Source organism: Pinus tabuliformis, chromosome 6, assembly GCF_031772625.1.
Source record: "Pinus tabuliformis cultivar Carrire ecotype Pingquan chromosome 6, CPIR1, whole genome shotgun sequence".
In the NCBI taxonomy this organism is placed as follows: domain Eukaryota; kingdom Viridiplantae; phylum Streptophyta; class Pinopsida; order Pinales; family Pinaceae; genus Pinus; species Pinus tabuliformis.
This window is the reverse complement of record NC_142292.1, coordinates 1,331,703,904-1,331,775,992: the sequence shown is the minus strand read 5'-3', so window position 1 is coordinate 1,331,775,992 and position 72,089 is coordinate 1,331,703,904. Positions and strand designations below refer to the sequence as shown.

The window sequence follows — 72,089 nt, the reverse complement described above, 5'->3', positions numbered from 1 at the left end:
TACCCTCATGATTCTTGGAATTCTAATGTTTCTTTTGGACTTCTAAACAACTCTTGAACTTCTAATGACTTTTGGACCTCCTAAAAACATTTTGTCCATATATAACTAAGTGACTTTTCATATTCCACATATGACTCTTGGACTTCCACACATTAGATTTTGTCCTTTTGAGTATACATCATTACATTCCACATGATGATGTGGCATTATACATGGACACATATTGACCATTAGATGACACTTATACAAGTTACAACTTAGCAATGATGACATGGACTTCATGATGAGGTGGCAATGCCAAGTTGTCTTCCTTGTTGCTTTATCTTGCATTCTTGATGATAGATCTGGTCTTTACTTTATCTTTATGAAAGATCCACTTTTTTGCTCATCCTCAACCTCCAAAGGGTCTTTGATCAATATCGGAATCCTCTGAACCATCATGCAATGTATTTTATTTGTCTCGGTCCATGATCTACTTCAGGGTCTCATGATAGCATCTCTAGTGCTTCTTCTCTGCAAGTGTTTATTCATGCTTTCTCCTTGATATTTTATGTTTGCCACACTTGGAAGGTACTCCTACCAATGCAAATCATTCATGACAGGGCAAGATCAGTTTTAAACCATCTATCCTATCACTACCTAGCTCATGGAATAATTTTCTCATGATAGGCCTGTGAGAGGGTTAAAAGAAGTAGGCTTGATTAAGAGGGCATAGTCAAACTCATCAATGGCTTAGGAGGGCTCCAATGTTAATTTTTATTGTGTCATGCACTATGAGGAAGAGCTCTCCTTGGTCTAGAGCAGTGATGGAATCTGAAGGGACAAGGTGGAAGGTTGCATGCTTCATGGTTGTGCCATGCGCTCCAAAGAAAAGAGAGGAAAGCCTAAAAGCGTAGTTTGACCAGTCAAGGGTGAGGGGAGGCATCCTTCAACCTTCCTTACTGTGCCATGCGCTCAAAGGAAAGGTCAATGGAAGGAAAAGGTCAATGGAAGGCTTAGGGCGCATAATCACATTGGGAAGGAGGGAAGGTGAAAGGTTCAACCTTCAGGATTGCGCTATTCGCTCAAGGGGAAAGGAGTCATCAAGGAGGCCGCAATTTGACTAGTCAAAGGCAAGAGGAGGCTTCCTTCGGCCTTCCCTACTGCGCCATGCACTCCAGAGGATGAATTTAGGCCAAGATTGGGCGCAGAGCGCATTAGGGAAGGGGAAGGGTGAAGCTTCAGCCTTTGAGAGTGCACCACGCGCTTAAAGGAAAATGAGGCTTGAGAGAGTGTGTGGTTTTATTCAACAAGGGGTCATTGTTGATTTTTAGTGTGTTTTTCATCCTAGGCTAGCGCAATTTGACCCACCAATGGGTGCTCGACCATTTGGAGTGTGCTTTTCATTGAGGGAAACCATAGGGATAAGGCCACTTTTCGTAAGAGGGTTTTCACTACACTAGGAGGATAGGAGGATCTTTGTATTGCATATTTTGCCTCTGCAAAAGGGTGGAATAGGTCCATGTTGCTACAAAGGAGCGCTCTATGTGTCATGTAAGGCAGAGGTGCCCAAAACTCAGTGAATTGAGTCAGTATGAGCGAGAAGGGTAATGTGACTACCCTTGGGAGGATCGTAATGTACAACAAATTTGGGTAATCTTGAGAGGGACTCGTTGCACCAACCTTTGGTGGTATGATTGCATTATTGAAGCCTATGGATAGGTTGAGATATGCACTCAATAAGATGGTAAAAGACTTCACAACTTGCATTGGGTTGAAGGACCAAAAAGGGCTCTAAAATGTCTAAGTGTGGGATCAAATAAGTAAAAAAGGGAAATGCATCCAGACATGACTCAAACTTGGATCACACACATAAAACCATAAATAACATCAATACAAGCCAGAAGAAATACACAGGACTCATGAATGAAAATCACACCTCGAGATGACAGCAAAGCAAAACTTATGTCTAAGTGTGACCGTTGAAACAACACATTACAACACTTAGAACACAAGTTACGACAATTATGACGATTGTGAACAAAACATGCACTAAGCTAAACGGATGTGTCTAGGCCCTATTCTAATGATATATAAGATCATCTAATGTAGAAGAGTGTGCCAAAACTAAATTTGGTGATGTACAAAGGTGTGACACGTGCAAGAGTGAAATCACAAAAGCGACGCCTACGATATGAGGAGAACATAAGACGACACTTGCAACATGTGAACGACCTTGGAAGTGACACATGCCAGAGCGAAGATAACATGAAAACGCCACTTATGAATGAAAACAAGCAAAAGTGATAGTCATGAATGTTAAAGCAACACTTGTGAAGGTGAAAGTGCACAAAAGCGACAATTGAGAAAACTCACCAAAATAAAAGTACAAACACAACGAAGTGGGGGGATTGTCAATAAAAGTGCGCACTAATTGTCGACATAAGTTGAACATCACACGGGAATTAGATGGTGCTATGCTTGTTCAAGATTGCATAAAAGGAGTGCTCTCATGAACTCATCGAAAATTGAACATGTGTGTGCAAGTGACTTGACAATTAAAACTAGAAAGACAGCTTAAATGTTTTACGGAACATCAAATGACCGTGGAGTGACCATGTGATGATAGAACGTAAGATTCTCAATAAGCTCCACAATTCAAGTGTAGGCAAAATTTTGGAGGGTGTTGATCGCAACAACAACAGCAACGTACACACAAAAAACAAATTGGCAATTGACAAGGAAAACTGAAGAAGAAATACAAAAAAAAGGTATTGTTTTCAAATTACGTAACAAAATATTCTAAAGTGTTGATGATTGGTTTGTGTAGCAAGTGTAGTCAGACCGTAAAAAACTAATTTTGTTCTCGCTTCCAAAGCCCTCCTCCCTCCAGCTAACCCTTCGAATGAGAAAATTAGAGGTTTTATACAAAGGTTTTTATAATTGTTTGAATCGATGTTTCTTTTATAATTGTTTGAATAATAAAAATGAAAATAGGAATTATTTTAAAGCTCCATTATCTTTTGAAAACCATGGAAGACTTTGCATACTCTCAAACCTTAAAATAAAACTTTAATAATTTTCTCTTTAATATTAATTCTTGCTCAAATCTTTTAATTACTCTGTAATTAGCTTCCAGCGTTAAATAATTAGATAAAGGTCAAATGTAAATTATTGTAAATGAATTTCTTACCTCCCTCTTTGACCAATGGTAAAAGAATCAAAATAAATATATTTTTTGCTGCCAAATATCTTCACAAATGATTAAACTCTTTTTCTTCATTCCATCCCCGTAGTAAATCCTAATTAATCCCTTTAAATGTATGAAAACCCTAAATTACACATTCATTCAAATATTCACTCAATTTAACCTTTGAGAGTAAGTTACAATTACGCTATGAAATATTCTCGCATGGTAGATTTTATTTGGAACAAATCCCCAACCAAAGAAATCAAATTTTAGGTTTTGACAAACGCTGAATCTAGATTTGTATAATAAATGTTCATCCATTTCATTACTTCTCAATTCAATTCATCATAGTAATTATGGATAAATTTCTTTCAATTCATCATAGTAATTATGGATAAATTTCCTTTAACCTGTAATGAAAACTTCAAAATAGGTTTCACACATACAAATTTATCAAGGTAAAATCAAAACATAAACAAATTTTGAATGAACTCCTTGCGAAATTAAATAGATTTCTGGTGAGGAAGGCTTTTAAAGCTCCAACAAAGGTTCAAGCTTCAATAGAATCTAGGGATTTGAACCACTTCAATCCGATGGTTGAAAGGTCATATCGGGTGTAAAATTAGAGGTGGGTTAATGACCCTCTTCACCCGATGGAATCCCATTTGTTGATCTAACATGAAGCGAATGGCTCTCCTTCGTATCAGGTAGATTTTTATGGGTGAATTAACCTCCTAACTCAAGTTGATGACATTCACACGAATGTATGGGGCCTCATGCATAGTTTTCGTTGCAGTCATTCATTTAATAAAATATGGTATGATAAATTTTTAAACTTTGTTTCCATATGTTTCACGTATTTTTAATAAATCATTTCAAATGTTTATTGAATGGTCGTTTTAATAAATAGTTTTAAAATTTTCTTTAGTTGGTGATCTTTGATGCATGCAAATAACAGAGTGAACGTTATTCCAAACTTTGAGTTGCACTTAAAAGTGAACGTTAAAATTGAAGTCATTCAAGGTGAAAATAATGGTAATCCTATGAAGTAAAATAGAGATTTAATTCATTACAAATGTACATACATTTTTCAAGGAAAGTCAACAGTAATGATTTTTTATTATTCATTTTTTTTTGGAATTTGTGCCTTTAAAATAACAAAAAATTAAATAAATAATTCCAAACTTTGAGTTGCACTTAAAAGTGAATGTTAAAATTGAAGAAGTAATTTAAGGTGAAAATAATCGTAAGCATATGAAGTAAAATAGAGATTTAATTCATTACGAATATACATACATTTTTCTTAGGAAAGTCAACCCTCCTAAATATAGACATTAAAGAATTTACATAAGAAATAATTCATTTGTATATTTCGGAAAATCAACCCTACTAAATATATGGACATCAAAAAATTTACATAAGAAATCATTCATTTTGTTGGAAACACTGATTGGGGAGGTGAATCAGTGCTCCTTTTCAATTGTTATTTTTACCAATTAAATCATTTATATTTAAAACACAAAATGAACAATAGGAATAAATGCTTTTATTAATATAATCTTTACAATAAATCAGATATAGTATATAAGGCTCCAACATGTTGCCAAGCACCAATTTGAACTTTTTGTGAGACTCCAACCTCCAGGGCACCAACCCTCTCTTGTCAAGGCACCAACCTTGGATTTAAGAGCACTAACTCCAAGGACCCCAATCCTTCCAATTCTAAGTCACCAACCCCAAGGGCTCCAACCCTCTGCTATATATTGTCTGAATATGTTTGGTAGTAATTCTCTGCTCCCAAAATATTCTTCACTGAATTCTGTCAATCTACAGCTTCACTATAATCTCCATGCTACATCATCAATGACAACCTGTCTTCATATGAAGAAGTCTTCACAACTCTTCATATTGTCCACACTGAATCTGCAAAGTTACCTCATGATGATTTCAAATAGCCATCATGATCTCCAATAATGTCTCCAAGATCTATTGATACTTATCAACAAGATATCTACGCTAGACCTCAATGTCTTTTCAAAACAACTCTGTTTCGACCCTCCGTTCTTATTGTCACAGTAACTGCTTCGGGAGTGACGCTTCAGCGGTAAATGCTTCAAGAATGACTTCTTCAGAGGAGTGACTGTCGCGGTTTCATATTATGCATTCAATTAAAAAAAACAACCCTGCCCTATTCATACTCAGAGAATCTTCTTAGATCTGCATAGCGTCCTTTTGAATTGTTATCAGAAAGCACTCTAAAATACAGGTCTGAGCTTTTCAATAAATAACCCAGTCAACAGAATGTTTGACGTTCGGTTTCCTTCTTCTTCTGCTAGGGCCTTCAGCTTCCTTCTTTGCGCACGCTTTGGCTTCCTTTCTTCTTCGGCTGGACCTTTCAGCTTCCTTCTTCGATTGCTTGATCTTCGGCTTCGTCTGCGCTCACTCGACCTTTTTCGCTCACTTGATCTTCGGCATCCTCTACGCTCGCTTGAACTTTCAGCATCCTTCTTCACTCGCTTGATCTTCGGCTTCCTCTGCGCTCGCTTGACCTTCGACTTCCTCTGTCTCTTCGAGTTCACCAATACTCAAAAGACACATTCATTTGGAAGAAAGGTCGAATTACAATAGATGTTGCATAATAAAATTATATCAGAGAGGCCTTTTTTTGATATTCACACAATAGAATCATTATTTACGAAGGATTTCATAGGAGAGACCGTACCCAATGAGGTCCCACATCCACGTCATCAATCGCAATCGCAACTCTTAACATCACTGATGTAACATGGGTGATATTCATACTGCCGATGAAATGGACGCGATATAATATTAAAAAGTCAGTCAATAGATCTGTCAGGTCCATAGCTCCATTGCAATCGGCGGTCTGTCGGGTCCAAAAGTCTTATCGCAATCGTAGTTTACAAGTCTTATCGCAATCGTAGTTTACCATCGTTACATTTCTTTCAAGACTTGGGATACGCGACGGATGCGATATTTCTTTAGGGCATATTATAATGGTGCAGTGGATCCACAATGTTATCGCAATTGGAGGATTTGCGGGACTTCGACTAACACATGGATTAAAAACAACCTTAACCCCTGCAGTTGACCGTGATCTAAGGGTTGACTATGAGATCAATGGCTAGGATTGAGTGCGGGACTTCAACCACGATCAGGGAAGTTCGTACTTTCCTACCCCCGCTCTTCCGATAGTTGTTGCTCCTATTACTCATCTTCACTCTTCCGCTCTTCCGATATTTTTCTTCTTTACTCCTCTGTTATCGTTGTTCAATTGTTGTTCAATTGCTCATGTTCAATTGTTGTTCAATTGTTGATCAATTGACTTCCTGCATCATTTGTTGTTCAATTGTTGTTCAATTGACCTCCTGTGTCATTTGTTGTTCAATTGATCTGGGTCCTCCATCTCATCATATCATCATATATCAAGCTTTCATCACTATGAGCATTATGATCAATGCGCATCAATGGGCTATCATGTATCAAAAAATTTGCCATCACAAACACTGCTATATTGACATCAATGACAACCTAGATTAACAATCATGTATCAAAGAATTTGCCATCACAAACACTACTATATTGACATCAATGACAACCTAGATTGACAATCTCCCTCTTTGTTATTGATCGCAGTATTCTTCTTCTCTCCCCCTTTGTCATTGATGGCAATATTCTTTTTCTCTCCCCCTTTGACATCAATGGCAAAGGAGTGCACAAGGACTCCCCCTGTTGAATTGCTTATGTTCTTTATGAATAGTATAATTTTATGGGTATGTTACTCCCCCTGTCGTGGTGCTCTTCTTTTTACTCAAGATAGAAAGATTGATGCCTCATCATCAACTAGCACATTATCCCCTCTTCATGTCTCAAAACTTCTTCATAATGCTTTCAACAATAATTAAAGATGCTCCATTTCAATGCTTCCAAATAGGCTCCAAATAGCCATACACCAAATGTTCAAGTCCAAGTTTTTATGCTTCTGCAATCCGAATTTTGTTGTCTTCACAGTGAGAATTAAGGAGTCTTTATAGTCTGAATCAGGAGAAGATGCCACTGAAATTTTCATTCTATCTTTCTTCAAATCATCAAACCATTCCTTCAAAGCATCAAACCATATTTTCTTTCACATGTTTATGTAGTTTCAAGCCAGTACAGCAGTTTCGATAACAAATCGAAAGCATCATCATCTAAATCCGAGACTTTGGTTATGAGATCACAAGGCTCCCGTTGAGGAAAAAGGATGCCAATCACTGAGTTGTGAAACTCCCAGCCAAACTTCTTCATTTGAAGTTCCGAGCAAGTTGAAGATCACCTTAAGAATCTCAAAATCATTCCATCCCACAAAGAGAGGCTCCCTTCTATACAATTCAGTGAAAATGCAACCAACATCCCACATGTCAACAAAAAGACTGTAGGTATCCTAACCCAAGAGCAGTGCGGGAGATACGTAACAGTGCACCCCTACCCTCTTTCGTATAAGCCTTGCCATATAAATCGATAGCTCTTCCCAGACAAAACCTTGTGATTTTTAGTGACACAAATTCCCCTTCCTCCGTTTCTATCCATATAGCTTTAGGATTCAGGGTTTTGTGAATGACGCCATGGTCGTGCATAGAAGCAACGCCTTTCACAAGCTCGTACATAATTTTCTTGATAACCAGGGGCGATATTGTGAGCGACCGCGTCTGATATCTGTTGATAAATAAAAAAGATTCGACTTCATATCATCAAATACTATATGAAGGCGAAATTGGCCATGTCGACTCTTTCGGCGTTCCACATCTCGCAACTTGACGATGTTGCAGGCGCTATCGGACAACATCTGTAAAATTGATATCTCTCTGATGGAAGTGGGGGGAATTCCTTCCGTAAAATGTGTGTAAGCGACCTTGAGAGTCACCTCCTCCCTTGTTTCTGGCATTATGCCCTTATAAATCCTTCCTTCCAGATCTTCCTCTAACAACTGACACCTCATATACTTCGAAATTGTATCAAGATTCATGTTACTGCTACAAAATTGAAAACTATAAGCTGATTTTCCCTTCAAACAAAGCCTCTATTACTATCCTTGATTTACCTGTTCTCACATTATATCCCTGAGTCGAGACATTCAACTTCTGTAATACCAACAACATAGTTATTAGCCCTATTTCTCTAGCATTGGATGGCCTTCTCTGCTGCTCCAATTTCTGCTTAGTGATCAAGTGGAAAACATCTTCAACAACAGTCCAAAGAATGGTTACAAGATCATGTTCTTCAATGTAGTGCTCTTGAGAAATGATCTTTATCAAAGGATGATTGTTAATATAGCTCAACAAGGATTTCATAAGGACCCTTTCATGAATAGCTTCTGCAATAATGATCAAGAATCATAAGCTCCCCATAATTGTATGCATGGTCTCTTTTTGGCAAAATCCCATCATCAAACACTCGAAATATCAAGAATATCTTCATCAAGTCAACATGTGTTGTTCGCTGGAGGGCTCAGGAGATTTTCGGATTCTATTTGCTTTTTTCTCCATACTTGTGTAACTCTCTTTTTTGGCATGGTTCTAGCTTGAGAATGTGCCCAAATCAAGTTACAATTACGTGCCAAATGACCAATGTTATGACACTTGAAGCATTCTATGTTGTTCATGAATAAGAATTCATGACTTTTGCGAAATTACTTCTCGGAGATTGACGGGGGGGATCATTATAATCCCTAAAATCTTTTGCTATGTGTCCAAAGTTTGTACAAGAATAACAATAACCAAGAATAACCATTGCTTCTCGCATGCTTGAAATCATCTACATTTCTTCTTGGAGCGGGATTTCTTCCATTATTGCATTGACTCTTCTCTTTGCCTTTGTTGGAACTAGGAGCATCAACATTTCTTTCTAGCTTCCTCACATCCTTTTTGTTTGAAGCATTATCATTCTTGCTTGAGGATTCACCTGCATACCCGAGACTTGATTTATCAAATGGACATCTTTGATGGCTGAGCATGTCATCTAAGGCTTGAGAGCTCTTCAAGGTTTTGTCCATCCTTTCAACCTTTTTCTTAAGGGAGACAATCTCTTCCTTAATAAGTATTGCTTCATTTGCTTCTAATTTAAGGGAGAAGATATCTAACTTCATTTTGAAGATTTCTTCATTTTCCTCTGCTACACTGCTCTCCATTTCTTCCTTGATCCTTGAAGCTTTAAATGTTTCGGCCTTCAAAAGGTTGATGTTAGATTTTAAATTGAAGATTTCTCCATCCTTTGCTTTTAGTTGACATATCATGGTGTTTCTCTTATTTTCTGCTTCATCAACCTATCCTTCTATGATTGTCAATGCTTCCATTGTCTTCTCAACTCCTTGTGCTAACTTTCTTGTTTCTTGTAGTTGAGATTTGAGCGAGGATACCTCTACCTTGTACTGACCAATCTCTTCTTCAAGTTTGCTCAAGCTCTTGTGCCTTTGTTCAAGTTGACTTGACAAAGTATCTTCCCGTTTCTTTGCTTTATCCAATTGATTTGTCATGGATATGACTTCTTCATGATGTTTTCTTTTGCTTTGATGAAATTCCTTCTTAAGCTTGGCAAGCTCTTCATCCCTTTCTTGTACTTGAAGCTTGACAAGGTCAACTTTCTTCCTTGTTTGGTCTTGGTCACCAGCTAGTGCTTTCTTATTAAGTTCCTCGTTTTCCTTTTTCAAATTGATAATCTCTTCCATGGCAACGATAAGTTTAGTGAGGAGATCTTCTACAAAGTCTTTTTCAATCTCTTCATTTTCTAGGTCTTCTTTAGCCTTAATGTCATCAATCATATCTTCAGCTTCCTTGACAGGCTTTGGATTTTCTTCTTGTTTTCCATCATTTTCTTGACAAGAGATCATTGTCAATGCTCCTTTTGAGTGAAGATCATGAAGTTTCTCCCATATACCCTTCGCTGATGAACATTTTCCTAAATTGTTCTTTATAGAATCAGGTAAGCCATTCAAAATTGCCTTCATTGCTTTTGCATTGTACTCCTTGGATTCTCCATCCATCATGCTATCAACTATCACTCATTTCCAGATTTCAATGCCTTGAGTCTTTAAGAAATTCCTCATTCTTGCTTCCCATATATCAAAGTTTCCATTGAACCATGGAGCCTCCACAAATTGATTGTCTTCTATTTCAGTGGTAGAGGGAGACACATCTTTAGGACGCTTGGAGACTTTCATCCTTGGCTTCGCCATTTGTGTTCTAATGATCGACCTTCAAGCTGTTAGGCTTTGAGTGAAGATACTAGCTCTGATACCAATTGTTGGAAATACTGAAAGGGGGGGTGAATCAGTATTCATTTTCAATTGTTATTTTTACCAGTTAAATCATTTATATTTAAAACACAAAATGAACAATAGGAATAAATGTTTTTATTAATATAATCTTTACAATAAATCATATACAATATATATAAGGCTCCAACATGTTGCCAAGCACCAACTTGGACTTTTTGGCAGGCTCCAACCTCCAGGGCACCAAACCTGTCTTGTCAAGGCACCAACCTTGGATTTAAGAGCACCAACTCCAAGGACACCAATCCTTCCAATTCTAGGGCACCAACCCTAAGGGCTCCAACCCTCTGCTATACGTTGTCTGGATATATTTGGTAGTAATTCGCTGCTCCCAAAATCTTTTTCACTTAATTCTGTCAATCTACAGCTTTATTGTAGTCTCCATGCTACATTATCAATGACAACCTGTCTTCATATGAAGGAGTGTTCACAATTCTTCATATTGCCCACACTGAGTCTGCAAAGTTACCTCATGATGATTTCAAATAGCCATCATGATCTCCAATAATGTCTCCAAGATCTGCTAATACTTATCAACAAGATATCTATGCTAGACCTCAACGTCTTTTCAAAACAACTCTGTTTCAACGTTCTTACTGTCACAGTAACTGCTTCAGAAGTGAGGCTTCAAGAGTAACTGCTTCAAGAATGACTTCTTCAGAGGAGTGACTGTCGCAGTTTCATATTGTGTGTTCAATTAAAAAAACAACCCTGCCCTGTTCATACTCGGATAATCTTCTTAGATCCATAGAGCGTCCTTTTGAATTGTTATCAGAAATCACTTTAAAATACAAGGCCGAGCTTTTCAATAAATAACCCAGTCAACAGAATGTTTGACGTTCGATTTCCTCCTTCCGCTAGGCCCTTCGGCTTCCTTCTTCGCACGCACTTTGGCTTCCTTTCTTCTTCCGCTGGACCTTTCGGCTTCCTTCTTCGATCGCTTGATCTTCGGCTTCCTCTGTGCTCACTCGACCTTCCTCGCTCGCTTGATCTTCGGCTTCCTATGTGCTCGCTCGACCTTTCAGCGTCCTTCGCTCGCTTGATCTTTGGCTTCCTCTGCACTCGCTCAACCTTTCAGCGTCCTTCGCTCGCTTGATCTTTGGCTTCCTCTGCGCTCGCTCGACCTTCGGCTTCCCGATATATGGCTTCCTCTGTCTATTCGAGTTCATCAATACTCAAAAGACACGTTCATTTGAAAGAAAGGCCCAATTACAATAAATGTTGCATATTAAAATTATATCAGAGAGGCCCTTTTTTTAATATTCATACAATAGACTCATTATTTACAGAGGATTTCTTAAGAGAGACCATACCCAATGATGTCCCACATCCACATCATCAATCGCAACCGCAACTCTTAACATCACCAATGTAACATGGCCGATATTCATACTACCGATGAAATGGACGCGATATAATATTACACAGTCGTCAATCGATCCGTCGGGTCCATAGCTCCATCGCAAACAACAGTTTGTCAGGGCCATAAGTCTTATCGCAATCGCACTTTACCATCGTTACATTTCATCAAGACTTGCGATATGCGACGGATGCGATATTTCTTTAGGACGTAATGGTGCAACGGGTCCACAATGTTCTCGCAATCGGAGGATTTGCGGGACTTCGACTAGCACATGGATTAAAAACGGCCTTAACCCCCCACAGTTGATCGTGATCTAAGGATTGACTATGAAGTCGACGGCTAGGATTGAGTGCGGGACTTCAGCGACAATCAAGAAAGTTTGTACTTTCCTACCTCAGCTCTTCCGATAGTTGTTGCTCCTGTGACTTCTCTTCACTCTTCCGCTCTTCCGATAGTTTTCTTTTTTCCTCCTATGTTATCGTTGTTCAATTGTTGTTCAATTGCTCCTGTTCAATTGTTGATCAATTGACCTCCTGCATCATTTGTTGTTCAATTGACCTCCTGCTGTTCAATTGACCTGGGTCCTCCATCTCATCATATCATCATATATCGAACTTTCATCACTATGAGCATTATGATCAATGGGCATCAATGGGCTATCATGTATCAAAGAATTTGCCATCACAAACACTGCTATATTAACATCAATGACAACTTAGATTAATAATCATGTATCAGAGAATTTGCCATCATAAACACTGTTATATTGACATCAATGACAACCTAGATTAATAATCTCCCCTTTTGTCATTGATGACAATATTCTTCTTCTCTCTCCCTTTGACATCAATGGCAAATGAGTGCACAAGGACTCCCCCTGTCGAACTACTTATGTTCTTTATGAATAGTATAATTTTATGGGTATGTTACTCCCCTATCGTGGTGCTCTTCTTTTTACTCAAGATAAAAGGATTGTTGCCTCATCATCAACTAACACATTATCCCCTCTTCATGTCTCAGAACTTCTTCATAATACTTTCAACAATGCTTAAAGATGCTCCATTTCAGTGCTTCCAAATAGGCTCCAAATAGCCATACACCAAATGTTCAAGTCGAAGTTTTTATGCTTCCACAATCCGAATTTTGTTGTCTTCATAGTGAGAATTAAGGAGTCTTCATAGTCTGAATCAGGAGAATATGCCACTGAAATCGTCATTCTCGCTATCTCTCTTCAAATCAAGATTCCTTCAAAGCATCAAACCATATTTTCTTTCACATGTTCATGTAGTTTCAAGCGACGATCAAGGAAGTCCGTACTTTCCTACCCCCGTCTTCTGATAGTTGTTGCTCCTGTGACTTCTCTTCACTCTTCTGCTCTTCCAATAGTTTTCTTCTTTACTCCTCTTTTATCGTTGTTCAATTGTTGTTCAATTGCTGATCAATTGACCTCTTGCATCATTCGTTGTTCAATTGTTGTTCAATTGACCTCCTACATCATTTGTTGTTCAATTGACCTCCTGTTGTTCAATTGACATGGGTCCTCCATCTCATCATATCATCATATATCAAACTTTCATCACTATGAGCATTATGATCAATGGGCATCAATGAGTTATCATGTATCAAAGAATTTACCATCACAAATATTGCTATATTGACATCAATGACAACCTAAATTAACAATCATGTATCAAAGAATTTGTCATCACAAACACTGCCCAATTGACATCAATGACAATCTAGATTAACACATTTATATATTTAACTTCCCCTTTGTGTGGACTCTATCATTTTTAGGAGTTCTTAGTTAGGAATATAAATGTTAATAGTTTTTAATAATATGCATTAATTAATATTATTTTATTATGTTTTATATGTGATAAATAAAATCAAAACTATAATAAAATAATAGAATAATATAAATGCATATGTAGGGATTGTGATATTTCTTAAATAATGTCACTTATATTTTTAAGCTCATTTAAATTTGTTCTAATATATTTTATTGACTTTCCTTTTGTCTTCTAGAAGTCAAATAAGGCGAGACAAAACAAAAAAGGCGTGTGTGGGTGAGGGTCCACAAAGGTAGTCTGATTTTGACGAGGGTTAAAATGAATAGGGGGTAGGGTGCCAACTAAAACCCCAAATAGATAAAATAGTCATCATCTGGGGATTTACCATAAGAGATTGAGAGTTCGATTTAAAGTCAAGATGTCGGTGAGATGGACTTGGGTGTCTCTCACACCAACTAACTCATTGATATAAACCCCTTTTGCAAGCTCTTCCGACATTCTTAATACTTCATATGCTAAACCTACTTAAAAATTCATAGGAAGATCGACAGTGAGCAGGTACTTACCTGGTAGTAAGGGATGCGAAGGGTTATGCTTGATTTTCGACTAAGTGTAGAGGCAACAACTGCTTGCAACAGAGAGGTAGCAGAGCAACGTCCAGAGAGAATGAGCACATAAGGCAAATAAGTCATAAAGATGGCAAGGAAGAGGTATTAATTAAGAAAAAACATAGTAATTGCTCGTCAATACATGGGTCCCATCGAGCTCGGCGAATAAATTAAGTCCTATGCAGGTTCAAGCCCGACACACTTGTGGACCGTTGATCATGCAAGAGATGGCCGGTCAAATCTCATCGGATGGAAAGGAGCGTGTTAACGTCCTTGCTCTTTTCGACCGATGAGAATGTGAATCGTGAGATGTGAACAACAACTGCAGCAAGTGGGATTCATCAAGAAGAGAGTAATTGTTTAAATGACAGAACATTCACGCCCAATGGCGGCGCATATAAACCATCAATTGGAATGGGTGCAAATTTTCGCAGATTAAGCTCTTGGGATAAATGATTGAGCAAACGTGAAAATTCTAAGGAGCATATTTTTATCACAAGAATATGAAAGGGAGTCAAATGATGAGGGAGGTGCAAGGCAATACTGACAAAAAAATCCAGTTTAAATTGGGGTTAGATTAAGCACCAACACATGGCCATCGATTTCTTTTGGTCAAATAAATGAACACTTTGAACCTATTATCAATTGGATTTTGGTGTTGTTATATGTACAAAGAACCCATCTTTGTGTAGATTCACCAATGTAACGATGGAAATATGAAGGTATTGTCTCAATCAAACATGGATATTGGCATCCTAATCAAGAGCATTACATTCTCCAACCATTACTTACTCTTCACTTACTCATCACACAAATGTAAATTGAGAAAAGCAATCAAAAATGTCATACTTATAAACACGGATTGATATAGCAGAGATTAATATTATTGCAAAGATAACAACCGAGAACTAAAGGCATAACACAATAAATAGAACACTTCATAAGATATATATTTTAACCTGGAATCTCAAATGGGAAAACCAGCTTCAAATGGTTGCTCAGTGTTCATTTCAAGAATTTGTTGTTTACAATGTGATTCAAGGCTCTATGGTCATTCAACAATTACACAATACCTTTGCATTCTCTTCTAGCCAAAAGACACTTTGATAGTGAAAGCACAAGAAATAGGGTGAGTTGGGGTAATGGAAATGCCAACAGGCCTAACTTTTCAATTCCCATTCATCAATGTTTTCCTTCCTTTTTATTATTTAATTAATTCATGTTTCCTTCTCCTTTGTCTTATTCCACCTTACTTTGCATTGTCTTTTTCATAATTACTAACCTCCCTTAACTGACAAATAATTATGGTTACAGGGAGCGTCTTACAACCATTCACTTGTTTGTATCCATTTTGATCATTCAGCCTCAAATGATAGGAGAGTTGCACATTTCACACCACATACTTGAGGACAGCCCCCGCTCTCCTCCATCTAGCAACAACTACTTGTAGCTTTCAAGCTCCTTTCATTGTACCGTATTCTAGTGCAGTGGATACCTATTTGGCATTAAATAGTTCAGACTGTCAGAGTTTAGATCTTCTCCTTTGTCTTATTCCACCTTACTTTGCATTGTCCTTTTCATAATTACTAACCTCCCTTAACTGTGAAATTATGCTTGCAGGTATTGAGTCTTACAACCATTCACTTGTTTGTATCCATTTTGATCATTCAACCTCAAATGATAGGAGAGTAGCACAATTCACACCAGATACTGAAGGACAGCCCCCCCTCTCCTTCATCTACCAACAACTACTTGTAGCTTTCAAGCTCTTTTCATAGTACCCTTTTCTGGTGCATTGGATACCTCTTTGGCATTAAATAGTTGAAACCGTAGAGTTCAAAGATCTTCTCGATTAGCTTTGCTTTATAGTGAGTAATATATACAGAGATTATTTCCTTCAACCTTAGATGGTAGGAAAGTTACACAACTGCAGTAGATACTTCAAAGGACAGTACACACACACCCCCCCAAATCCCCCTTCATTTGTCTAGGAGCAAATGCTTCTAACGTTGAGGCACTTTTCATTGTACTCTACTCTAGCACTATATCTCTCTTTGGCATTAGATAATTGAGATACTTGACCTTAGATCATATAGACTAGACTTGGTTTATGCTTTTATAGGAGCAACCTTTACACTCCTGCTTATGTATTGCCACTTGCGTACTGAGAAGTCCTGTTGACTTACTTTGGCCATTTGTTTGGCATTAATAAACTTATCGTATTACCAGAATCTGAATCATTCCCAAAAAAACGAGTACCAAACATGAATATATTTCTATTAGTTTACCTACAACTGGGTAGCAACTGGTTCAAACTTCAAATAGCTTGATCAACACTAGCAAAAGACGTATGTTCACATGCTACAGAAAACCTGATAGTTGGCTAATACGAAAACCTATTAATGGTGTAAAAATGAGGTTAATTTAAAATTGACAACATAATTGACTGTATGATTGAATGTTCTGACATATCATTAAAAAACCAAAAACCTATCAAATGGTTGGAAAGTGCAAAAGGGGTATAAAATTGTGCTAGAACAATCAAATCAATTGATCTATCAACCTAGCAACTCCCTGTGATTTTGCCAGTAAAAATTTTTGGGGCAGAAGTTTTTAAACAAAGTGACAAATTGAACAGAAATATCGGGTGGATTTCTGAAGACCGAAATATCAAGTGGATTTCTGAAGACTGAAATAATTATGAAAAAACAAATATATGTAATACGATTATGATTTTTTATCAAGAGCGCGAGAACACTTAAGTAGGGTTATCGACCAGAATATGAAACAGAAAGCAACAAAATGTACATAAATATGAATTATTCCAAGGGAATCTACAAAGAAAAACAACATTAAAATATATATATATATATAGCCAGTTTCTATGCAGTTTAACTGCAACTAGGTGGCTTCATATTTAAAAATGAACAAGATACCAAAAACATCATATGAAGCCCATTAATAGAGTGGCAAATTAGACAAGTCAAATCGATGATTCATTCATCTTGTATGAAGTCATCAAGAATAGACTAATTCAATCACAAACATTAACAATGTAAATGCAGTAGAAATTAATATGCACAGAAATTGGCATGTGCCTTTGGAACATCAAGTGAAGGAAGAGATAGTAACAGAATTCCATAAATAGGAATTTGTCATGAAAAATGTAATTTGTAAATTCTTCAGCCAAAGAACAGATCTTGTCAGCTCTATACACATCTCTGCTTAGTAGAGAAACATTGGAGAGACTGAAAACAAAAATTTAATTGGGTGCTTTATAGGAATGTATGAAAAGCATATCCCCACTTGTGTATATAGGATAAAGCATATATACTCATCTCTATTTCAGAAATGTATGAATAGTATATCCCCACTTAGGTGTACGATAAATGCATATACACTTGATCACTGTTCCCTGTCAATTTGAACATGATATACTTACTCAACTAGAAGATTTTTATGCTTAATCCAACACACTGAAGTCTGAAAAATATATCAAATGCTGAAGAGACTATAATAGTAGTTACTGAATCAGTAACTCAAACATCCAGAACACATTTATATGTAGTTATCTAAAAAAAGAATTGAAAGAAGAAATAGAGATGTGTAATAACAAAACCATGTGCCTTAATTTCCTTTCCTTTGCCGATTTGTGGACAGAACGCCACTAGATAGAAACTGTGGTCAGTGAAACATACAGCCTCCTGCTGCAGGGACTTGCAATTGTTCCAGAGTTCACTTCTATGCTCAAATCTAAAGGCTCACTCCCTGGCAATAAAGACAACTAACATTTCATCATTATAATATCAACAACAAAAAAATTATCAGTTGAACAGAAATTAATCTAAATGTGTGCCATTACTTGCAGTAACTCCCTTATTTAATTTCCATTACATCCAAGAATTTAAACACTAGAACTAAACACATTACTCTTAGTAGCTCACATCTATACCAAACAGAATATTGACATACAGAAAAAACTTGGAATATTGCAGTTACAGCCATCAGTATGATATACAAAATTCAAACCATCTTACTGGTAGCAAAGGCCATTGTTATTTTAACTGGACAGTAGCACCTACCTAATAAGTCTAATGATGGGTGCATGTTGATGTAATATGGCTTTCCTATCTAGATTCTAGCCTAAAGACATAAAGCTCAAAATAGAAATCAACTATGAAATTTTTCCAGAAATATAAGCAACTAACAACAGTCTATGGGCTGGGTACGTATGTCTGTAGAAAACTACTGAAGAAAATGGAAGCCTCTATAAAGCCACAACCATAAGCCATTTTACGTGTCATTGTGACTTCTATTTCAACACAATTTCGCAGCCCATCAGCTCAAGGTCAACTGATTTTTTTGTCCCACACAAAGTACAAACCGAAAACTACAACCCCAAAGTTCTTCTCTGCCACAGACCAAATTAGATCTAGATTATAGGTCAGAATAACTATGCCAACTACCACATTCATAGCCAAAGACATTAATCACTTCCCAAAAAAAGGTATAGTACACCATGAAATAAAAAAATTACTACCCTAGGTTTCTTTGGTCTGGTTGTCAAAAATAGATCAATCAAGACCCTTAAGCCTCAACCTTACCTCCTAGGAGACAGTGAAACAATGGACACAATTTTTACCAGTACTGTTTGTTAGTAACCCCCGGCCCACCTCTCAGAATTAATGCCTGCCTGGACCCATCACTTGAACGGAATCTTCTTTTATCTATTCTCAAGGAAATCATCACATTCTTATGCATGTTCTCTATTCTATTCTACTTCTATGCTCAATGATACGAATTATATAATATAATCATTTTGAGGACATATCTTGATAACAGAAATAAGCAATAAGAGAACATAAAACCACAACACTCTTTCTTGATGTTTGCTGATAAACGGAATTTGCAATATTGCTTTCCACCCAAACATGACTCGTCCCAGGAAATGTGTTCCTGTGCTAAGGAAATTCTACAAGTATGGGATCATGGGCTAATGGATAATTCCCAAGCCCAAATGAAAGAATTCGTCATAACATCAGCAGTCAGTCCCAAAAACAATTATCTACTACACAGAATTAACTCCCCTGCTAGAACATAAAACCACCTTGTTGGCCGCAAAAAACCATGAACAGGAAACAGTGTCAGTTTCCAACACTCATTAAAACTGCACATATAAGCTACAACAAGACACACGACTGATCCCCAGTTACAATCAAATGATAAGAATGCAACCAGCTTCTCAACTAAAACCAAGACGAAGGTTAATATGGCATCACACTAGGGTACCATTTTAAATAATCACAATGTAATCATACAAGTATTACATTTCTTTCTTTGGCCTAAATGCAAAGGTAACTAGATTCAGGGCCTTGAAAACTCCCCTACTATTCACCCCACATGCAAATCTTCATAAACACGTTGTCCTAGCCTATGTTACCAGAAAAAGGAAATGGGAAACACAACAGAATTAGATACCAGGGCCAAAGCATTTCAGGATTTGAGCAAAAAGGTCCCCCTGAAAAAATTATTCAGTAGCTTGACATCTTGTTCAGCAGGTCTGTTAAATTAAACATACCACATTCAACCTAAAAATGAACAAGCTGAACCATGAAGTTTTTTATCAGTGGGCATAATCTGAAGTAAACTGTTATCTATATAATTGCTTTGTTGCTACAATCGAGTCCAAGGACTTTTCCCAGCTACAAACAAATGGAATAAGAACATTCAGGCATCAAACCTAGTGGCTACAACTAAAACCAATGAAGAGGATTATTCTACTAGCCCATGTTGGCTTCAACCAGACTACAACTGAACATGATGAAAATACAACCAACTTGATGGCTACAACTAAGATTAAGGCTTTTTTGTCAACTACAAATGAACCTAAGTACTTGCAATGATAACCAGGACACAAAGGATAAAAGTAGACTGCCTCAATACTCATTATCCAATAAGGCTGTTCAATCCTGAATCAAGTGCTCTTACTAAAATGCAAGCAAAATAAGGTGAGCCACTCAGTAGCCAAGTTCATAACCAATGTACAATTATAGCTTTAAACCAATACTAAGTAGCAAAATAATAAAGGAAAATCTAAAGCATGGTATCAATCTCACCTGATATCATGGATCCTTGCTACAAGCAAGATCAATTAGGGGGGTTAATTCTTGTAATGTTTATTCAAATAGCCCATGTCAGTTACAAAACATGTATGGCCTCTCTCCAACTACAAACAAGAGAAGATGGCAATACAAAGGCAACTCACTTGACTCCAGTCAAGACCAACGGATTCCTTGCCTACTATAACCAATATCAAGTAATAGGTTGGTTTCCACTACTCATATTCCAACGATGTCAGATAGAATAAGATGCATGACAGCTTTTTCAACATGTGATAAGAGTAAAACCACTTGCAACCTACAGACAATACCAAGGCTTCCCATTTGAAACAACCAAATGAGACAAGATATATGTTCCTCTGTATAAATTTGAGAAACAAGCCAAAATAAAATATCAATCCTCTATTTCAAGTGAGTACACCTTGATAAATATGTTTCCCTATGTCAATAACAGAACATATCCATGCTTGTGATTCTTAATATATAGCTCAACCATAATGGCAAAGATAAAAGAATAAATCTAAATAGCTTGACTAAAATGCTAATCAATAGCCTAGCCATCAACCATAACCACATTCAAAAAACCATTTCAACATTCAAAAAGAATTACAACTTAAAAATAGAAGAACAATAGAATATGCCAGCATGATTAGCCAATTATAGAAGATGCTTAGCATGATATATAACATAGTAATATACCAAGAAGATCCCCAATATATAATATGTCGATGCACAATATAAAATATGTCAAAATGGCATATGAATGCCTGCAAGTAATTGGCAATAAAGTTCAGATGGCAATCAAAGTAAAAAAGACATATTTGTTCCATATGAATTCCTTATGCGAAATAGTTTAAAGTAATACATATCTATGGACAATAATAGAAAAATGGCATGTAGCAAACCTCTCCTAATGGTTACATATGTCAAGATTACCCCTCCAATTATCTGTCTGTAATCCCAGATTCATGGAGTCAGACAAGATAATATGTTCATATCAATCTCTCCTGACATCATGGATCCTTGCTACAAGCAAGATCAATTAGGGGGTTAATTCTTGTAATATTTATTCAAATATCCCATGTCAGTTACAAAACATTGTCTCTCTAACTACAATAAGAGAAGATGGCAATACAAAGGCAACTCACTTGACTCCAGTCAAGGCCAACGGATTCCTTGCCAACTATAACCAATATCAAGTAATACGTTGGTTTCCACTACTCATATACCAATGATGTCAAATAGAATAAGATGCAATGCTGCTTCTGGAGCACGTGATAAAAGTACAACCACTTTGCAACCTATAGATAATACCAAGGCTTCTCTTTTGCAACAACCAAATGAGAGAAAAGATATATGTTCCGTTGTATAAATTTGAGAAACAAGCCAAAATGAAAAATTATTCCTCTTTTCAAATTAGTACACCTTGATAAATATGTTTCCATATGTCAATAACGGAACATATCCACGCTCGTGATTCTTAATATATAGCTCAACCGTACTGGCAAATATAAAAGAATAAATTTAAATGGCTTCACTAAAATGTTGATCAATAGCCTAGCCATCAACCATAACTACCATTGAATAAACCATTTCAACATTCAAAAAGAAATATAACTTAAAAATAGAACGATAGAATATGCCAGCATGATTAGCCAATTATGGAAGATGCTCAGCATAATATATAACACAGTAATATACCAAGAAGATGCCCAATATATAATGTCAATGCACAATATACAATATGTCAAAATGGCATGCGAATGTGTCCAAGTACTTGGCAATAAGGCTCAGATGGCAATCAAAGTAAAGAGATCTATTTGTTCCATACATATAACACATGAATTCCTTATGTGAAATAGTTTTCAGTAATACATGTCTAGGAACAAAAATAGAAAAATGGCATGTAGTGACACTCTCTTAATGGATACATATGTCGAGAGTACCCCCCCCCACTCTCTGTCGCTCTCTACAGCCTACACTAGCCCCGTGCATTAGCTCAATTGGTTGAACAATCCATGCCCTTCCAACCCCCCCGCCACCCCCGCCTCACGCTCTCTACAGCCTACACTAGCCCCGTGGGTTAGCTCAATTGGTTAAACCATTTGCCCCCCTCCTCCCTCCCTCTCTCTATCTACAGCCTACACTAGCCCCATGGGTTAGCTCAATCAGTTTTCTGATAGGATGTCATAGGTCACAAGTTCATATCCAGTCAAGACGATCGGAGTTACCAGCCACTGTTAAGATTTCAGTCTAGGGAACTCATACAAATTCAAAATTTCACTTTGCACAGAAGGTTTCTCAAATCTAATCCCCATGAATTTTCAGCCTTGAGGCTGATCTGAAATATTAATTTACAGCTGCAAACAATGGACATATTTCAATTCTCTTCAACCCAACACTATAGACTGCTCAAGAGAAAAGATACCAAAAATATGGCACACCTAGTTTCATCCAGTGTGGCACACTTTTCCAAGCATAGACCACATCTGAAAACCACTTTATTACAGCATATACAGCAGAAAACTTGTCGACTTATCTTCCAATTATTTGTTAAATCACTTAACATTTTCAACCCTATGTTACAGCAAATCAGCATGAACAATAAGTGCTACAAATTACCCAAATAAGAAGGAAACACAAGCAGAAAATCAAATCTGCAAATGCACAATTTTGGATAGCTGAAAACTTCTCACACTCACCAACATATATAGATAAAGATAAGATAAATGTATCAACATCCAACCGATGACCACAAAAGTAGGTCAATGGGACTGCGATAGAATGTCAAAAAACAGCAGAAGCACTAAAGTGGCTCCTATGTAAGACAAAAACCAGGAAATAAAAGAGCATACTAAACTAAAACCCTAAACGACCAACGCCAAAGAATCAAGAGTTGAGAAGGATGTACAAGACGAGTGGCTCATTTCCCTATGATACCCACTATATGAGGTAAAATCCTGGATCATTGGAGCTCTCTGTCCTAACATCCAAAGCTGAATGGAGAAAACTCGGCATAGATTTATGTTCAAAAGAATAATGGGGTGAGGGGCTAGAGCGAATACTATGCTATTGTTTGCAAGGAAGGGCCCATCATGAGACTGAACTAACTGCTAGAATGAGGTCTGGTCCAAGGGCACCTCATAGATCTCACTAGGATGAGAATAGAACCTTGTATCCTCAGTGATCTGGAATTGTTTGTCTCCATCCGCCGCTTGGTGCCCTAAACCGGGAGCATCGTAACTAATATCACAACTTTACCACAAAGTTGATACAAACTCTAGCTATCCAGATTCCAAACCCTAGCTAGAGAAAACCATGAAAATGTGAGCTACCACCAAAGATCCACAACAAGCTAGTATAAAAGCCTACACGTCCTCCTTGGCTCCCACACTTATCTCCCACCACAACTATCCTATACGTCTTCTCTTTTCCTCCTCAATCAAGCATACCAAGTAGCACTATGGTTTCAACCATTGTTTTACAAAACGGCCGAATCGACTCCGACTCGGCCGAGTCGAACCGAGTCAAAAGCCTGGGGAGTGACTCGGCCAGCTACCCGGTTCGGTTGACCGAGTCACATATGACTCGGCCGAGTCATCCAATGACTCGGCCGAGTCATATGTGACTCGGTCAACCCGGCCGGGTAGCTGGCCGAGTCACTCCCCAGGCCTTTGGAGTCTAAACGCAATCTTTGTCTCATCTCAGCATAGCAAGAATGATAAGGAAGCACATCTCTCTGTCTCGGCATCCAGTCATGATCTCGGTATATTTAAAGAGGTAATACACTCTCAAGTTTCAACATACTCTGTCAGACAACAGAGTATTGCAATACACTCTCATCATATCACAGTTGTTACCACATCATAATAATCTGACTTGATTCTCAACAGTACTGCTTATTAAATGAATCCTTCCAATCTCAGCTTGAATTCAATATTTCTGCAGATAATTATAATATTAAAGAGGTAATACACTCTCGAGTCTCAACATACTCTGGCAGAAAATATTATAATTATTAAATGAATCCTTCCAATCTCAGCTTGAATTCAATATTTCTCGACATAACAGTGATTCCACAATACACTCTTGGTATACTCTGTCTCAGTATGAAATTTGAACATTGAATCAGCCTGGATATGAATGTTGGACTCCAATTTGGCAATGTGACCCCTTCAGAATGCAACGCTGAGCCTGCAATTACAAATTTATTGGCCCTGTACTGTATACATTAAGGAAGAGACCCTGTAGATGCTGGTGGCTGAGGGAGAGTCGAGACAAGGCTGAACAAGGCTGCAGAAAAGAGAAATAAGCCTTTTAGACCTGTGATAATGCCCAATAAGCCAGTGGCCAGGGTAAGGAAAGATAATCAGGCCTGTAAATCAACAGGGATAGTCACAAATGACAAATTCTCAATGTAAACTCACACCAATCCCTCAAAAATTCATCTCTAGGCCTGTAAATAAAATATCAGTATATATGATTAACAACAATAAATCTATTAAAAATTTAAACCCCAGCGTCAAGGGTAAATGTCCCCTTTAAAGCTTGTAATAGGGTTTGATACCCTCGGTGCCTGCAGCTAGGTTTCTTTTGGCAAATGTGGGCCAGATGGATACAAAGTTGTCTTCCATCTATATTATAACGCTGTGTGTTTGGAAACATGAATGAAAATCTTTAAAATTATGTTTTTTTATAAAAAAAATAAATATTTAATGTATTTTTTACAACGACCGAGTCATTGAAATCGAGCCGGCCAAGTCATTACCGAGTCGGAGTCCGAGTCCGAGTCGATCCTCGGCCGAGTCCGAGTCCGAGTTGGAGTTGTAAAACATTGGTTTCAACCCCAACCTTCTCTCACAAGAACCACAAGAACATTCATAGGGTTTATCACAAACCCTAGCTTATTTACCCTTTAAGGTGAAACCCTTAACCTAGAAAAACCTTGAACTTCTCCAAGAATCCTAGAGTTCCAAGACAAATAAAGATAATATGGTGAAGATAATAAGAGAGGAAGTTTGCTCCACTCCTCACATCTCTAACACAAGATGATGAATCACTCGATGTGTGAAAGGGTCCTCTTCTCTCTATTTGCATGACATGTAAGGGACACCAATAATATAAAATGGGTTTAACCTATAAAAACAACCTAACTCTACACAAGTAGGCTAACAAGTGGAGCACTCTTTGACCATGTGACACATGTGAATCTCCAAGGTGAAGATGCCCATCAACGAGGCTCCAAGGTTTAAGCACTCTATAAGATGTGTCCAACGCTACTCTACAAGCCTAGAAAAAGGCAATGCTCCTCCAGATCCACCGGAATTACATGATCACTCCCATAACTTGGGTATCCTCAAATTAAGTAAATGCCTACATGCAAGCAACCAAGAGCCCTTGTATCAGTTAAGGCTCAAAGCCTTCCTCCAGAATACCCAATGCACCTCGTCCAAGGTAAGTGCTCTCCTAAGCAATCAACCAACCTCCACATGCATATTGCACTAAGAATGACAAATAAGCATCCATACAAGATCTAGCTATCATTGAGTAAGTCAACTCCATTATGTCTATCCATAACAAAACATCTCTATACAAGAAAAAAATAGGTGCATAAGATCTATCAAAGTCAAAAAGATAGACAATTGCACAAATCCCATCCATCTTGAAATACCAACTTGCAATCATGGGTATCTTCTACATGCACCTCAAACTATGGCAACTGAAGCAACAACCTCAACATGATCAACACCCTCATTCCAAGAGAATCTTTTAGTAAATAAAGCAAGAGACATCAAGGTCAACTCCCTCTATCCCTATAATGTATGACACTCCCATTTGTTATAAGCTTGGAATCAATCATTGATCCCAAATAAGTTTTGAGCCTACATCGATGGCATCTCACCATGCATACTCTACATTTGCCTCTCATCCAACTACTCATCAGAATGTACAAGGCCCACAAGATCAACAAGCAACTGGTAAAGGACACCACCTTGCACACCTCTAGCCAAAACCCTTGTACCAACTAGACTAGAATCATTGATAGTGCATTGTTGTCCCTCCAATACAACTCTACACTACTAATCAATGAAACAAGACATTGAGAGAACCTTTGACCATCCTAGCATTAAGGAGCTTGTCCTTAAGGGCCATTTTTTATTCTCGTTCTTTGCCTCATACAAATTTTTAAGTGCATCCCACATTTCCTTGGTTGTTTGTTCCTCGACGAAATGTGGAATGAGGTGGTCTTTCATACCATCCAAGATAATCCTTTGTGCCCTCGCTTCCTTCACCTCATGAACATCTAGAGAAATAAGATCTGATGTGGGTATAGGGACAATTCTCAAGAAGTTCCACAGCTTGTTCTCCTTGAGAACAGCTGCCATTCTCGCTTTCCACTGCAAGTAGTTAGAGACTCCTTCCAACCTGTCCTCAAATCTGATACCGGAAGCCACCTTCCCCAACTAACAATCACTTTTCCTTCACAATCCCCTTTTGCAATCCTTATAATAAACCTATCCACTATACTTCAGCGACCTTGCTCTAGTACCATGTTGAAATTTCACCTACAATGTGATTATCTCATGTAGGAATTTCGTCAAACACTTAGCCAACACTCCCGACTCCAATAAAAACTTTAGCAATAATGTCTTTTAACCCAAACACATGCAATCTGATTTTTATGAGCAGAAACACTGAAAACTCAATCTGAACTTTAAATGTTGAAGATAACAGTAAAAAAAACCCACAAAAATTGACATATGAGGCTTTTAGGAAAAGCCCATGGGAAAGCCCTGAAGGAAAAACGAATAAAGAAGAGGAAATTTTATTAAAATCTCACAGAGAAATTGCTGAGTTTACAACAATTAATTTCCAGCAAAAATGAGTTGTTCTTATCTTAAAAATTGCGCCCAATATTCTATCGAAAACCATGCCCCTGTCTAGACTTCCCTGCCCTTGTTGTACGAACAGTACAGACTGTGCGAACAGCACTCAATGCACCAAAAAACAGCCTAGAAAACAGTGCCCTTGCTGTCTTATTTTTTTGCCAATTTTTCCCATACTTAATAGCAGTATTTCTCCTTGAAATTCAAACCCTCTTAGCTGAAATTTCGTGCCCAAATTTATTGTTGTATAGCCTACATTAATAACTGAAAATCTCCTAGAAAAGAGTGCCCTTCCCTGGTGCAAGCTGCCTTGAGAAATGTGCCCTTCTCTTGTTGCTAGCTACCTTCGAATTTGTGCCCTTCCTTGCTGCTCTTTTATTCTTCAGCCCTATTTTCCTCTTCTCTTGAAAAGTGTGCCTCTTCACTTCTCCCATTTCCTTTTATAAACTCATTAATTACTAAAACCATTAAATCTTGCCACCTCAAGATCAACAATTGTGACTTAATCTCTCATTAAGTCACTTTTAGAAGATAAAAAACACTCACAAACTTTATAAAATCACTTTAATAAAAAACCACTTTCTAAAGTCACATAAGTCACTTTCAGTAATTAAATATAAAAAAGCCACTTCAGAGATAAAGTGTCTAGGAAGTGACACTTGATCAGTCACTTCTGCAGGATAGGCACTGCCACTACAGAAGTACCACTGAGCTACAATTTCTAACACTCCCTCTTAGCGAGGGAGATACTTTTGGCACCTCTACCACATCCAAGATCTTACTTCAAGTCCATCGCATTGTTTATTGTAGCAACCCACTCTGACTCAGCAACCTGTCCTACTACATGACACTTACCTGAAAACCTGTGCCAGTAACCCATGCTCCTAGGAGACTCCTCTCTCCCACCTTGAGCATCCTCCTCCATCATCTCAAACTATGAAAATCTCATGACTAAGCTAGAAGAATCCTCTACTCCAGCTTCCTTTGGCACTACCACTAAACATGAGATCCATCCAGATTCACCATCCACAAGATGACCTACCAACTTGTACATCCTGCCCATACGGATACCAATAATTCGTGTTGCATCCACCCTCTCTCCCATTAGATAAATCACCACCCGTCCATTACAAAATAGAACAACATAACCCTCATCCTCCACAACTGCCACGAAGAGAATATTTGCTCACAACTCTGCTACCCAGAGCACATGGTTACCCTTCAGATATCCTCCTAACTCCAATTGGAATCTCACATATCCATTGCCCCTCACTGCATGTCTGGTATGCACCCCACTGTCAACACACATGTCTGAGTCGATCCTTGTCATACTCAAGAACATAGATCTAGTCACTGTCATGTGACGCGATGCCCCACTATCCACAAACCAAACTCCACTATTCTCACACTTAACAACACTACTCGAAAGATAAGATACCAAGGAGAACTCCAACTCGAACTTCTCTGCAAACTCAACAACCTTAGATGAACCAACTACTTGTTCCTCTTTCTCCTTTTTACCTTTCTTCTTGTTTGGACATGCAAATCACTTGACTTTGCTCACGTCCTTCCCAGAAGTTGATCCCCCACTTCCCTTTACATTTCCCTTGCCTTTACCCTTTGCTACAAGGGCCACATTCTCTTCACCGCCACCATTTGTCTTCACCCGATCTCTACTCATAGAACACTCACGGATCTCTTCTTGAGTAAAGTCATCACACAACCTACTCCAATCTAGAAGATGCTCTCTACACACCACACACTGCATGAAAACATCCCACTCCTTGGTGTAAGCCCTTCAAAGCTATACCAGTGTTGCGGGGGAGCACCCCCCCCCCCCAATCCCGCTCCCAATCCGCGCAGGAGCAGGTCGGGAGCACGCTCCCAAAAAATAAAAAGACATATATAAATAAATAAATAAACAAAAAAAAAAAAAATGCTCCCTAACTATTGTCGAAGGGGGTCATAGTGGATTTGATGAAAACCCTGGTGAGGAGGAGGTGGAGGAGAGTGAACATGAGTCAGATCAAAAAACTAAACAAGACCAAACCCCATTGTGGAAATTTGTTAATAGGCCTGAAGCAAGGAAAGGGTTGGAACCACTAAATTTCATTGCCCCCATTGCAACAATAATTACACAGGTTCATACACCCGTGCTAGAAAGCACCTCTGGGGGAAAAGGCCATGGGATGGAGATAAACAAATAGGAATCAAAACTTGTACAGGTGTGTCAGCAACAAATAGAGCCAAATACATAAGGGAAGATGAGGAGGCCCAATACAAATCTAAAAGATCAAAGGGTTTCTTTGAACCAAGCTCACAATCACATGCACAAAGAACTCCTTCAGCATCCTCCCAAGCCAATGGATATTGAGGCACAGGGTCACCAGGTTTAAGGCGTAGAAGCATATCAGAATTCCTTAATGAAGGATGTAGGAATGATGTAAATTCAAAAGTTTATAGGTTTCTCTATGCATGTGGGATACCATTCAATGTTCTTCACTCACCTTATTGGCACGAAATGGTTTCTGCCATAAATGATGCCCCTAAAGGATACAAGAGCCCTGGGTATGACAAGCAAGAACCATTGGACTTGATCATGAAAAAGCAAAAATATCACATTTTTTGAATAGAATGACAAGTTCTTAAACTGGCCATGGGGTGTCCATTGTATCTGATGGATGGACAAATGTAAAAGGAAAGCCATTGATAAATGTTCTTGTTGTGTCTGTTAGTGGTGCCATCTTTCTTTCAGCATATGATTACTCAGACAAGTTCAAGATCGGCATCAACATTGCAGAACCACTACTTGAAACAATTGAGCATATTGGGCCATACAATGTCATCCAAGTCATCACTGATAATGCTCCTAATTGTAAGGCAGCGAGAACAATTATTGAGGATAAATACCCCAACATATTTTGGTTTGGGTGTTTGGTTCACACAATGAACCTTTTGATGCATGATATTGTTAAGAACAAAAACGAACAATACAAATGGATTGGTGATTTGTACAAGAGAGGCAAACAAACGATAAAATTTATTACAAATCATAGCAATACCCATGGCCTTTTTCGCAATCACTCAAGATTGGAGTTGTTGAAGATTGCGAGGACTAGATTTGGTAGCTACTACTTCACCTTCAGGCGCCTTTTGAAGGTAAGAGAGTCATTGACTACCATGGTATCAAGTCCACACTGGCAAGTATTAAAGGAAAGGGCTACAAATGCAGCTGACGGGCAAGGTTCTGAACAGGTGGAGGAGGCCGCTCTTGATGGTATGTTTTGGGCACGTGTGAGGCAAGTATTGGATTTTACCAAGACTGTTTATCACATGATTTGGTTTGCAGATACAGATAAACCAATGATTGGCGAGGTGTATGAGCAGATGGATACAATGTTGGGGCAAATAAAAGATATTGTTCCTAACAATGGTCCCAACTTGTATAAACTAATTCACGATTGTGTGTGTATACAGTGGGATAAACTTAATGTTCCACTACATTGCTTAGCGTATATCCTTACGCCAAAATACTACTATGCATCTTGGTTGGGCCAACCTACACCGGGGGGGGTTAGGATCAAACCCCATATAGATGAGGAGGTATCTACAAGATATTTGCACGCATTAAAAAAGTTGATACCTGAAAGGGAGGAATGTGCTAGTGTGCGTCTTGAATTAGGCAAATACTTCAGTTGCACTAGTTTGTTTGGTACCTTTCATGCAATGGAAGATAGAAACAGATTTGATGCTCTCACATGGTGGGAATCATATGGCGGCCAGGGACTTTTCCCAAAATTGGCAAAAAAAGTTCTCTCACAGGTTGTAAATACTTATTCTTCAGAGAGGTGTTGGAGCACCTACAGCTTCATACATAATGTGAAAAGAAACAAACTCAATGAAAACCGGGCAGAAAGCTTGGTTTATGTGCACTACAACTTGAAGTTGTTGAGTCATTACTGTGATCGAGCTTATGAGGATCCAACATATTAAATTTGGGACAACCACCCAGAGGATGATAATTTGGAGGATGGCACTGTACATCTTAAAGAACTGGAAGCGAAACTTATGAGAGAGGAAGATGAAGCAATAACCATGCCACCTCCACCATCCAGTAGCAGGGCTCGAGTTCCAAGTCTTGTTCCTTTGCTGTCACCACCTCCATCTACACCCTCACATGGAGGGTATGTGCCTTCTGGTTCTGGTCGTTCATCTGTGCGGGAGGAGACCTCCTAGAAGACCACCACGACCTGCTCATACATCAGACACTCCTTGTGGCAAGGGCCACATGAAGTAGTAGATAATAGATTTACAATTTACTTGTCTTTTCTAGTCTCTATTAGTTTTCATAAGTGTTGAGTCTTGACTCTTTCATATTTATTATGATATTTTTTATAAACAATATATGACAGTTTAAGTTTGAAGTTGGCAATTATAACTTATTGGTAATGATTTTGAATTATGAATATGATGCTTCGTGAAAGTTGTTTCATTTCGTTTCATAATTCATTTTATAACATTTCATTTCATGTTAGATATTATTTCTTGTAATGGTTAAACTTAGCTTACAAGTACAACTTTGGTGATCAATGATGATAAATGTTATGTTTTGAATTTTCAATTTTGAAAGCTTGAAGTTGATACTTTAAGATTGATGAATCATGATTCACGAGACTCAATATGTTGTATGTTACTAACTTGCGGACGTGGTTGATGAAGATTATAACTTCTAGATGATTGATGTTATATGGTTCAATGATCAAGCGATGTTTTAACATTTTTTATGTTTTTTATATCTAATTCATCATTCTACATGTTTTTGTTGACATATATGTATCAAAATATATATATATATATATATATAATATAAAAATCGCTCCGAGATTTGCTCCCAAACCAGGAGCTTTTGAAAATGTTGCTCCCACACCAGTTTTCGCTCCCGCTCCCCATTTAGCTCCGCGGGAGCAACATTTTCAAAAGCTCCTGGTTTGGGAGCGAATCTCGGAGCGATTTTTATATATATATATATATATATATAAAAATCGCTCCGAGATTCGCTCCCAAACCAGGAGCTTTTGAAAATGTTGCTCCCGCACCCGTTTTCGCTCCCGCTCCCCATTTAGCTCCAGCTCCCAAGTAACACTGAGCTATACACCAACTCTAAGTCTGAAATGAACTCTCCAACTGCTATCAAGTGATCTTTCACTTGAGCAATTCTAGTGAGAAAGGAACCCACACGCTCTCCTTTGACCATCCTAGTATTAAGAAGCTTGTCCTTAAGGGCTATTTTCCTATTCTCGTTCTTTGCCTCATACAAATTTTTAATTGCATCCCACATTGCCTTGCTTATTTGTTTCTCGGCCACATGTGGAATGAGGTGGTCTCTCACACCATCCAAGATAATCCTCAATGCCCTCGCTTTCTTCACCTCATGAACATCTAGAGTAAAAGGATCTGATGTGCGTACAAGCACAACAATGCTAACGAAGTTCCACACCTTGTTCTCCTTGAGAACATTTACCATTCTCACTTGCCACTACAAGTAGTTAGAGACCCCTTTCAACCTGTCCTCATATCTGATACCGGAAGCCATCTTCCCCAACTAACTAACAGTCACTTTTCCCTTCACTTTTCCTTCACAATCCCCTTTTGAAATCTCTGCAATAAGCCTGTGTCAACACCTGTCCACTATACTTAAGCAACCTTGCTCTGGTACCATGTTGAAATTTCACCTACAATGTGATTATCTACTGTAGGAATCTCGTCAAACACTTAGCCAACACTCAGATTCAGACTCCAATAAAAACTTCAACGATAATGTATTTTAACCCAAACACATGCAATCTGATTTTTATGAGCAGAAACACTAAAGACTAAATCTGAACTTTAAAAGTTGAAGATAACAATAAAAGCCCGCAAAAAATTAACACATGAGATTTTTGGGCACAGCTCACAGAGAAATTTCTGAGTTTACAACAATTAATTTCCAGCAAAAATCAATTGCACTTATCTCAAAAAATGTGTCCAATATTCTCTCGAAAATCGTGCCACTGTCTAGAATTCCATGGTTCCGTTATATGTACTGTACAAACTGTGCGAACAGCACTAAATGCACGAGAAAACAATCTAGAAAACAATGCCCTTGCTATCTCAATTTTTGTGCCATTTTTTACTGTCACGAGAAAACAGTATAGAAAATGACACCCTTGCTGTCTTGATTTTTGTGCCATTTTTCCCTGTCCAAAACAGCAGCATCTCTCCTTGAAATTCGTGCCCTCAACTAAAATTTTGTGCCCAGATTTGCTACTGTACAACCTGCATTAATGGCTGAAAATCTCCTAGAAGAGCATGCCCTTTCCTTGCTGCAAACTGCCTTCAGAAATGTGCCCTTCTTTCCTGCTAGCTGTCTTGGGATTTGTGTCCTGGCTGCTCCTTTTCTTTTTCTCCTCAATCCTCTTTTCCTCTCTCTTGAAAAGTGTGCCTCTTCACTTCCCCCATCTCCTTTTATAAACCCATTAATTATTGAAACCATTAAATCTCGCCATCTCAAAATCAACGGTTGTGACTTAATCTCTCATTGAGATTACTTAATCACTTCTACAGGCCAGGCACTGCCACAGAAGTACCACCAAGCTACAATTTTTAACAGTGAGGACCTTAACGAAAATGATACACTAGTCAATAACAAGTAGGTCAAGTTACTTCTCACAAATGGCTCCTTTAACTAGGTTGAAATCTCTTCTTCAATGATCATTGGCAACCCACTAAACACTTCATCAAACAAGGTTCTCTAAATTGTTCATGCTTTGCTTTTAAAGTCTTCATACTTTTAGTTGGAAGTATTGCATTCTACCCTCTGGACCACTAACAACTCTTTGTTCAAAAATGGCTTGTAATAGCATTGCCAATTCCTCCTATTCCCCAATGATTACTTCCCCCTAATGGACTATCCAAGATCTTTTTGATGCAAACTTTGTGCGACTTCAAGGATGACTTTTCTAAGAGAACTACTCACATCTTTCATGCTAAGCCATGAAATCACTAAACCAATCCCATGTGTTGAAGGAATTTTCTTCTCAAAGCCTTCATACTACGACATAGGTAGTCCTCAAGCAAGCTTGCTCTCCTTATGAGAGTAAACAAACAAACTTTACGAACAGATAGATTCAACAACTTATGCAAAAGATGAATGAAGGGAAGGTGGTGGAATTCTCTTCATGTTGGGAATTTAGAGATAAATAGCATTTCATCCAACCATGCAACATTGTATCTAAAACAGTGCAGAAACACGCATATGGATTTCAAAGAATGAATTCATTGAATGAATGAGCAATGAAGCTCAGATAAATAATACAAATGTAGAAACAGCAAGTTTCTACTAGGAAATAGAAACAGCAAGTTTCTACTAGAAAAATAGCAACAGCAAGTTTCTACTAAGAAACTGCTAATAAGATCACAGACGATCTTATCTGAATAAAATACATAAATGAGCATTAAACTTTAAAATAGCATTATTCTAATATTATACTCCGATTTAGTTGTTCCAACAATCCACACATGAGTTGTACTCATATTATCTCATACATGGCAGGATACCTTATGTAGGGCGTGATAATTATGGAGTAAGGGAGTAAGGATGCATTGAGAATGAACAAATGAGAAGTGCATTAATCAATGGGGGGAATACAAACCTCATAATTCACATCTTTCCCAATTGTCTTCATCCCCAATGGTGGGGTCTCTTAATACGATAGTTTATCTTCCTTAATTTTAGCTGCCTTTGTGGCCAACCATTCAACAATTTTATTCACTAACCATTAACATGCTCAAATATTTAAAACTCGAAATTCTCAACAACATTCCTAATCCATGAAATCTAACTAATTGTTTCCCCATTTAGGTGGTGACACTTGATGTTAAGGTAATAAATGATAATCTTTGGGTGCCCCTCATTTATGATCACTTTGAAACTAACTTTAAGGGATTGCAAAATACCATGGGTTAGTGCCTTCATTTCTACCTTGTTTTGATACCAACGAATTGATGAAAGATTGCAATGGCATGCTCATAATCCTACCCAGTGTTTTAAAACCAGGCCAGTCTAAATCGGACTCGACCTAGTCGACCAAGTAGGCCCCTACCCAGGCCGGCGCGGTACAAAAACTGGCTCGTAAGTCAGTCTGTTACCGAACCGGCCAAGCAAGACACCAACTCAGCCGGTTCGGTAACGGATCGACCGACTTAGCCAAGCCTATCATAACCAAACCGAGCCAGTCCACGACAGAAAGGGGCAGCAAAGTCGGACCTGAAAGCTATTTTTTTTGTTTAAAAGTTTCCTCAATGCATCTACCCTTTCCCAAGCCGATAAAAGTTACCCAACCCACTCACATTTCCTCACAACTATGTCATTGCATTTGTGTGAGCATTTGTAAGGAGTTTGTGAAGAGATGGAGTTGGTTTTTGGAGAACCAGTGAGGAGGCTTTTGGGAAATCATTAGAGTAGCATTGACGAACTTCGTGCACAATCATTGGAGCAGCATTGAGAAGTTGGATTTTGGAGCAACATTGAGGAGGCTAGAGGTTTTTTTTTTAACTCCTCAAATCTACGCTTGCTTTTTTTTTGCAAATCTAGAAATTGAAAAGAGTAATTTTTCTAAACGAAATGAACATTGAAGAGTTGTCTTTTTTTTCTTTCTTTTTTTCAGACTTTTGTCATTTCATTTCCAAGTCCAAATATAAAAAAATGGCTCCTAGAATGAAAGACGTTGTCTGGGAATATGCTGAGATGATTGATAATCAAATCCATCGCAAATTTTGTCATAAAAAAATTAAGTGTTGAGATGATTGATAATCAAATGCATTGCAAATTTTGTCATTAAATAATTAAGTGTTGAGATGATCGATAATCAAATGCATTGTAAATTTTGTTCCATGTCCAACACTACTAGAACAAATTGGTGATATTAGGAAGGAGTTGCTAGAAAAAATTGAGAAGTTTACGGAAGAAAAAGCTAGACAAAAAGAAATAGAGGTTGAAATAGGGAGGAAGAGGAGCATAAAACACATGATGTCTACCAACCCCAATTTTGATTATGAGTGTTCTTCATCTATCCCTTGCACTGATGCATCCAACCCCTTTCGATATGTTCCTCCCTCTTTGGAGTCTATTCAAGAAAAGGGTAAGGGTAAAATTAAAAAGAATGGTGATATCAATAGTTATTTCAAAGTCACACCCACCTCTCCCTCTGATAGTGCACATGGTCCTCAAGCTAATAGAGGTCAAATGCAGCCTACTTTAGATGACAATTGGAAGAAAGAATTGAGAGAAATTGCCTGTGATTACATAACTATATGGTGGTATAATGCTGATATCCCCTTCAATGCTTCTCATTCACCATATTATGAACCTATGTTTGATGCCATATTTGCCGCTGGAAATATGTATATATATATATATATATATATATATATATATATATATATATATATATATATATTAACATTCATCTTTTAGAATCTAGATTCTATATCTAAAAATACATAATTATCATCTATCATCGTCATCAATTCAACATAAACATTGTCAGCTAAGGTCCAAATCGAGCAGCGAGCTTGGATGATGCTCTTGGTGGCAACTCAGGGGAGGCTCTCAAGCTGTTCTCGGGTTGCGACTCAGGCTATGGCATATGCTCTCGGCGACATGGGGGATGCTCCTAGCTCCAGCTCTTGGATGCGGCTCACAATACCAGGCTCTAGCAAATTTCAAATGCTCCAAGCTCCAGCTTTCGTCGGCGGTTCACAATACTATACGATATGGTAATGGCATAGGCGGCTCATTATACGATATTAAAAACATAACAATGCATTGTTCCCGATCGAGCTCACAAAAACAACGAACCATTCCCGACATAGGCATTTTTTCGGGGTTGATCCATCTCCGGAAACGGATCATGAATTTTGTGATCTGTTTCCAAATTTCCGAAAACGGATCCAAAAAAATTGGAACTTAAAAAAATGCATTCAAAAGTGGATCCACCGTTTCCGATTTGGCAGGAGAATGCAAAAACGTTTTTGTCGTTTTCAGGCGAATCATGCAAGGATCATTCCCGTTTACGGATCAGAAACAGGGAACGGCGTTTTTAGTGGTGAGCCTAGTCGTTTTCGGTAACTTAGATTTTAGAAGATCGACTTAGTGGTGAGCCTAGTCGTTTTCGGTAACTTAGATTTTAGAAGATCGACTTCAATACCTGAAAATTTATGTTTCATGGTTGCAATGGCAGATGAATGTTTTGGAAATTATAGGAAATTATATGAGTTTAGCCCTCACATCAAACAACAACTCCCAAGGGCTAAAAAATCAAAAGTTACAAGGTATGACTAAGAAAACCATTTCACCTAAAAGTTAATTTGCGGTTATTTTATTTTTAATAGTAAATATCCACATGGAGTGTTTGAAAGCAATCCTTTCAAAAGGAGAGCTACAATTTTTCAGAAATTTTAGGAAATAGACTTTAATACCAGGATGAGAATAGCTCAAACAATCACTGTTTGGATTTGGAACACCCTTCGAATTGTGCCATGATTCTGTGTTTGAAGCTATTGGGAACTCTTTGAGGTGTTTCTTCTCAGTTTCACAGATAATTAAAGTGATGCAGCTCAATCAATCTGATACAATTTCTGTTAATCTAAATTTGGAGGAGGAGAATGGGCTTCCTACATCTGTGATTCTTGAGCTTTCATATCATGTTTAGAAGTAAGCAATCAAGTATTGAAAAGTATTCCTTTGGGGTCAGGTTTGTTTTGAACACAACCTCGCAATATCTTGCCCAAGACTAGAGCAATACAAACCCAAAAAGAGGATTGAATTACAAAAAGGAAAAAAAAAAGGAGGTTGGAAAAAGACAATTAAAAACCAAAAGTACAAATGAGTTGAATTGTAAGTTGTAATAGGATACTTGCTTGAATATTCTTGCAGAAACTCAAGAATAGTCATAGAGAGGGAAGGACACCAATCATCAAGCTATAATATGCAGAACCAGTGAGTAATTCAACAGTCAAGAAGAACCTGAAGTTCAGCAAACAATTGATGGACAAAACAATCTCCACGCTATCTCAAACATAAAAACAGTTACAGGCTGGGGGAAAAGTGGATCGCCAGAAATAACCCCCAAAGGGGAGAAGGTTCATATTTGATTTGAAGAAGATATATTTCAACTAAAAATGGACTTCAATGTCATCCACAGAAAGAAATCTCATGGAAAAGAGGTAGGAAATCCAAGAATGAATCCTTTCAAACTTGCAAAAAGAATATCGTTTTCATCAACGAGCTCTAGAGATGACCTCCAGAAACATGAAGCACTAAGATGACTATTGATGCTCCTAACTGAAATTCAAGGCTTATTTTTTCAAAATCTATTCGGTTGAACTTCTTGTACATTATATTTTTTAATAATAATAAAAAATTGTCTTTTATGGAAAAAATCATGTGCCAGTATAACCCCACATATGTTCCCATGCATGTTCCTTAACAGCTTACAAGTAACTCAGGGGTGGCAGGGGATCATGTACAACAATAAGAGTCAAAGTAAAGAGGAGTTTGCTTGGCAATTGGGAAATGCTAGAAATAACAAAGACAAAGCAGTAGCAGTCTTGTAAGACATGACTGTACTGAGACAAAGGACCATGATGATTGGTGACTTGATGATGATTGTACAATCCCTCATTTACCAAACTCTCCCTTCCACATAAAGCTATCAAAAACCTGTCAAAAAGCCCTCTTGACAATTAGTAAATTCAAGCATCGCGGGCTCTTTAAGTTCTAAGAAGTCTCTATATGAAAGACAATAAAAAAGCCATTTTGGGGACTTGCTTGCAAGAGGGGGTTTATAAGACAAAGGAGAGGGTCAACCAACCATAGTGCCACCTCACCCTACCTTGACATGTAAGCAATTTATGAAGACCAGCCTCGTCACACAAGTAGGATGGGAAAGACAGTTAAGCAGTCTCGTTGTAGAAATTTTCTGAGTTCTGTAGCCCTCCCAGTTTCAAGGTTTTTGCATATTGTTTAATGCCCTCAGCCCCAAACTGTTAGCTGATATAAAACTTAATGCAGATTAATTTGAAACAATCAGGACTACTATACACTTTTCAGCTGAAATAGGAAATAATAACAAGCACACACAGAATTTCACACGCTTTTACAGAGTGATTTTTGGTCAACAGTGACTCTGGAAAACCCACAAGGGGAAGACCAGTTTAAAGATGATTTATGTTGCAAATCTCAGAGAATGATTACAGCATTAGAAACATATATTTAAGGACTTGTCTCTGCTTTAGAAGCATCTTGAATTTTGGGCCAACATTGGATACTGCTCTGGACTTCTGTCTTGAACTTGGACCACTGTCCAGTGTAGTACCAGCCTTCTCTGCTCATACTTCAATACCCAGAAATTTGAGCTACAGGCCTGCCACTTCAGCCCTAAGTTCCAGCACTTGAAAACAATGATATATCCTTAAATATTGAGCCACTGCACAGAAATTTGTCTCCTTAAATTTCGGACCAGACTCTCCTTAAATTTCGGGACTTAACCTCCTTAAAATCTTCCCCCGAAATTAACGCTGACAGATTAACGCTGACAGATACAGGTGCCTCAAACAGTGTGCAGAATTAAACTTGCGGGCCAGAATTTCGCGCAGCCTTTAAGACTCTTCCCTGCCACGAAAATCTTCCACACAGACCTCTGTTTCTCACCTTAAACTTTGGCAGAAATACCCTGGTTGATTCCTTGGTTTTCATGCTCTTTCCTAAAGCTTGAACACGGTCTCCTAGGAACTTGTGCCTCCTGTAGCATGTGATCTCAGCTGTAACTGTTCTCCTGCAGTTTTCCTACTCTTCTCCTTGCTCCCTCTTTTCTCCAAAATGCGCATGTGAAGAATGAATGAGCTTCTCTTGCCTTTTCTCTCTTTTTGTTTCTCATTAGATAGAACCCTAACCCTATTGATTAAGTGCTGATATTATATCTCAGCCTATGATATCAATGGTGAAGATCATTTTCCTCACTTGACCCATTCTCTCATGTGGTCCCCCCTCATTTAATGAACTCCCTAGTCACTTTAAAGTTTTGGACCATGTACTTTTTTCTCCACATAAGTTAACTTAAAAATAGAAAGTAACTTTAATATTAAAATGTACTTTAGTACTTTCCTCATAAAGTGACATTAATATAAAGTACCTAGTACATGTACCATTTGGGGATTGGTCTCCCTATATGAGGTCCTAGCCCTCCAAAGGGCCACATTGGCACTTAGAGGGTGAGCGTTGAGAATCATGGGCCTCCACCATAGTAGAGATTATTTCATGGATCCCCAACACCACTCATTGATTGCTCGTGTTCCACCTTTTGGATGAAGATGATGCACATGGTTCACCATGCCCAACCGGCTCCACACTTGCACCATACACTTGGTAGATGTTCTTGGGTCCAGATGAGGATGTGTCTCACTGCAAGAGACAAAGGAAAGGTTTATGTCATCATCCTAGCCTTCACAGATGGTTTACAAGCATTTTCGATCTACTTGGAGACCCGTGAGGATGTCCTTGTGCCCCCACACCCACTTGGGAACACCACAGTGACTTGCTTGGAAAACAAGGGGCCAATCGACTCCATTTTCTCATCATGGCACATTTTGGACTTCATTAAGCCTCTTCGAAGGCCCAACGACTCATTGTATTGATCATTTTGCCCTCTTTAGAGGCTTATTTTTATGTTATTGAGCTATCTTGGTGGGATTGCCACCAAGGGATGTTATTATTGCACGATATTTTATTATTTGGGGCTTAATTAGGCCAATCAAACTCATTAGAGATGTATAAATAGATGAGAGGTGATAAATTTCTATCATCATCGCTTGGATTTGGAATTAGTAGCTACTTGGAGAATTTCAAATTCCCTTTTGGAGGACGAGTTTGGTTTCATGGATGAATTTTGATGTTTACATCTCTTGATCTTGGAGCTTCATCCTTTTCATGATTTGATGATTGGGTATACTCTTTGTACATGTAAGTGATCTCTTTCTCATGTTCCTTGTATTTATCATATCACATGAGTGTTGTTGGGATTTTCGCTATCTAGGTCTCAAAATTTACTACTATTCTATGTGAAATTGTGGAAATTTTAATCTTTTGAAGTGTTGCATCATTGCATGTGTCATGTATGAATGGGCGAATGTTCCTAGAGGTTATTTTTGTTGAATATACCTTGATAAGTCATCAAACATTGCACATCAAAGTATAAAGTCCTTGGGTAGCTGCTCTCATGCCCTAATTGCCATGCAAAGTTGCTAAAGACCTCCTTGATTGGGTTAATTCTCCCCATATCACAAATTCATCTTGACTCCATCTATCCCAAAAGCAAGGCACTTGTCCATTGGTGGTCAACTTAAAAGAATGTTTTTCTCGCCTCCTCCTTCTCTTTCTAGGCCTAGCCCTATAGGTCTCCAAGGGCATCACTTCAATTCCATTCTAGCCATCCAATCACCTCGATTTTTGGTCCACTGTTGCATTGGGGTTTTGTCTAGATGTCCTCCAAATTTGAAGCAAATCTAACGTTGGAATCTCGAGATATAGCAAGCCCTAACTACAAGATCAATTCTTGCCCTAGATCGATTTGGGTTAGTGTCCTCATTAAGATCATTGTATATAAATCTCAAAATAAAATTAGTCCTTTGATCTTATTCCCTACCCTAATTAGGTCAAGCACCTCATTAGATGATCAACTCCACACCCTTAACCTAGTTTTGGGTCCACTTGGCTCTGTGTGGTCCCGCAACTTTGTAAATTCAACTCCACAAGGATCCTTGGGTCTAGGGAACCCCTTGTTAAGGCATCTCTCCGAAGCCTAGACTCGAGAATCCTCTTAGCCCTTCCTCAAGACCATGTCACCTTGCTTTCAAAGCAAGCAAGCTCTCTAATTGAACCTCTCTTGTGAATAGGCCTCAGGAATCACTCCTTATTGCTCTTATTGATCCATTCATCTAGTGATTCCCCTTATACCGGGTATCCTCCCATCGGTGAAAGTTCGTAAAGAGTAGGGAGCCTTAGCTGAGGTGACAGTGGGCTATCGCTTTGTTGTTGCCCCTTGACCTAGTAGGATCCCCTCCTAGGACCCCTACTAGTTTGAGTGGTAACAAGTACCTCAACACACGTTTCGCAAACCACCTAGTATACTCTCTTGGGCTCCATCATAAACTGACTCAATGTGTTGACTGCAAAATAGATATTTGGTCTAGTGTTGACCAAATACATCAACGAACCAATCAATTGAAGATACAGAGTGGGGTTCACCAACTTAGAATCAAAAGCATGCAGCTTCTTCTAGTTGGTGATCACCGAAGTGGCCATAGGCCTGCAATCCTCCATATGGAATCTCCTCAGTATGTCTCCTACATATCAGCCCTGGTCCACAAAAATATGCCAATCCTCTTGCCAAACCTCCAACCCCAAAAAGTAATGCATCAGTCACATATCAGTCATGTCAAACTCTAAAGCAAGGTCCCTCTTACAATGTTGGATGGGTTTGTCCTCTCCTGTAATAAACAAGTCGTCCACATACAAAACCAAAATGAGTGGATCATCACCAACCATGATGAAGTATAGGTTTGGATCGGCATCACTCTTCTGGAAACCCATCTGCTACAAGTAGGCACCTATCCTCTTGTACCATGCTCTCAACTCCTGCTTCAGTCCATATAAGGCTTTCTTAAGCCTACACACATGAGACTCTCTCCCATGCACCTCAAAGCCTTGTGGTTGCCCTCCTGTATGACCCCATTAAGAAAGGTGGTCTTTACATCCATCTGGAGAATCCTCCAACCCATCTCAGTTGTTATGGACATCACTGCTCTAATAGAGGTATAACAAGCAATTGGTGCAAAGGTCTCCTCACAATCAACTCCCTCTATGTGTGAGAACCCTCAAGCCACAAAATGAGCTTTGAACTTCTCCATGATGCCATCCGCAGCATGTTTGATCTCGTAGAGCCACCCGGAATTCACCACTGGCTTCACCTCAAGTCTCGCCACTATCTCCCACACATCATTCTTCATGATAGAGGCATCCCTCCAGGACTGCTAACTAGCAGCCTCCTCATAGCTACCTGGCTCAATCCCCACAACATCTGCCACATAGCCACCCAACCTATCTAGTGGTCTACTCTCCCACACTGACCACTTGGGTTTCCCCACTGCCTCCTTTGCTTCCTTCAAGGTCTCTCACAAAGCCATTTTGGCTTACTTTTCCATGTAGTAATCTCCTACACTAGAATGCGAAAATCATCCACAGGAGCCTCTCCTCTTGATGAGGAAGCCCCTTATGTGGTTTGTGGCAAACCTATACTCTAAGATCATGTGCTCGGTGATACGGGATTCTATGAACCTATCACCCCAGAAGTAGGTGATCCTCTTGATCCTGGTGTACCACCTGAAGATCTTGATACCTGTGGTGTGGCCCCTTACTGAGGAGCTTGTTGATTTACCCAATCAACCTCCTAGGACCTCCTCAAGGCCCTCTCCTCCTCAAATCTAACATCCCGCCTCTGGACAACTTTCCTCTAGCAGGAATGTATATGTGTCTCCTCCTCAAATCTCACATCCCGCCTCTGGACAACTTTCCTCTAGCAGGAATGTATATGTGTCTCCTCCTCAAATCTCACATCCCGCCTCTAGACAACTTTCCTCTAAAACGAATGTATATGTGTCTCCTCAAATCTCACATCCCGCCTCTAGACAACTTTCCTCTAGTAGGAATGTACATGCAATAGGCCTTGTTGGTCTCATTGTAACCCACAAAAATACCCTTCTCTACATTGAATTCCAACTTCGTCCTCTTCTTCTCAGGGACGTGTGAATATGTAAGGCACCTGTTAGGGTCCTATAAATTTTTATAGGATCGCTTGATTATAGTTGATCATTATTATGTTTGAGATGTTGTAAATAATATTTCATCCTGCAAATTATTCCAAAGAGACACCAAGTATTAGGATTGGAGGAGATTTTTGCATGATAATGTTTGGATCATATCAAACTGCAGGTGTTTTCATTAGAAAGTGCTCAAATGCAGCTTTCCAATGGTATATCCTGCACCGAAATCCGACTTCTAGATTGAAAGATAGGCCAGAATGAAGTTTAGACTTTAAAAGCAGATAAAGGCCCGGGAACTATTTCCACTACAGTTAAAAGTATATTTGCATCTATCCTTGTGAAAAATCTTTTCCCCATTATAAATATGCCATATGATTTTTAACCCTAGTCGGGGCCCACATAACCATCACCCCATTTCCAAATTTCCATTAACCCATCATGCCCATTTTATGTTTGTTTCCATAAACTCTAGCCTAATCCATTATTTAATTCCCAAACCTTAGTCGCATTTCCATAAACTCTAGCCTTAATCCATTAATATTCCAACTCTAGCCTTAACCCATTAATATTCCAACTTTAGCCATATTCCATATTATTTCATTAATTATACTCCATTTGATACATAAACTCTAGCTGCATTCCCATTTGTTACTATACATTTAACTCTAGTTGTTTCCCCATATCATTAAACGTATCGCAAAGCCTTTTATAATACATTACATTGTAATGTATTACAACATAATACATTATATATAAAAGCCCCTCTATATATTATAACATGAACTGGGCCCACAGTGCACGTATCGCCAATCCTCATAGGCAATCGCAATCACATTTAGAATCGGCCCTGACCCACTAGCCACATGTTATCACATGTTGCACCATCCCGCAATCAGCAACCCCCCCCCAATTACCATGTCCTGTCCACGATTGCGATAACACTCCTGCTACCGATTGCGATAAAGTCTCGGTCGCCGATAAGTACCTCCTTGAATAAAGTCCTTCTCCCAGTTGCGATTGCAATGTGATAAGACTCCTTCGGACACAATATTTTATATGTTGCAATTTGATGGGCTATCGAGTCCAGTTCATCGGCAAAGCACGATGAAACAGGGTAAAGGTCCCACTCGTCGATTGTGATAAGCCCTCCGGATGCGATAATTTATATGGTAAATTTAATGGGTTGTTAGGTCCACCCATGGTTAGACACCGCACCTCTCCCCACGCCCAATCACGATCCCATTTTAATCCAACGGCTCTAAAGCCTTTTCAGACCCCACCCCCCCCCCCCCCGCCGCTATATTTCTCTTTAATGGCAAAGGGGGGTCCGTAACACTTTTCCCCGCTCTCGTCACGTCCCTGCTCCTCCTCCTCCACTATTATTTTGTCACGTACCTCCCCCCGCCATGATCCCACTCCCACTTACTATTCCATCTCCCGGCCTCCATTCACGCAGTTGTATAACTCACTATCCCGATTGTATTCTTTTCCCCCAATCCCCAGCTGCCATGTGGCCCCTCCACGTGCATTCATTCATAATCCAAAAGAATCGCCCCCTTTGCACCGGATATATTATGATTAAAGGTTATTTCCCCAAATTTCCCAATAGTCTATAAATGGATAAATTAATGTAAAAGGGGAAATTATTAAATTAAAATAACAACAGAAGCAACAAAAGGACAGAGGACAACGAGGACACATTCAACACATTTTAATCAGCAAGTAGCAAAAGGATAGAGGACAACATCACATATTCAACACAACAGTCATCAAACAAAATGTAGTGAAAAGTGGGACAACGAGACACATCTGCCAACAAGACAAACAGCATTGCTCATTTAAAGGCCTAGTCACTACCAAAACGCCTAAAAACAGCATCAACACTCAGCCGACTAATATTTTTTTTAAACAGTTTAGTCTATTTTTATACTTTTGTAATAAAATCTTGAATTTTGTTTCGAGATATTTGTATAGATATTCATAACAAATCTTGATATTTTAAATCAAGATATTTGTATAGATATTCGTAACAAAACTTGATATTTTAAATCAAGATATTTTGTAATAAATTGGTATAAATACTTCATCATTTGGAGTAATACAAGTTGGATTTTGTATAGAAGAAAGCTATTGTATGTTTCTCAAGCGTCAGTGGACTTATCAGTAATAAAAAGGGCATTCTTCACAAGATTCACGTGTTCAATATTTGGTGAAGTGCTCCTCTCATTGTCTATGTGTTATTCCTTTGTTTCCATGTTTATGTTTTCTTAAAACTGAATTATCTCACAAAAAGTTGATGAACAGAATTTGTTGAGAAATACACTTTGATTATGGCTGTAGGTAATTTCAATGTTTTCCTCTAATATCATGTTAAGGAATTATTAATTGCTCTTTAATTTCTATTGAACTTGTATCTTTTCTTCCACTTCATTTCATTTTAATATAAAGGATCCAATTAGTTCAGCTACCTTGCCCTACGAAACTCCTTTGAAAATTTGAGACAAATCCCTCTTAAGTTTGTAGACTCCATTGCCCAATGGCTCTTCCCTTGCTATTCCAACCAAACCAATCCATAAATCAACTCCCAACCCTCATAACTAACATGATATCTAATACAACAAAGTTAAATCTTACAGAGAGCCCTCTCTGAAGCTAGCAGGGCTAGATCTCAGCTTCCAGAGTAGGTTTGTGGTTGCCTTTGTGATTTTCTCTTGCAGCCTTGGAAAATTACAGAGTGCTAACAACACCCAAAAACCCTGATGTGCCCAATCTCGGGCTTCTTCCCAAAAAAATCCTCCTCGAGAGTCTTACTCCCCAAGACTCTATGCGAGCTCTTATTTTATAGATACACTATAGTATTAAATGCCTCAACCCATAAAAAGAAAGGTAGCATTTGATCATGCAACATAGCTCTAGTTGCACCCACTATGGCCTTGTTCTTCCTCTCCGCCACCCCATTCTACTGGGGTTATATGGCACTATGTACTTTGTCCTAATGCATGTACTCCTACAAAACTCCTTCATCTCCTTAAAGGTATACTCACCCCCTTTGTCTGACCTCAACACCTTGATCTTCTCCCCCATCTGGTTCTCCACAAGAGCCTTAAACTCTTGGAACCTCTTGAAGACCTGATCCTTGGTCTTTAGAAAGAAAATCCAGGTCTTCCTGGAGTAGTCATCAATGAAAGTCACATAGTACTCGTGTCCACTCAATGATATATGAAACATAGGACCACACACATCAGAGTGTACCAAATCTAAGATACCTACTACTCTATTGTCATTGCTTGAGAAAGGTGTCTTGGTGTACTTTCCCAAACCACACCCCCTGCACAGATCATGATGCTCAGTGTTGAACTAAGGTAAACATGCAACCATCTCCATGCAACCATCTCCCTCAGCATCTTGAATGCTCCATGGTGCAGATGGGCCATCCTCCTGTGCCATATCTCACACAACTCGCTATTGCTAGCTTGCGCCACTAAGGCTCTAGTAGACTGAAGCATAAACCTGTACTCTCCCATTACAGACCCCAACCACTCTAGCAAACTCAATACTGGATCCTTTGGGATATATGAGCACCTGTCCTCCTCGGAACACCACCTCATGTCTCTTGCCCTCAATACTAGAGACTGAAATCAAGTTCTTCAGCCCTGGAACATAAAGACCATCTGTCACTTTTAAAGACAGCAATGACTCCCATTGAAAGGATATTGTCCCCACTCCTGTTGCTCTAACCTTGGAGTTATCTCCAAGCACAACCTCCAGGTCAATATCATCCTCACTGAGACTCATGAAGTGCTCTCCCACTCCAGTCATATGGCAAGAAGCTCCATTGTCCACAAACCACACACTGGAAGACATGACATGGTGGCAAGGCTCACCACTAAGGCAAACTTCGTGGTCAAATCTGGAGGCCAACGCATCCACCTTTGCTGAAACTATTACGCCCTTTTTGTTCTTCTTGTTGGGACACTAAACAGCATAGTGACCCAGCTTCCCACAAGAAAAGCATTTCACTTTGCTCATGTCCTTCTCCTTGGCCTTTTGCTTCCCCTTTTGTTGCTTGGCTCCACTAGAAGACCCCTTCTTGGCCATCTTCTTGCCCTTAGCTACAAGGGCAACACTCTCCTCCTCATTGGCCCCACCACACTAACTGCTACTCTTGGCACTCCCCTTAGTCTCCTCTTGCATGAAATCATCCCATCCTCCTTTAGTCTGGAAAATGGTCCTCAACCACAATGCCATATATGAATCCATCCCACTGCTTGGTGAAACCATCTAGTGCAATCTTGACCAACTGATACTCAGGGATAACCTCTCCCACTTCAGCCAACTCATCTCTCACCTATGTGATCTTGGTGAGGTATGAAGTCTCGGCGTCAGTCTTAGTCATCTTGGCGTTTCTTAGCTTTTGCCTCAACACCATCTTCCTATTCTCGTTGGAGCTTCGATGTACTGTGACTAGGGAATCCCACATCTCGTAAGCAAACTTCATTCCTACCCGTGAGGAATATGTGGTCTTTGATGGCATCAAGAATGATTCTCCTTGCTTTCACATTCCTCTTGTTGAAGTCCACCAACTGAGTTGGATCAGTTAAAGGTTGCACAAGACTCTCCCGCTCCTTCCAGGGGCAAAACTATCAGCCCCATTCAATCTGTCGTCCACCCTCAAACAAATCACCATGACCCTACAACCAACACTAAATCTCAAATCTGCCTCCCTCTCAACAACCAAACTCTATGTATCTGAAGGTATTTTTGATTCATTGTTCACAATTTTAGCAGAAGATAGCTTGTTGCTTTTTCTTACTAGCTGAAGGTGTCACTATAGGTCCATAGGCTTTGATACCATATAGAAAATTTCTGAGTTTTATAGCCCTCCCAGTTTCATGATTTTCGCATATTGTTTAATGCCCTCAGCCCCAAACTGTTAGCTGATATAAAACTTAATGCAAATTAATTTGAAACATTCAAGACTACTCTACACTTTTCAGGTGATATAGGAAATAATAACAAGCACATAGAGAATTTCACACATTTTTACACTGTGATTTTTGGTCAACAATGACCCTAGAAAAAACCATAGGGAAAACCAGTTTGAGGAGGATTTATATGGAAAATCTCAGAGAATGATTACAACATTAGAAAAAAAAATTAATGACTTCTCTCCTTTAAAATCATCTCGAAATTCGAGCCAACATTGGAAACTACTATGGACTTTTGTCTTGAACTCAAACCGTTGTCCAGTGTAGTTCCAGCCTTCTCTGTGTTGAGAAATCTAAGGCAGAGATATGGGTTTTATTACAGATTTCTCTTTAACTTTGACAAGTGCTTGTGATTATTATTACATTAGTACATCATCATTATTATGTTTTGTTCATCATCAAAACAAATGCCAAACAAGAAGATCACAATGCAAAGAGACATCAGAAATAGGCTACAAGACAGGGCAAAACCCAACAAGGGGAAAACCCAAAGAACTCTTCTTATAGAATCACTTTCAATGAAGACTTCCAAGACCTCTAACGAAGACCAAACCACCAAATAAGAACCAGGCCAGCCACCCTCTTTTATATACTTCGCACATGTGAGATAGGAGAGAGAAACTCGTCCAAGACCAAAACAAGAGAGAGATCCTTTGTTGCCTTCCTTCTGCCCTTCTTCACACCTCTGTTCTAACCTCAGAATGCTCATGAAAGTTGAGTACTCAAGGCCGACATAAGGGGTTCGCTGACATAAGGAGTTGGCTGACTTGATCACCTTAGAGGTTTCTAGAGCTTTCAATTACATAATATGTTTCTTTTTCATTGATACATGAGCCCACAAGGGACTTTACATTATCACTTTGACTTGACTCCCTAGAGCACTCAATGGGTGCTTGACCTAGGACCAAAAATCATGAACAAGAAACCCATTTACAAATAAATATTTTTTTCTTTTACAAAAATATATAATAAATCCTTGAATATAAAGCCACTTCACAAAAATTTATGTCTACTTAAATTTCAGTCCAGACTTTCATGCCCTCGAAATTCTCACTGACTCTTCTCTGCCATGAAAATCCACCACATAGACCTTTGTTTTTAACCTTATGCTTTGGTAGAAATACCCTGGTTGATTCCTTGATTTTCGTGCTCTTTCCTAGAGCTTCAACACAACCTCCTATAGCAAATTTTCTCCTTTCACAGCTTTACTCCTCTTCTCCTTGCTCCCTTTCTTCTCCAAAATGCTCACGCAAAGAATGAATGAGCTTTTATTGCCTTTTCTCCCTTTTTGTTTCTCATTAGGAAGGAGAACGCTAACCCTATTAACCAAGGGTTGAGATTAGATCTTAGCCCATAAGATCAATGGTGGAGATCATTTCCCTCATTTGACCCCCTCTCTCTTGTGGCCCCCCTCATTTAATGAACTACCTAGTCACTTTTAATGTTTTATACCATGTAAGTTTGTAACTTTTTCTCCACATAAAGTTAACTTAAAAATAGAAAGTACCTTTCATATTAAAAGGTACTTTAATACTTTTCCTCATAAAGTGACATTAATACAAGGTACCTAGTACATGTACCACAAAGTGACTTTTTCACCATGACTTTAATTTAACCCATAAAGTCACACGCCAAAAAGGTAACTGAAGTGTCTTCCTAGGCAAAAAGGCTAATGCACTAGGAAACACCTCCTTGGTTACCTTATTATTTTTAACATTCATCACCCCCAATGCCACAAACTAGCTCCTCCAATAAGCATCCTAAAGAACTGTACGATGGAAGCATCATCTTTTGTGGGTTGGATTTCTAGGGTTTCTTATTGCAGTCCCTCACAAATTCATTATCATACTCAATGAGAAGGATAGGAGAGCAAGAGGGTCAATGCCAGAACTATGATTCCCTAACTTCAAACACAGTCTCTGGCACTGTTTGTTCTATTCTATCTAGGTCAGGGGCAACCATGGCACACTGCCATTGCTGCAGCAAGTGCTGTGCCCTCTGAGATTTAAAGAATTTGCAAAGGGGGCTCCAGAATTGCAAGAGGAAAGTAGCAGAGGCTCATTGCAACCCAATGAATTCAACCTTCCCTGGAGAAGGTGAAAAGAGGAATTTGAGAAGCGGAACCTGGAAACAAGACAAACAAGAGATCAGTGTGCGAACAGGCAACGAATCATAGCCTGGGTTTGAGGGAGTGGGAAGAAGAAACTAGGTTCTTAATGTCGATGTACAGGTGGAATCTCTGCAATCTCTAAAAGGGCCATTGCAGCCCATCTCAACCTCCCTCCGGTAACAATCGGGGACTCTGCCCCCTGCAAAAGATCAAAACACATCTTATAGAAGTCCTTATTCATTTCTTATGGTAGGATGTGTAATAACAAGCATTTAAATTGAAAACACATGAGGAAATTGCAGATGGGAACCCAATGAGTCTCATGAAAGAGGAATCCAATCCCTAACCCTTGATATGAAAACAAAAGTATAAGACTAGAATCATTTTTTATTCTATCTGACTCTAAAGATCAAAATGGCCATTTCACACTAGCTTATATGTTTGGCTAAACTGAATAAAAAAAACAAATTGGGTGGCATAAATTAGAGCAATTCTAAATATTATCGAATTACATCGAAGCATATTTTTGAACAGCATGCTGGCTTCTGGGGAAATTACTAAATTAGTCAGCTGTCCTGAACAGAATGACATGATAAAATTCTATGTGGCGTGGGAAAAAGATAATTCAAACTTGAAAGTTTACCTTAATTTACCAGCCTATGCTGCAGGGACCCTAGAGATTAAAGAAAAATACATTGTAATTCCACATCAACTGACGATTCAGATTGAATGAACAAAAGTTAAAGAGCCTACTACAAAGTCTATATGATATTTAGTTGGTGATAGATTGAATGAACTTGCAACAGGAAGAATCTTGAAGGCCTATATTTGAGTAAGTAATAAATAACAAATCCTTTCTTGACACAATTTCTTTCAGCCATGTGTAAAGAGAATGAAATGGGGGAGCTGATTCTCTATCCAAGGAGGACCTCCAGCTGGTCCAAAGGTAGTGACAGATTATAAGAACAAAAGATGGACACTCGTTTGCCCATCGTCTCACTAATTCCGTTCTGACTTGGCATTTGTTTCGATTCAGCTTAGAGATGTTATTGCATATCAATTTGTGCTTTATAAAAAAATCCTTAAGGTACAAGTATTCGGATAATGTTGAACTTGTTGATATTTTATTTTCTTTTACGGATGAAATTTAGGATTTTTTTCCTACAAGAACTTATAAAAAACAAAAAAGAAAATACACACACAAACATACATATATATCGCTTTTAGAATTTAGTAGTCATTATACCTGTCAGGCTGTCACTGACCATTTTGACAATATTTTATCAGTTGGAAATAGTAAGAAATTGCTAAAATGTACAAAAGGCATATTCTAATGTTTGTCCATGAAGTCCTGTTACTTAAAGATCGAGGGCAACTTTGTTATATGTTATAAGAAATCAGTCCATCGGTCAACGGTGACCGTGAAATGCCGGATTCTGTTGAAACAAAAACAACAGATACTGGTGACCATAAAAATCAAAGATTCTGTCTAAAACAAAACTTTGTTTTAATTGCCAACCGATGTCAGTTTACTAGTGTGATCAACAGAGAATTAAGCCGTCCACCAGGTTTCCACGCCCCAGAGTAGGACCTGATGATTTTGGTGGAATGCATGCCTTTCAGACCTGGCACTTAAGCCAAAGAATGTGCAGCCCCGCTGGAGTAGTTTCTTTATAAACATCCAAAAGAAAACACTATCTGATTAAACTCACCATTTAATAAGCGATCCAAACAAGAAATGCTGCATGATGGGCACCTTCTCCAGCAGCTCAGCCTTGTACATCTTCAGCATCCCACTATTCACCTTGCCCCAATTCGGCACAGCGCTGATATCATCGATCATGGGCGAATGCTCCGCCAAATGACCCTTCTTCACTTTCTTCACAAAAGCCACGCAGGAAAGATAGAGATACTCATCAGAGAAATTGTCAAGAATGTCTTGATTGTGAATGGACTTGGGCTTCATATATTTGTGATCCACCAGCTGAGAAGACCCAAATATGAAGGGCAAAAAATGGTAATCGTCAAGCCCCCAAACCCCATGTGACCCTGCGGGCTCAAGCCAGTAGGTTGTCTGCAATCTCCTCATCAACCCCAAGTACTTCACAAAGACCCTGGAAACCACCGCCTGGTAATCATTCTCTGTGATGACCCCCAGTCTGGCGAGGCAAAATAGCCAGGCCGCAAAATTAGCCTCATGACCAGTCCCGTAATCGATTCTCATAGCGTTTCCAAAGCTATCTGCAAAATAAGGGAAAATCTCAGGAATCGAAGCACGAAGATCTGGCGTCAAAACCCTGTCCATCAATTCCTGGCCATGCTGGAGTCGTTCCTGCCATTGCCGGAAAGCGGGATTTCCATACCGCGCGGGCTGCTGGAGGGGCGGTATTTCGTCGATCCACACATCCATAATCCCCAGAATTTCGACGATGGCCTTCACGGATGGGGATTCGTGGCATTCATCGGAGATCTTATGACCACGGATCGATTCACTCAGCGCCACCACGAAGCCCAGAAAAGACCTTCCGGAGTCCGAATTTTGGAAGTGTTCGATATCCGCGGGGGTAGATATTCTCCTACATGGGATTTGGAAGGAATATGGCGGGGAGACGATTGAGACCTTCTGTGCCTGCGGGACGGGGGCGAGGATCACCGCCTGCGTATTGGGCGGAGTCAGGAGAGCGGGTGCCCTAATTGGCCTGTAATTTGTTGGCAAGGGTGGCGGCGAAAGCCCAATACCGTCTCCATTAGGGATACTCACGGGCGCTCCGCACGGGCAGCGGCTGCAGGCTGCCGCAGACGGAGGCGGTGGAGATTGATACGAGGGGCCTTCGGCTGCGGGGTTTTGCTGCATGGGGTTTTCTTCTTCTCTTTGCTTCTGAGAGTCGCATTTTTCTGGTGTTGATGCCATTTTTTCTGCTTCTTCTTCCGCGGCTAGGCTTTCCTTCGGTGTGGATTCTTCGGTATTAATTCCGGTCTGTGGTATGGCGGTGTAATTGATCTCAGATTCAGCCATTGCTGGGTAAGCATCCAGTAAGGATGGCGGGTAATACACCGGCCTAGCTCATGGGTCCGCCCAAACGTCCGCGGGAGGGAATTAGAAAAACAGTGTGTAAATTATATATATATAGCTGAAGGGAGCCGTTGATGTCGATTGGCGATTAATATTATCTTCGCGAAAACTGAAATCCAATGATATTGAGCCCTTTTCATTCATTTACAAGTGACAGAATCTTTTTTAATTAATGGACATATATAATTTAAAAAATAGTGCACAACAATGTGATGGAGGTAATTCAAGCGCACAAGGGTTTTTATGCCCACCGTTCATATAACTTTGGTTGAAAATGGTGATTCTCATTCCACCCTCTTTTAGTATAGTTTTTGTTGAAAATGGTCTGGCTAGTCATCTAGTCAATCTCACCCTAGGTTCTTTTTTGGTTTGTGTGATATTAGTGGATGTGTTTATGTCACATTACGATGATCACTATAGAGAGCCTAGGTTTTTTTGGGTTTGTGTGTTGTTGGTAGGGTCTAGAATCACATCCTAAGTTCTTTTTGGTTTTGTGTGATGTTAGTGGATGTGTTTATGTCACATTACGATGATCACTTTAGAGAGCCTAGGTTGGGTTTGTGTGTTGTTGGTAGGCCACAATGATCACTCAACTTTGAGGATAGTTTCTTAGAGAATATGATTGAACTAGAGAATATGATTTTTTCCTCCTTGTATGTAAATCTTGCTTTATACTTACATCTAAGTTAGGTGGGAGTTGTCACGAGTCCTTTATTTTGTCTTCCCCAAGTCAGGTGCAATAAATATTTTGTCAAATTCACTAATATTACAAAACTTACAAAAGGCTATGGCCTAAGTGAGAGGATTGCAATCTTGATGATTCTTGTATTGTGGCCAAAAATGGTGATTTAGGTTTGCATGAAAGCTTGGCCCTTGGTTTGTATTTGACATCTCCTTCTCTTATTGTTATCTCGACCTCCTCCTTGGAAGAAAATAGTTGTGCCAAGATGAGTCCACTAGGGAAATATGGAAGCATATTAGTGTTGACCGAATTTAAGGAGAATGTAGCCAAGTCCATCTAAGGAAACGCAAGTCATAAAAGTTGAAAGTTGTAATGTCAAAGGGCAGGAGGGGGAGGCAAGCCTCACTGGTAGTAGGAGCTAACCTAAAATTTGGGTAGATCATAGAGCTTGAGGGTAAAACCCTCATTGTGAAATTTAGTGAAAGAAGAGTCTCTAGGGATTCTTTGAACACTTGGATATAATCGGAATGGATATTGATTTCATGGTATGGATCGATTATCCACAGCTTAGATAAAGGATGGATAGGCTTTATCTTTCAATCCTTTAATGATTCTTGGCATATTTTGGCCAATCATTGGTACTTGAACCATATTTATTGTGCATCAAACCCTGGCACCGTATATTTGCTTCTGAAGAAGAACCAATGTTAAGTATTCCAATGTGGATAAAATTGTTGAACCTTCTTCATAAATTCTAGTTTGATTCAAGCTTGCAAGCTATTGTTGATTCTTTGGGGAAGTTCATTACAACAAATGATAGGTATAAATCCTACGACTGTTACTCAGTGGCTCAAATTTTGGTGGAGCTTGATCCTTGACAAGGGTTGTTCAAGTCTTATTTTTTACTATATTGGGGACGGGTCATATAATCAAGTACTATATTATGTTAATGTCCCATTTAGGTGTGCCTAATGCCATCAGATTGGACACACCCTTTATGATTGTGTGCAAAATTTTCAAAAGCAATTTAATAGGAAATAACTTGGGGATATGGATGGAAGGTCCACAAAGCCCCCTTCTCATAAAAAGAAGAAAAGCAAGCAAAAGAGGGCCCATAGATGTCAAGAGGGATAAAGGGAGGATGAGAAGCATCTACAATCATATGTTCATGTGCATAAAGAACATGAGAAAATGGTTGGTGACCTCTCTATTCCATTGATCAAGGGGAGTGGGTTAAGGAAAGTTGCCAAGTTTAGTGGGTGAGCCACTGTGATGATTTGGATTTATTCTTGTCGGAGTGGTGAAAACTGGAGGTTGTTGGTGCAAGGGCATTGATCTATATCTCAAGTAAGCCTCAAACTTTCACACAATTATAACACACTAGGTTGACCCCTTGTGTGTATGTGTGTGTGTAGGAAACCCAAGTCATAAAAAGTTGAAAGTTGTAAAGTCAAAGGGCAGGAGGGGGAGGCGAGCCTCGCTGGTAGTAGGAGATGGCCTAAAAGTTGGGTAGATCATAGAGCTTGAGGGTAAAACCCTCATCGTGAAATTTAGCGAAAGAAGAGTCTCTAGGGATTCTTTGAACACTTGGATATAATTGGAATGGATGTTGATTTCAGGGTATGGATCGATTATCCACATCCTAGATAAAGGATGGATAAGCTTTATCTTTCAATACTTTAATGATTCTTGGAGGATTTTGGCCAATCATTGGTACTTGAACCATACTTTATTATGCATCAACCCCTAGCACCGTATATTTGCTTCCGAAGAAGAACCAATGTCAAGTATTCCAATGTGGATAAAATTGTCAAACCTTCTTCATAAATTCTAGTTTGATTCAAGCTTGCAAGTTATTGGTGATTGTTTGGGGAAGTTCATTACAACAAATGATAAGTATAAATCCTATGAATACTACTAAGTGGCTCAAATTTTAGTGGAGATTGATCCTTGAAAATGGTTGTTCAAGTCTATTTTTGTAATATATTGGGGATGGGTCATATAATCAAGTATTATACTATGTTAATGTCCCATTTATGGGGATGAGTTATATAATCAAGTATTATACTATGCTAATGTCCCATTTAGGTGTGATATATATATATATAGGAAACCCAGGTCATAAAAAGTTGAAAGTTGTAGAGTCAAAGGGCGAGAGGGGGAGGCGAGCCTCGCTGGTAGTAGGAGATGACCTAAAAGTTGGGTAGATCATAGAGCCTAAGGGTAAAACCCTCATTGTGAAATTTAGTGAAAGAAGAGTCTCTAGGGGTTCTTTGAACACTTGGATACAATCGGAATGTGTGCTGATTTCAGGTTATGGATCGACTATCAACATCATAGATAAAAGATGGATAGGCTTTATCTTTCAATCATTTAATGATTCTTAGCAGATTTTGGCCAATCGTTGGTACTTGAACCATACTTTATTATGCATCAAACCCTAGCACCGTATATTTTCTTCCGAAGAAGAACCAATGTCAAGTATTCCAATGTGGATAAAATTGTTGAACCTTCTTCATAAATTCTAGTTTGATTCAATCTTGCAAGCTATTGGTGATTCTTTGGGGAAGTTCATTACAACAAATGATAGGTATAAATCCTACGATTACTACTCAGTGGGTCAACTTTTTGTGGATATTGATCCTTAAGAAGGGTTGTTCAAGTCTATTTTTATAATATATTAGGGGACGAGTCATATAATCAAGTATTATACTATGTTAATGTCCCATTTATGTGGACTATTCATATAATCAAGTAGTATACTATGTTAATGTCCCATTTATGGGTACTAGTCATATAATCAGGTATTATACTATGTTAATGTCCCATTTAGGTGTGATATATATATATAGGAAACCCAAGTCATAAAAAGTTGAAAGTTGTAAAGTTAAAGGGCGGGAGGGGGAGGCGAACCTCACTGGTAGTAGGAGATAACCTAAAAGTTGGGTAGATCATAGAGCTTGAGGGTAAAACCCTCATTGTGAAATTTAGTGAAAGAAGAGTCTCTAGGGATTCTTTGAACACTTGGATAAAAACAGAATGGATGTTGATTTCAGGGTATGGATCGACTATCCACATCCTAGATAAAAGATGGATAGGATTTATCTTTCAATCATTTAATGATTCTTGGCAGATTTTGGCCAATCGTTGGTACTTGAACCATACTTTATTGTGCATCAAACCTTGGCACCATATATTTTCTTCCGAATAAGAACCAATGTCAAGTATTCCAATGTGGATAAAATTGTTGAACCTTCTTCATAAATTCTAGTTCGATTTAATCTTGTAAGCTATTCGTGATTCTTTGGGGAAGTTTGTTACAACAAATGATAGGTATAAATCCTACGACTATTACTTAGTGGCTCAAATTTTGGTGGAGCTTGATCCTTGACAAGGGTTGTTCAACTCTATTTTTATAGTATATTGAGGACAGGTCATATAATCAAGTATTATACTATGTTAATGTCCCATTTAGGTGTGCCCAATGCCATCAAGTTGGACACATCCTTTCTGATTGTGTGCAAAATTTTCAAAATCAATTTAATGGGAAAGAACTTGGGGATATGGATGGAAGGTCCACAGGGACGCCTTCTCATAAAAAGAAGAAAAGCAAGCAAAAGAGGGCCCATAGATGTCAAGAGGGATCAAGGGAGGATGAGAAGCAACTACAATCGTATGTTCATGTGCATAAAGAACATGAGAAAATGGTCAATGGCCTCTCTATTCCATTGATCAAAGGGAGGGCATTAAGGAAAGTTGTCAAGTTTAGTGGGTGGGGCACTATGATGATTTAGATTTATCCTTGTTGCAATGGTGCAAACTAGAGGTTGTTTGGTGCAAGGGCGTTGATATATATCTCAAGTAAGCCTCAAACTTTCACACAATTATATTACACTAGGTTGACCCCTTATGTGTGTGTGTATTGGGGATGGGTCATATAATCAAGTATTATACTATGTTAATGTCCCATTTAGGTGTGCCTAATGCCATCAGGTTGGACACATCCTTTCTGATTGTGTGCAAAATTTTCAAAAGGAATTTAACGAGAAAGAACTTGGGGATATGGATGGAAGGTCCACAAAGCCCCATTCTCATAAAAGAAGAAAAGCAAGCAAAAGAGGGCCCATAGATGTCAAGAGGGATCAAGGAGGATGAGAAGCATCTACAATCGTATGTTCATGTGCATAAAGAACATGAGAAAATGGTCCATGACCACTCTATTCCATTAATCAAAGGGGGTGGGTTAAGGAAAGTTGCCAAGTTTAGTGGGTTGGCCACTGCGATGATTTGGGTTTATCCTTGTTGCAATGGTGCAAACTGAAGGTTGTTTGGTGTAAGGGCATTGATCTATATCTCAAGTAAGCCTCAAACTTTCACACCATTATAATACACTAGGTTGTGTGTGTGTGTGTGAATATGAACCCAAGTCATAAAAAGTTGAAAGTTGTAAATTCAAAGGGTGAGAGGGGTAGGCGAGCCTCGCTCGTAGTAGAAGATGACCTAAAAGCTGGGTAGATGATAGAGCTTGAGAGTAAAACCCTCATTGTGAAATTTAGCAAAAGGAGAGTCTTTAGGGATTCTTCGAACACTTGGATACAATCGGAATGGATGTTGATTTCAGGGTATGTGTCGACTATCCACATCCTAGATAAAGGATGGATAGGCTTTATCTTTCAATCCTTTAATGATTCTTTACAGATTTTGGCCAATCATTGGTACTTGATCCATACTTTATTATGCATCAAACCCTAGCACCATATATTTGCTTATGAAGAAGAACCAATGTCAAGTATTCCAATGTGGATAAAATTGTTGAACCTTCTTCATAAATTTTAGTTTGATTCAAACTTGCAAGCTATTGGTGATTCTTTGGGGAAGTTCATTACAATAAATGATAGGTATAAATCCTAAGACTGTTACTGAGTGGCTCAAATTTTGGTGGAGATTGATCCTTGACAAGGGTTGTTCAAGTCTATTTTTATAGTATATTGCGGATGGGTCATGTAATCAAGTATTATACTATGTTAATGTTCCATTTAGGTGTGCCTAATGCCATCAAATTGGACACGTCATTTATGATTGTGTGCAAAATTTTCAAAACCAATTTAATGGGAAAGAACTTGGGGATATGGATAGAAGTTCTGCAAAGCCCCCTTCTCATAAAAAGACGCAAAGCAAGAAAAAGAGGGCCCATAGATGTCAATCAAGAGAGGATGAGAAGCATCTACAATTGTATGTTCATGTGCATAAAGAACATGAGAAAATGGTCGGTGACCTCTTTATTCTATTGATCAAAGGGAGCGGGTTAAGGAAAGTTTCCAAGTTTAGTCGGTGGGGCAATATGATGATTTGGATGTATCCTTGTCGCAGTGGTGCAAACTGGAGGTTGTTTGGTGCAAGGGCATTGATCTATATCTCAAGTAAACCTCAAACTTTCACACATAATAATACAGTAGGTTGGCCCCTTGTGTGTGTGTGTGTGTGTGAGAGAGAGAGAGAGTTGTTTTCAAGCTAGTATGCCAATGTTTATATGATTTGAGGCCAAAGTGCTAGTGTGATTCTATGTCTGTGAGCTTATGTATTAAAAGGACAACAAACCTAGCTATGTAATCATGTTATCATTGATAAAATACATCATTGTTGCAAATTGAGTATGAGAAGAGTGTGTAGGGGGATAAGACTCCATGAGTAGAAAATGGGCTAAGGGCTAGGTGGTGGGAAAGTTTCCAAGTTTTGTGGGTAGGACACTGTGATGCTTTGGATTTATCCTTGTCATAGTGGTGAAAACTGGAGTCTCCTTGGTGCAAGGGCATTGATCTATATCTCAAGTAAACCTCAAACTTTCACACAACTATAATACACTAGGTTGACCCCTTGTGTGTGTGTGTGTGTGTGTGAGTGAGTGTGTGTGTGTAAGTGAGTGTATATAGAGAGGGAGAGAGGGAGCAGGTGATAAGTGTTTTTAAGCTTGCACGCCCATGTATTTTGAGGTTGAAGTTCTAATGTGATTCTATGCCTGTGAGCTTATGTGTTAAAAATTCTACAAACCTAACTATGTAAATAAGTAATCAAGCTATCAATGATAAAATATGTCATTTTTGCAAACTGAGTCAGAGAATACAGTGCAAGGGGGTAGGACTCCACGAGTGGAATGTAACACCCTCATCCCACATCTACCCAAGTAACTGGCCAACTAGGGTAAATATGCGACGAGAGGCCACTATAATGGGATTCAACCTCCTAGGTGACCTTAAGGAAGTGGAATCGATGGAAACACACCATACAAGCCTTCCACATCAGCAACAGAACTCCCAAGAGCCATCCCAACCACTTAGGTAACCAACCCTGAGACCAAATGAAGTTTTAGACCATTAAACCCCCATACGCTCCCTTGATATGGGCATGCACGCATCCAAGAGGCTCTAGACGCTCCCACAACATGGGTATGCATGCGTCCAAGGAATTTTCTCCTCATTCCTGTGTCCGTGTTTCCGAGACTTGTACCACTTTTTCAAGCCCAGAGCCTAGGTCACTACCCAAAACTCAATGACACTTTCGGAAATAAATTTACATAACATAACAATGATGCATTTGCAAAAATAATGATAAGGTCTAGACTGGACCCCTACTAGCCATGATAGGCATTTCATCAAACATGTCACAAATACGCAATCTACAGGTTTAAACAACATATTTGAGCATAGGGGTCTCACACTTATCTAAAAATCGCTAAGAAGCATTGTTCCCTTATAACATTAGCCGCATTATCATCTATTAGGTCATAGATACAATGTCCGTTCATTTACAAATCAAAACACGAGGAGAGCCATACATCACCATTGTCATAATACATGCTTATAACTAGCATAATAACAACAGAAATATCAAGGATACATCATCCATAGAATCCACATATAAACCAATACATTTAACGTAAGATGTCAAGGAAATAACCTCTTATTAATGAATGCAAAAGCCAACCTGGGATGGGACTACCAAATTCCACCTTACCATAGAATGACTGAGCCAATTCTCTCTTCATCCATACATCCTTGTAACATATTCCAAGCATGAATGAGGGACTCGAACCAAAAGAACCAACCAGGGCATCCCAAGGCTAAACCACCTCACCCTCATCAATAGAAACCAGGCTTTATCGTAATCCAGCCCGGATCACTAGGAAAACACAATAAACATGTAATAATAGGCTTTACCATGATCTCCACCAGATCACTAGGCCAAAACAAACATGGATGCCACCGAATTTCTCCACCTACACTGTGAGGAATTTTCTTGTCTCTTAGTCTCTAAGGCTTTACCGCAATCCACGGTCTGATCCAAGGATCACTATACCCTAAATCGAGACTCCATCCTCTAGGCTTTACCATATATGTCGCCATTCATCGATAAGGATTCCTAGGCATAATCAAGGGAAACCACCTCTAGGCTTTACCATATATCCCGCCATTGACCAATCGAGGACTCCTAGGCCCACCGAGGCACACAATACTTGGCTTTACTGCAACCCACAGTCTAGTTCAGGGGTCGCTAGGCCAATGACTTTACCGCAATCCACAGTCCAGTTCAGGGATCACTAGGCCATGTGTTCTTTCTTTTGAAGATCCACCTCACTAAGCTTCGAATCCATTCGACAATCCAACTCAACCAAAACATGAGAACCCCATCACACCATGGCTATCTAGAAACGGAAAGGCTAGGCTGAAAACATTGTCGCACCTGGAAAAACTCATGCCATAACAACAAAGAACCACATGCAATACCCTGCATGCCAAATCTAGCAAGGAAAACACACATGCAAATCGATATCTGCAAAGAATCCTGCTATAGCTGCTTGATCCTGCTCTTCCTTGCTTGCTCCTTCCTTCCTCTTGCCTTCTTTTCTTTTCTTGATCCAATGCCAAAGTGCTCCAAGAAAACTCTAAGTGTCCAAGAGTACGAGAGAGAGAGATAATACTGAGAGAGCTCCAAAACTGAATTGACAAAAAGGTATTAACCAATCCTCATAAGCCTTTTTATCAATTAGATCTCTATTTTCTTTATTTTCCACTATTTTCCTTCATTTTCCTCCTCACGTGCAACCTGTGACCTTTCACCTTCCTTTTTTCCTCATTTCCATTATTTTCATAAATAAATGTGCCAAAAAATCCATTTTGCCTTTCCAAATCCTTAGCCATTACCTTTTCCATTTTCCTTAGCCATAATAAACCAATGAGCACCCACACCAGGATGTTTTGCCCAACATTCAACTTAGAATAAGTGTCCCATCAACTGTGGTTATTATTTTGCCTTTATTAACTTTTATTACATGGAATTTTCACTAGGGCTGTTACAAAACCCTCCCCATTGGGGAACATTGTCCTCGATGTTCAACCACACCTATACCTCAGTAAAACTACTGAAAAGAAAACATACTACCCATGGAGCTTTATAACATAGCTCGATGCAGTTTTTGTAATGATCCCCTTGCTGAAAAGCAAACTAACATGACAACATAACAACTATAATGGCATGTCACCCATACCACTTATCAGATCTTTATAACATATCTCGTGATGGTATTTACATCCATATACATATGTACATATACCAAAATTCACCAAAACATGTACCAAAGACATATACCAAAACATCCGCTAAACCAACGAATAAGGAAGGATACATAGGCTGCATTTGATCTGCCATATCCCATGTAGCTTCATTAGGCCCAAAGTGCTTCCACTGCACTTTAACCTGCTCGATTGCTTAGTTACGGAGCATGAGCACCTTTCTCTGCAATATACACTGAGGCTCCAGCTGGAATTCTCCATCTGGCTCAACTTGCAATACAGACTAGTCAATCACATGATCAACATCTTTAACATACTTCTTAAGAAATGACACATGGAAAACAACATGGACTTTTACTGTTAGAGGTAGTGCAAGTCGATAGGATACTGGTCTAATCCTCTCAATAATCCTGAAAGTTCCACAAAACCATGGTGCCAACTTGGCACATGATCCAATTCACAAGGAGCTCTTCTTCGATTTGATGCGCAAGTATACATGTTCTCCAACCTAGAACTCCTTGAGCAACCTATTCTGGTCTACATAAATCTTCTACCTATCTTGTTATGCTTTCAAATTCTTCTTAATTACTTGCATTTCCTATTCCATTTCCGCTAACATGTCCAGTCCAATCAACACCTTGTTAACCAGGTCACTACAACTAATGGGAGTATTGAAACTTTGCCCATACAATGCCTCAAACAGACTCATCTTCAAAGATTCGTGATAGGGTTTGTTGTAAGCGAACTCTACTAGTGGAAGATACTCTTCCCACTTTCGTTGTCGATGCATCATGTACATCCTCAACATGTCCTTCAATATCTTGTTGACTCTCTCAATATGTTCATTTGTTTGCGGATGATAAGTTGTACTGAAGGCCAACTCTGTGCCCAAACCTGCAAACAACTCCTTCCAAACTTGGAAGTGAACATTTCATCCTTGTCCGACATAATCTTCTTTGGAACACCATGCAATCCAACCACATCTCTAATGAATACTCGTGTTACATCGCTAGCTGAGAATGTAGACTTCACTGGAATGAAGTGTGCAACCTTCGTCAACCTATCCATAACAATGACGATGGAATCACATTGTCTCACTGTCCTCCATGGAAATGACCTTCCATTTCCACTTTGGAATCGCAATTGGTTGTAGCAGTCCACTTGGATGCCTACACTCGGCCTTTACCTGCTGAAAATCCAAATATCTAGCCACAAAATCTGCTACATCCTTCTTTAGATTCGACGAATAATAGAATTTCTTCACTACTGTCAGTGTCTTCTGATAGCCTGGGTGACCTGAATATGGTTTTGCATGAAACTCCCTCAAGATCACCTTCTTGAGCTCACTATTTTCTAGCACATATATCATGTCTCTAAACCTGACCAATCCATCTATTGTAAGACAATAGTCCACATATTGTGCACCTGCACCTGTACTCTACTGAAATCTGTACACAATCTCCATATACCTTACGTCCTGTTGATGATCCGGATTTAAACAGGAACACAACAAATTATAGAGATGACCATAAACACTGATATGCAGCAGAAATAATACTTCATTTCATTAATGTAAAATACTAAAATATAATTACAAACATAAATGGAAATAAACTAGCTAGGGCGATGGTAGCTTATCTCTGAGAAGAGATGTGGCGGCTACATTCCTTTGAACTGCCTTATAATGAGGCTCAAGGGCCTTTTTATTATTGAACAATAAGAGCAAACCCTAAACAACCAAAACCCTAACTCGAGGAGATGTAACACCAAGAGTTTATGGGCCCCATTGGGGTGAGTTGGACAGCCAACTTCCCGGGGTCGCGAATTGGTCATATTATCTCTGTTTGACATGCATGATAACCCTTTGGAAAGATATCTCCGAGGACTACAAGGAAAAAGATGATTTTAGACATAAAATCATTGGCGGTAGATTTCCAAAAAACCGTCGTTTAGGGCCTCAAAACGGCTCCAGAAATTTAGGACCTGAAAAAACTACTAAAAATAGTAAACTGTGCTAAAATTAAGGAAACTGAAAAAACTGAAAGAAGCAATGGTGGAGGTCCAAGTGGAATTGGCGGGTGGCCACCAATATCCACTTGGATCAGTTGACCTGCCTGCAAGGTCCTATCCTGTAGATCTGCCCCATAGGAACTCATAATTGTTATATGATTTACGTGTATCCGCCTGCTAAGAGCATCTGCGGCCCTGTTCTCCTTCCCTTTGATATATCTGATCTCGAAATCGAACTCACTTATCGTGGCCAACCATCTAACTTGCCTAGCATTCAGATTCAGCTGGTCAAACAAGTATCTCAACCCACTCTGATCATTCATCAATACAAACCTCCTGCCAAGAAGATAATGCCTCCACATCTTCAATGCATGTATGATCGCTGCTAGCTCAAGATAATGCATCATATAGTTCTTCTTGTGCTCATTCAGTTTCCGTGACTCATAACACACTATTTGTCCTTCCTCCACCAAGTCCTCTCTTGAAAGCATATGTACATACTACAAATTCTTTATCCGGATTTGCGATCTTTAACACTGGGGCATGTGTCAACAACTACTTAAGCTGCCCAAAACTGGCCTCACACTCCTTTGTCCATTCAAACTTCTTACCTTTCCTCTGCAAAGACGTAATAGGATAAGCAATCTATGAGAAGTTCCTGATGAACCTCCTATAGTAACCTGCTAATCCCATGAAATATCTCACCTCATCTACATTCCTAGGAGCTGCCCATTCCATAATAGCTCTTATCTTCTCTGGATCCACTACTATGCCCTCCTTGGAGACAACATGTCCCAAGTAATGTACCTCAGTCTGAAAGAAGCTGCACTTGTTGAGCTTCGCAAACAATTGATGTTCTCTCAACAATTTCAATGTTATTCCTAAATGCTCATCATGCTCTTCTTCATTTTTAGAACATACCAATATGTCATCAATGAACACAATAACAAACTTATTCAAATCCGGATGCAACACACTATTCATCAAGCACATAAAGGTAGTTGGAGCATTAGTAAAACCAAATGGAACTACAACAAACTCATAATACCCATACCTGGTTCGGAAAGTTGTCTTGTAAATGTCATCCTCTTTAATGTGTACCTGATGATATCCGGATTTTAGATCAATATTCGAGAACATTGATGCTCCCTTCAACTGATTAAACAAGTCATCAATCCTTGGCAATAGATACATGTTCTTGATGGTCACTTTGTTCAACTGCTTATAGTCAATTCACAATCTAAGAGTAACATCCTTCTTCTTTACAAACAATATTAGTGCGCCCCAAAATGATACACTTGGCCTAATGTATCCCTCGTCAACCATCTCTTTCAGCTGCAAATTTAACTCTACCAACTCAAGTGTGCTCATCCTTTAAGGTGCTTTTGATGCTGGAGCTACCCCTGCCACTATTATGAAACCAGCTCACAAAAAGATAGAAAAGATAGATCAACGCCTTAGAAATCAGCCTCTTCGAGGGGGCAAACTCCTTTACATTACACAAATGAACAATTCTTGGATGATACAAATGACTAAACCTCCTTTCTATATAGAGGAGTTTAAGGGGTCACAATATAATCAAAGCCGACATAACAATAATAATATAAGGGCACCACAATAATAATAGTGGGCTTCTATGGGGCACACTAATAACAATATGGGGACAATAGGGGCACAATAATAACAATAAAGGCTATAATGACAATAGTAATGGGGGAATCACTAGTATTATAGAGACGTAACATGCCCCTCTCCTTCAAAAATATGTTGTCCTCAATGCTTGAGTAGTTCTGGATGTTTCTGTATGAAATTATCATCCTCCCATGTGGAATCTTCAGTGGGTAAGTTCTTCCACTTTATGAGATACTCCGAAATTAATAGATTTCATAGTTGTCAAGTTCTTGTTTCTGTGACTGCTTCAGGTTCCAATATGATTTTTCCCTCCTCATCAAGTTCTGGAAATATTGTTTAAACTGGGAGATTTTCACCTATAACCTTCTTTAAACATGAAACATGGAAAACTAGGTGCACTCGGGAAGCTGCAGGAAGCTCCAATTTATATGCCATAGTACCAATCTTTTGCAACACCTTGTATGGACCATAATACTTTGGTGATAATTTATTATCCTTCTTAGCTTGCTCGAGGGACATTTGTTTATATGGCTGTAGCCATAAGAATACCCAGTCACCTACATCAAAACTTCTTTCGCTGCGATGTTGATCTTCCTGTTGTTTCATTCTATTATGTGCTAAAGTGAGGATATCCTTTAAGAGTTGGAGAAGTTGTTTTTGATGCTCGATGTGATCTTCCACTGCTTGAAACTTAGAATTTTCTCTTAAATATGATGTGATGAATGGTGGATGATATCCATAAAGTGCCATAAATGGGATCATTTTTTCTACAATATGGAAGGAAGTGTTATACCACCATTCAACGAGAGGCAACCATTTGACCCATTGTGTCTGTTTATCAGAGACAAAGCAACGAAGATATCCTTCCAAACATTTGTTTACTATCTCAGTTTGCCCATCAAATTGAGGATCATAAGATGAGATATGAGCTAACTGAGTACTGAGACAAGAAAATAATTTTGTCCAAAAATTTCTGGTGAAAATGGGATCTTTGTCACTTAAATTAATCTTTGGGTTTCCATGCAGCTTTTGAATTGTTTCCATAAATGCAGTAGAAATTGTACTAGCTTTAAATGGATGAGATAATGCATAAAAGTGTGCATACTTGTTAAGTCTGTCAACTACCACCATGATGACACTCTTTCCTTCGGACTTGGGTAAACCTATGATAAAATCCATTGAAACCTCCTCCCAACCTTGGCTTGGAATGGATAAAGGTTGTAATAGACCTTGGTTCTTAATTGTTTCAACTTTATTTTGTTGGCAAACCAAACATTCCACCACAAACTTTTGAATATCCGATTAAGGCCAACCCAAAAAAATTCCTTCTTAACCCTGTGGTAAGTTTTTAAAAATCTTGAGTGCCCTCCTAAGGGAGAAGTGTGCAATTCCATAAGAATATTTTGTTTGAGTTGGGAATTCTTACATAGGTATAAGCGATCTTTGTACCATAACGAATCATTTTTCCAGCAAAATGTATCAGATGTACTAGGGTTTTCTTGTATCTTTTGAATGAGTGCCCACACTTCTTCGTATCATCCCTTGCTTCATTTATCCAATCTGGTTGGATAATGGAAATGGCACAAAGAAATGCTTCCACATCGTCATCCTTTCTTAAGAGTGCATCTGCCACAACATCTTGCTTCCCTTTTTTGTAGATGATTTCAAAGTCATAACCCAACATATTCGTGACCCATTTTTGCTACTCTTCTGAAGATAATATTTGTTCTAAAAAGTATTTAAGACTATCATGATCCGTTTTTACCTTAAAGTGTCTTCCCATTAGGTAGGGTCACCATTTTTTAACTGCATGTAGTATTGCCAACATTTCCTTCTCATTAATAGCTTTGTGTAAATACTTTCCTTTGATTGAACGACTTTCGAAAGCAATGGGTCATCTGCCATTTGGGCACATCACTCCCATCATCCAGATCAGTGTTTTAGGGCTCATCAAACCCTAATTTCAGTTGCTACATGCCCTAAACAAGTCAACCTTTTGAATGCCTCCTTCCCAAACAGTTTCATGGCCTGAAGACATCCTGAAATGACCTCTAGAGGGACCAGCGTAGGTAGGCCCATGCAAGGGTGCGCTGCAGAGTAGTTAAGTCCATGCCAGGGTGCTCTGTAGAGCACTTAGGCCCTCTTTGACCTGTGCTGGGCGAGTTTGAGTGAAATTCACATAGGGTTTGGGGAATATTCTTATCTTCTGGAGCCTTCTAGAAGATTCCCACACTTATCATCTCCTATGAGCTCGAAAATGGATGAGGAATGAGTTAAGATACCTCCTATCCTCTCATCACTTCCTCTATGGAACTAATTCTAAGAATGGAATGCCATTCAATACCCTCATTGATGACAAAACATCCTCCATCTTCCTATAAATTGAGCACTCATCTAAATGATCGAGGGGCTAGACTTTGATGAATTGTAAGGAGATAATGTTAGTTTGAGAATTAAGACTATTGTAAGTGTCGTTATGCTGCCAGAATGTCATGCTTATGATGTGATGTGGATGGAACCAAAGCTGGAGGAGTGACTTCGAATCAAGCTTCATGGTTGTAATTCTTCCTTCTATTCAATAAAGTATTTACACCTTTTTCCATATGCTTATCTTGATATATGATGCTTATATGTGTGAATGTATATGATTCCATTTACTTGTAATCAATAGATCTTTTGATTTGATTGGTTCCTTGTCTTCTGTTGATGTTTTCAGGTACTTCTCAAGTGTTTTAAGTACGGGAAGGAGCAACAGAACCGATACAAAGGAGACAAGAGGAAATCGAAAGTACACGTAGGTCCTCTCATTCTCTTTGTCTTATCTATTGTTTATAGAAAAGGGTTAAAGTGCTTTGAACTGTTGTTCTAGATATGGCTACTTATCTAGGGAATTAGTATTTATCTGTAGATACCAAATCTTCATAACAAATTAGCGACTCCACTGGGGATGAATCATCGTTCCAAGTAGCTTATCCACATCCTAGGACACTCTAGCAGACCTTACTTCCTTTCATTGATTTTATTTCAACCTTGTTGAAGTGAATTTTGGTCAAAAATTGTGTTTAGTTGCCTCTTGAAATGGCTTACTATCGCCAGTGCAGGCTTGTGAGGGACACAGTGCGGTGCAGAGAACCCTTGGCTTAGGGACAGTGCTCTGAAGCGCACTGTCTCCCATTCAGGGCTGCGCTGATCCTCCTTAGGTTAGTTTTCCACCTTTGGATATGGTTTTTCACCAAATTTCTTCAGTTTGATTACTTGTTGAATGATCAATGAGTGTCATGTCTCTGAAATCAAGATTGTATCTCCTTTGCTAGCCCTACTTTGAATTGATTGATTAATGTTTCTTAAATGATTTCTTTGTCATTATCGATTCATCGTCAAAGTTAGATTATAGTTGATTAATCTTTGTTCGAAAGAAAGTGTCGTAAAAGTCTTCTTTTCCTTCAAAACAGAACTATCATAAAGTCTTCGTTCTTGTAAAAAGATTGATTGATTGTATGTGCATTAGTTTCCTTTTTTGTTCATCATAACATTAAGGGAATTGAAAAGAAAAATTTGCATTGTGCATTAAAAGAGTTTGTGTGTGCTCATAGGAATAATTTAGGGAAATTGCATTAGATTGTGCTCTTTGCTCTTTGATTGAAAGAAATATGATTACTCTATCCCTATTAGTTAAGATTTTCATTGTTAAATTGAATGGAAAGAATGCTTATCATATTAGTTGCATTCTAGGAATTGAAAATACATCACGTGGTGAACCTTGAAGGCAAATTCTTAATCAAGATCGACTTAAAAATTAACATCAATTAACCTAATGGAGCATTGTCATCTAACGCAAAACATTTAGAGGTTCTAGGCTAGAGACGTGTTCCAGTGTTGTAAAACATAGCAGCTATTGCTAACTTGTTTGCAATACATCTCGAGTGTGATATCTCATTCCATGTACGTGAGTATATCGTAGCTCGTCCACGTACCTTCGGGTATATAGGGCAGTGTTGCAGTACGTAAAGTATATGGGAATGCTCTCACTGTGTGGTTTTGCGTTAGACATGGCTAATACGGATTGGGCCTCCACGTACTTTCGGGTATATATGGGAAGACAACACTAGGTTGCTATCCATCCTTAGGTAACTGAGTCGGCCACCTTGTACATTGTGATACACCGAACACAACATTCAGGGAGATTGTCTGTCCATACTTCTTGGTTCGCCAGGAGGTATTCTACAATTCATAGTTGCTTGGTAAACCTTTTTCCTAGCTTACCCCTTTTTGTTTATTTATTTTTTGTAATAAAATCAATCAGCAATCATGGAGGAAAATCAACCCTTACCCCGTCGTTCGCGGAGAGCAACGAGTAAACCGCCTTTACCGCCCGAAGCTACACCTATTCGGTCAAAGTGGTCTCGTTTGACTGGATCCAGTACTTCACAAGCATCTGGTTCTTCATCTGAATTACCAGAAACACCTATACCGATAAGTATTGTGACCCCAGTTACTCCTACGGTTACTGGTACATTTGTTACTGAAGTGGAATCTCCACAATTACCTGAGGAAACTAGAACTGAATCTAGTGAAATGGTAACCCAAGTTGTTCAACAACAAGTTGATTCTCAATCCAAAGTTGTTCAACAAGAAATTACTTCTGAACCTGAACCCATCACTATTCAATTAGAAGTTACTTCTGAACCAGAAGTTGTTCACGAAGCCCAACCTGAACTTGTTCTTTTACCATAACATTTGGATCTTGAGGTGGAACAATCAGAAGTTGTTACCTTACTGGAAGAAGATCAACTGGTAGATCCTCAGACATCCGTAACTGTTGAGACCTCCTCTTTACCTCAACA

General features: G+C 38.9%; 1 protein-coding gene across 3 annotated transcripts; it reads right to left on the bottom strand.

Annotated features, from left to right (window-relative positions):
• Window positions 1–17,575: 17,575 nt before the first annotated feature.
• On the bottom strand, window positions 17,576–54,388 carry LOC149263512 (phosphotyrosyl phosphatase activator (PTPA) family protein). 3 transcript variants are annotated; one of them, XM_089426411.1, is made up of 2 exons: window positions 52,994–54,388; window positions 17,576–18,044 (listed from the first exon to the last, which is right to left on the bottom strand). In XM_089426411.1, exons 1-2 carry the CDS (start codon window positions 54,295–54,297, stop codon window positions 18,014–18,016), a joined length of 1,335 nt encoding a protein of 444 aa, XP_089282537.1. In that variant the 5' UTR covers window positions 54,298–54,388; the 3' UTR covers window positions 17,576–18,013. The 3 variants fall into 3 exon arrangements, with proteins under 3 accessions (XP_089282537.1, XP_089282543.1, XP_089282547.1); XM_089426417.1 differs by having other exon boundaries at window positions 17,576–18,028; window positions 52,994–54,387; XM_089426421.1 differs by lacking the exon at window positions 17,576–18,044 and having other exon boundaries at window positions 52,990–54,388.
• Between the last annotated feature and the right edge of the window lie 17,701 nt (window positions 54,389–72,089).

What these genes read in the sequence shown, in the direction of transcription:
- LOC149263512 (XM_089426411.1), bottom strand. Translation starts at nt 54,297, where the DNA reads ATGGCTGAATCTGAGATCAATTACACCGCCATACCACAGACCGGAATT. An exon ending in TTTGGATCGCTTATTAAATG is followed by an intron (nt 18,045 to 52,993) that starts GTGAGTTTAATC and finishes ATGAAATGTTAG; the next exon opens with TTGTCTTTATTGCCAGGGAG.